Source organism: Schistosoma mansoni, chromosome 2, assembly GCF_000237925.1.
Source record: "Schistosoma mansoni strain Puerto Rico chromosome 2, complete genome".
Classification (NCBI taxonomy): Eukaryota; Metazoa; Platyhelminthes; class Trematoda; order Strigeidida; family Schistosomatidae; genus Schistosoma; species Schistosoma mansoni.
Genome location: NC_031496.1, coordinates 14,433,798 through 14,493,047, shown reverse-complemented (window position 1 = coordinate 14,493,047; position 59,250 = coordinate 14,433,798). Strand labels below are relative to the sequence as shown.

The following is a 59,250-nucleotide window of genomic DNA, read 5'->3' as shown; positions in this document are numbered from 1 at the left end:
CCTTTCTGGTAAATAATTTTCAAACCCATCTTTGTCATCTAGTCAAAACTAAGAATTCGGTTATTTAACAACGCGTTGTTCCTGTATGTTTGAACCAGAGAGAAAAACTCATTGTAACAAGAGTTTGCTTGGTTGGACTATTCAACTTGCATCTCTATATATGGCTCCAAATTAAACCATTTTTCAAGGAAGATAAACTGACTAATATGTTCTCTACGTAATTAGTACTAAACACTTGATATATGACAAATCGTATTCAAAAATGTTTAAATACTACAAAATATCTATGATCAGTAAGAGTGTATACAACTAGTTGTATCATGTATCAAGTGTATAAACAATGATTATCAGTGAAAGAATAGTAACGACGTCACTTTCTGTTAAGAAGTTGCATGTAAAGGAATAGGAACAATATATAAAACAACCCATCAAGGGATACTTTACTCAAAATTTGTGTTACATTCTATTTATAATATAATTCTAACAAATGTTTTTGTTTTACATATTAGTGGATTCAGAAAGTATAAACTGGCCATTTGAAATTAATGATCAGTAAAATTTTCCATAACAGATTTCACATGATAGAAAACTTCAAAGTATTTTATCTTTTAAAGAAAAATATTTAACCCAATCTTTTTAAGTCACTGTACGCATATCGGTTGTCTGGAAAAAGGATGTCACACTAAATGATCTCTCATTACCTTTTGAGAAAATACCCCATGGTTCAACTGATATTAGTATCTCACAAAACAAAAATCTCTGTTCTACAAAGACTTTAAATTTATAATGGGACTTGTTACAAAGATGATATCAAACATACTATCCAAACACTGAATGAAAGGCCACATAAGGTTACACTTGAATAAAATATACTCCGAAACTTGCGGTCAGACAAACTCTATTACAGGTATTTCATGTAACAGGCACTTTTTGCATTTAACTTACATATTCGCAGCTGAAACTGGGCTTAAAACACTAGAATGTGGGTTTTCACACATTTGAACGAAGTTAATGTATGACACAGTTACGATGTTATACAAAGAAGCGATTTAGTTTTAAGGTCTAAAACTACATATTTTGTAGAGAGACACCAGATTCCATCAAGAAATAGACTTGTGTATCCTCAGGAGTTAGAGATCTGATGGTATCTTTATAGTGCGCCATTATAAATATCTTGTTGATTTGTATACCATATGTGAAGTCTGGCATTTTTGCATTCATACATCATGATAACTGACTTTAGGTTCTGTCCTGCTATCGAACTTAGAAGTGATATATGATTCGAGATGTTATACAATACTTACAGTTGAGCACATAATATAGCTTGTTCACCGGCTGATCATCAACTTTTCGTTTCTGAAAAGCATCAAGTCTTTAAATAAATTGTAATAAGCTGAAGAATGTACTAAAACGAATATTAAACAAAATCAATATGAGCTATTGTAGACGGTCCATCCAGGAATCATAAAACTGTCTTCACGCTATGTGCCAACAATTGATGTCTGTGAACAGTGTTTTTGTGCCAGTATCCCACATTTGTTCGTATAAACGGTCTCAGAATAGAATTTAATCGAGCATGATATGGGAGGATTATGCATGATAACTTTCAAGGGGTTTCGAAGACGAAATTTTCAAAATTCATCTCATGTGCTCCGAAAAGGACCTTAATTCTGAAAACTTAAGAAATGTTGCTAACTATATGTCATAAAAAATAAATTCAAAAAGGAATTGAGAGTTATCAATAAATATAAAAAAATCACAGAAATGGAACACTAAACTCCGACGTCTTCAACTCATCCTTTTTCAAAATAAAACACATACTGACCAAAAAAATTTTTTAACGCTACAAGTGTCCAATGAGTTTAAAACCGGTATGGAAAATGATAGAATTACTACAACGCATAAATATTATGCCCTATACATTTATCATAACCAGTGGAGTGAATGACAAATTTTCAAAATGGAAACTGATACAAAACTGCGTTTTTTACATTTAAGTTATTACTACATAGAATTATGAGTTTACAACTTCAAACAATTACTTTAATGACTTGTGAGAACGAAAACCAATTGCACTTTTTAACCAACGAAATTTGAATATTACTTTCAGTACAATGAATATTAGTTTGGTAAAACAAGTATCAGTGAACAATGAGTCCTTAGATTTTCTCACGCGACATACAATAAATTAAAGAGTTGTATGAGATTCCGTCATCGCACTACTTTCATTGAAAGGAGTCTATTCAAACGTGAGGATTTTTCAGCTTTTCATTTTTGATTACTAGTTATTTGGATTAGTCAATAAGGGAGTTACAAAGACACAAAAAGCCAACGAAATAAAGGTTTCAAGTCCAAAAAATGTCAAACAAGACAATTTTTGAGTAAGGACAGACTAGTTACCTGAAGAAGAAGTAAAAAATTGGAAACAATAATCCCAAACCGAAGCATTTGTAGCGGTAAATAAATCCCCAAAATCAATAGCTCTGTAAGTCTTCGTCATTGGATACTGACCACACTAGTTTTAATGGCTCACTTAGCTGAAGGTGCTCGGTCATGCATCCGCATCAAATCACGAGTTGGAACGGCGTTCTCGACGTCTCCTACGATCACTAGCCGGCTTGGATCAGTCACTCTTCGATATATTGATAATCTATTTGTCTTCCAATCTCATCGCTTCTGGCTTTTGATTTCTGTGGGTGGGTGCGATTCAATTATAGGTGTTACTGGCAAAATGTTGCCAAACTACAATATTTGTGGTATCCTCATTGTTGAGCCCGACGTGATCTGGTACACCAACCTATAAATTGTGACTCTGTTCCTTTTTGGAACTTCACGAATCATCGCTTTATGTCAGCTTGTATGTATGGTGACATATTTTTTCGAGTTTTTAGTTATATATCTTTTCTCCATTCATTATCATACTCGATTTTTCACTATGAAGGAACAAACACCCAAAGTATTTCAGTTAAAGACTATGTCCCCACCTTCGTTTCAACTAATGCCGTTCTGGCCAGACAATATCGAAACCTGGTTCTGCTATGCAAAGGCCAATTTCTATGAGCACGGAATGAATGATCCACGCGCACAATTCCTAGCGGTTGTAAAGATACTACCGCGTGAATTCAACAGGTACGTCAAACCTAGTATGATTAGTAGTGATGTTTCGTAACCTTACGAAACCTTAAAACGGTCGATTCTGAAACGCGACGATCTGACCAATAGACAAGGGTTAGACCAACTCCTTACTAATGTCAACCTGCGACATGGTTTTGAGACAGACATGTTGCCAAAGATGGGAGAGGTCATCGCGCAAAGAACTTTCGATGGTGGCCTATTAAGACAATATTTTTCATACAAACATCCTCAATAGGTGCAAGCAGTACTTGTCTCGTTTCAAAACAACGCCGTAGACGAGCTGGTTGCCTCTGCTGACCGCATCCTTGAAATCATGAAGTCCTCTAATGCCGAGGTCTTTTCAGTCAAAGAAAAGCCTCAAGAGGAACAGTGGTCTGACTATCCTAAACTTGGAACCAGAGTGAACCGCTCCTTTAACAGACACAATTGTACTTGTGTGAAAACATAAAAAAGGAGTAGAGTAGAAGGCCGAAAAAACAACGCCATTGTACTTTTCAATCCCATACAGTCTGTTATTTATGCCGAATCGGTCATTTTTGATGAATTTTTGTAACCCGCCCAGCGTTTAATGATAGACGTAAATGAATTCAGTGTCGCTTCAATGACCCTGTGTGTGAAACTAACGGTCTTAAAATATACTGAGGACGAAGTTGGTGTGATGTGTTACACTTATTAAAATACCTTAAGTTTAATATGCAGTTCTCCATATGGGGCTCCAACAACGAGTTATAACGACACTGACAGGAATAACCATTGCTCGACTACCACCAGTATTTAGTACGACATCAAACCGGTTCAAATTACAACATGCCTGGTAGAATAAACTTTAATCTTTGTCTGCACAATCGATTAAGCACCTAGAAGTGGTTTGTTAGGTAGTTCGTTTTGCTGTTGTTGCTTTCAAATACCAGTAGCGTTACTAGATTTTGTCAACTCGATAGGTTGAATGAAGTAGCCATTAAAGGGAGTCGATTCGATAACGAGTCATTATTCGCTGGTGAACATTTTTAGGGTGAGTTTAGATATAGGTATATTTAGAAACGTACATGTGTACGTAATAATATTATGTATAACTTCGGATTCGGAGCAAATGTAAAAACCTGAAATACTGTGAATTTCAATAGCTCAGTTCAAGACAATGATTTTACGATTCGCCTCAGTTCTGTGGCACCGAATGACGATAACGAACACTAACTTGTATACCATAACCTAGATAAAGTGTACACAAGTAATGACAATGTGGTACTAGCAAGGATAAATATGAGCATAAAAATGAACACGATATACACTGATAGTGCTTTCTTCATCAGAAACGGTAGCAAAAGGTGATGATACCTTGTACAACCAACTGTTAGACACGAAAAGTATTCTAATGACCCAGGAACAATGTTCTGTCTGAAAGTATTTTGGCTATTCGGATAGCCTTAAAAGTTGGAAATCAAACCGTAAGATAATCACTATACTCGAAGTGTAAAACCATTTGACTACGTCACTTTTTAATACAAAAATTGTTCACAGCAAATAGGAAACTTCTCATTCCTTCAGGAATAAGTACAATTAGCTAAATCAAACAGGAGTAACCCCGAGTAGTCACAAAAAATGGCCGCCGACAAAATACGTGTAGAATAAATGTAAAAGAGTTATCAAAAACCCAGGTGATGTCAAGAAGTTGGTCACTATTGAGAATTTTTTGAAAGTATAATATAATAATTTCAGACAAACCAGAGGATGACAATAATGAATATGCATGTAGACATCATTAGAGGTGAAGAAGGAAAAATGAAATAATAAAAACGTACATGAAGGGATCTTACATCTTCACAAAAAAATACCACGCAGTGAAAGAGAGACGTTTCAAAATACGATGTGATTATGAAGAATTACTCAAAAGATATACAATCAAAAGACTGATAAAATAAAATCAAGTGTCGTTGACTTTGAATGGAAGCCTCTAAAGTTAATTAGTAAATATATATATATGCAATTTCGCATGTCACCAGTCTACCTACAAAAACAAAGCCATTCAGATTATATAGACGGACGATGCTGTAAAGAGATGTGTAGTATGTGGTGAGATACTATAATGATTAGAAGTATTAAAATTATTGTACTAATTAGGAGTTCCCGAAATCGTGAAATTTACAGAAAGTAGAACTAGATGAACACCAATGAACTTATTTGTTTGGAATTGGTAATATGTGGATTGTCAAGTAAAAAAGGACCATTAGTTCATACTGTGGTGGTCGATATTCGATATTATTCCTAAACTTCATATATTAGTCGTCCTGTTAACCGTTACTCGATAATATCCTAACGGTCTATAAATCAAAAGGCGAAGACGAAGAGTTATCCAAATTTACAGGCACGTTAAGCAAGCATGAAAGAGTAGTGCCGTTACTGATTTTGGGGATTTGTTTACTACTAGAACAGATACAGTTGCGGACCGACTTGGACACAGTTGCATAGAAAAGTTGGCCCTCATATATAAGTACCTGGAAAAGTATTGCAGTACATGCTGATGGCAATTTTTAGCATTTCAGCGGCTCAGAGGAATTTTTGTATTCCAGACTCTCATCTCCAGGACAGAAGCGTAGTAGCATGTATAATCCATTTCTCAATATATTTGCATATGTGTCCAGAATGAGCTTGACTGAGCTAGTTTGAAGAGAAAACAACAAATCCAGCATTCGAACCGACAGACTGGACAAAAACAGGTTTGAAATTTCATTCAAACACTGCTAAATGTGATCGCTGAAATATCCTAGTCCCACTCAATTACTAATTCTTTTTGATTACCTCCTCATCCTAACACATACAGTACTGTCAATCTCTACACAAACCGCTACATATTATATACTGTTACCAGAGATATTGAAACAATCTCTCTATATCAATACGAAAGTAGTTTGAATTCGAGTGATTTCTATCGATAATTGTTTTCACTATCTGTACAATTGAGAGTTGAAATTAGCCGTAGAAGGTCGGGCTGTTTAGCAGCGCATGCTTAGAAAGTCAGAAGCAGGATGAACACTGGGGTTGACACTACTAAGCCAACAACGTTTAGTGCAGTTTTTAAGCATATTTCACCACCAACCGCTGTAGATAATTGCCTTTATTGCCACCTGACTCATCCTAAACTGAAAAACCTTGTCATTACTCGTGGTGGATTCATTGAAATATATAATGTTAAATCTAGGTAAGTTTAATGGCTTCTCGTATTATTTTGCAAGTGCTTCTGGAGAAACACGATTTAATTGGGTGTATGGAACATCTGTATACGAAAATATCGCTGACATTGTCACTGTACGCTTCACAGGTGATCTTTTAGATTCACTTCTTCTGAGTTTTCCGGAAGCTAAGGTAAAATTCTATTATTCTTTTTTCTTTAACTCCCAGGTTGCTGTAATGAATTTCAATCCTGTCACATTTGAACTGAGGACCTTATCTCTTCACAACTATGAATTTGAAAACCTTAAGGTTAGATTGTTGTTATTCGATATAATTGCTAACGCGCATTCTGTGTGTCTTTTGAATATTTTACATCACTCTGTAATGCTTCTTCGGCTAATTTCGCAACCGGACTTTAAAAGTTAACCCAGCTGGGTACCCAGTAAAAGTCAACTCACTACCAAATCAGCTGTAAAAAAGTCTTTGATTAAATAAATGTCGATGCTTGTAACAGAGTAACGCCGAAAGATTTGTTCCTTTCATGATACATATACTCATGATAAGACTACACAGTATTTGTAGGTTTCCAACATAGTTTGTTATTAGATATCTTACTCCTAAGTTTGATTTGAAATAAAATAGTTTGTCGTTGTTGTAATCCTACATTGGCCATCTCACCACACAGAGTAATGAGCGTTTACCCATTAAGGAAAATTAAGAGAAGTTTCTTTACACTAATCATGTGGCATATAATACACTTTTACTCCTACATGTAATTTAGTTTGCTTTACTATCACATATTTAACTATCGAATTGCCATATTTCCTTATGCTGTGTATTTTGCATGTCTGTACTCGCACAGAGACCTCTGTGGCAGTTCTGTTTACAAATACACACCAAACTGAACCTCACTACTTGTATTATAGTGGGTTTGACCGGAACTGTGCTGATTGATGCAAGGCTATGAAATTGTCAGCACATCAAATCTATTCAGTAGACTTATTTTTATTTATGTGAACACAAGTATTGGTACAAGGGGGCACCAAATACATATGCGCTACACAAGTAACTTGATTTGTGCTGCTCAGGCGCCCTGACCGAAGCAGAAGGTTTTCTTAGGGGGCCACACCCGGAGCCTTCAACCTAAAGGTCTGATCCACAAGGCAGTGGAGCATCGTGAGGAGATGCAGTCCCATGGTAGCCAGTGACCAACGATTGTTCCATACGCCATTTGTTTCCTCAGGATCCTGGAGTCCATATACACCATTGGTTTGGAATCAGGGTTTTCCGACTCCTCTAGGTGGAAAGCAGTGAGTAAGACTCCCCTGTCAGAGGCTGTATACGCGTGGCCATGTGAGAGCATTTCTAGAGGGAGAGCTGACTCTTCACATCCTCAGTCGTACGAGGGCATTTGGGGGCAAATTAAGTATTGGCCCCAAGTCAAGCCTTCGTATTTTAATACTAATATCCTTGCGGTTTCTTTCGTCTCAAGTATGTCATCCGAACACAAAGCCTGTGCGGATTTTAATACTTACAAGATTCCAGATTGAGAAAATATTTGTATGCCTGTAAATTTTCAGCCAAATATTCACAAATCTGTCTTATCTTATGCATTTTGAAAGGGACATTTTCTTCATATCATCCCGTCCATGTGGGAGTAGTAAATATATCTTAATTCGATCTATCCTCAAAAACTAATTGTCGTTTGACCAGAACCACTTTCCCTTGTCTGTATTCTTTATAAGTAGTGAGATCCAAACTAGTAACTCATTGTTTCAGTCCAACTTAACTCTTAAACATTCTTTTGCTCTTTTTTTATTTTCGTGTTTTATCAGTTTATGTTTCTATTCTTACGTAATGTTGCTCACCCTTGCCTCGACTTTGCTGTCAACAATATTATTCCGTTGTTTTTGGCTTTAGATTTGCAATACACACGGATTCTGGTTAGTAATTTATTGTATTTTCGTGGCATTGTAAGTGCGTTTATTTTTATGGACAATTCTAGTCGTTTATTTGACGAGACAATATCCCTTTAGTCGACTTCAATTTTTCATTGAAACTTCGCTTTCGTATCTCCCACATTCTCACCTTCATACGACTTCCATTGGTATCTAGGTTTTGTTTATATGGTCCTAAATTAGTCTTCATTTTTTCTCACAGTCAGGTCGAATGAACTTTACAAAGCTTCCTATTCTAAGGCTGGATCCCCATCAACGTTGCGCCGTTATGCTGGTATACGACCGTCATCTCGCTGTTTTACCTTTCCGACGTACAGAAGTTTTAGTTTCCGCAGAGACTGATCCAAAACATATTAGTGTCAGAAACTCGCTTTTGTGGCAGCAAAGAGCGACAGCACCATTATTAGCCACGTTTACGACGTGTCTAAGCACGTCAACTGGAGAAAAGATTAACAATGTCCTTGACATGCAATTTCTTTACGGATTTTATGAACCAACATTGTTGGTGCTATATGAACCCATTGGTACATGGGCAGGGTATGTTACTGATTTTGAAAATTACTTTCACCCAGACGCGTTTCAGCTCGAAGAGACACATGCTGCATTGTGGCACTATCTTTCAACCTTCAAAAGCGGACTAATCCAGTCATATGGTTTCAAGAATCTCTACCATTTGACTGTCGTTCAGTCATTTCTGTTCCTCAACCGATAGGTAAGAAATTTTGTTCATACTTGTAGCACTGTCAAGCTTTACTTTGCTGTAAAGTTAAATTATCATACTGAGCTTACAGAAGAACCATTTGACGATTTTTCTCATTGGTGTCATTTCTACAGTTACACTACCGTATACTCGATTCACGAGTCAGTCATGTAAAACGTAGGACCAGGCACATATATACATCGATCCAAGTTGCCGTACCTCAGCATAACAAGACGAACGCCAAATTCATAGAAGCACTTACTTCAGTGGCAGTAATATATAACAGAAAGACTGCATATAAGGATATGATACAGGGAGGAAGAATCATAAAGTCAGAGAAATATGGGAAATCAGTTAATGAAGCCGTAAATCTTCATCGGTTAAGATAACTGAGACATGTATTATATATGTCCGACTGCTCTGTACTTCGATGACCAATGCTGACCAGGGTACAAGCTAGTTGAGAGGAAACTAAAGGCTGTCAAACCAGGATGTGACATTAATCCATATACTTATAGACTGTTGGTCTAAACTGTTTTGATATATGTAGACTACTACACTGGGATCTAGACGATAAACACAGTCAATGGTTAGAGCCGATAGGCGACATGACTAAAAATCATTCACGATGACAAGAATGTAATCACTCCGTATATTCCTCTAAGTCTTGAACTTCAATATTATTTGGTACTGTTTACTACAATTCAAACTTTATTCTTCAGTACTCAGTTTTAGTATCGTTTACACACTAGTATTTCAACTCTTTGACCATTCGTTTTATTAGTATAATCTTACCAGTATATCAACTTGGTTCGACGTACATTCCTGCTATCTATAACTGACTGACTGGATATAAATCCCAGTAATTGGTTCACTTGAAAAAACTTTTCATGATAATGAATAAAGCAATTTATTGAACGAAAGTTGAGGAGAAGATCAAATTTCAAGCTTTTGGGAAATTCACTTGATGAACTTATTATCTTTTAGAAGTTTTATGTTAGTATGTAAAGCATTTGGTCCATTCAACTATCGAAACCTTTTTGACTTGACGTGGTATTTAGTGTAACTAATGGTAATGTTTAGATTGTACTGTTGTTTATGTGACTTGATGTGGTATGTTTTTGACTTAATCATCGTTCATATTATGTATGATGCATTAACTGAAATCGTTTTTTGTTCTTTTTGAGGTGGGGTCGTGGTTATGGCTGCAAATTCCATTCTGTATTTGAAACAGACGCTCCCATCATGTGGTCTCCCACTAAATTGCTATGCACAAATATCGACCAATTTTCCTATGCGTAAGTCTTTCATCCCTCTGTTACCACATTGGTACTAAATGGCTACTATCACATATTAAAAGTGTAAATTGTTGTTGGCAGTATCTGCTTCATATCTTATGTGCATATTATAAGTATTATTTAACGTCAACTATCACTCGAGTTTGATGATTCAGCTCAACGAATAAACATGAATTGTTATTACTCAAACAAAAGTGAACCTATTGTTGAAATGTAAAAAAGGTTCAGATACAAAAAGGGCATCGGCAGGTTACATTTTGAATGGTATAAAACCGCTCATTGTTTTGTTCAAATTAAACATACCACTCAATAAGCTCTCCATCGATCAACTTTTAGCTAAACCTTGTAGTTTGATGCCTAGAAATGATATTTAATATGTTCATTGGTTATTGATCCCCTATGTATGAATTTACATTTCAACAACTTTAGAAAAGCTTTGAAGCAGTACCGTAATTTATTCACTGATATACACTTGAAATTCTTCAGTCAAAAATACTGTAATTAGATTGTTTTTAAAACCGTCTACATGTGCATTTTCTGTTGTGGCTACAATTAGGATTTTTTTAAAATTGTATTTTTGGTATTTTTACTTATCTTGGAAGTCCCATCAGTATCGATGGTGTGGTGTCTGACGAAATCTCGGCATGGATTCAAAAGGCTCGATTGGCTTTTACCAAACTGTTTACTTGTGACGTAGACAAGATATACATCCTCTAACCAAGGGACGAGTTTACTGCTCAGCAGTTCGCTCCGTCCTACTTTTTGGATGGGAAACATGGACATTAAGAATAGGGGATATTTGTAAGTTACTGGTATCCGAACTCAGGTGTCTACAAAACATTGCTCATGCCTTTCGGGACCACGGCATAAGCTTTGCCTAAGTTAGGAATAGAGCACTAGGTAAAGATGGGAAACCAACTGATAAGGTAGTAAATCTTCATCAATTGAGGTGGTCAGAACATATATTACGTATGTTCAACCACCGCCTACCTCGAAGTGCAATGTTTTCTGGTATATTAGTGAGCTGAAAGAAAGAAGTGGCCAAACCAAAACATGGCATCAGTTCATGAAGTCACTGACAATTGAACTTAACCACGTTGGTAGGTATAGACTACCTGGTTGGTATCCAAGTGATTATCGTGACCAGCGGTTAAAGACTTTGAATGAAATGGCTCAAGGTGCATCTGTTCTTTCTCTTCCCCTAAATTCTGAGATTCTAAATTTCTCATACCCTTTTTTGTTTTTACTTTACTAATTTATATTTTTTCAAATCGTATCTTCGATGCATTATCTTTTCTATTACCACTGATAGTGTTATTACGCCTACTACTCTGGGGTCTGGCCTGACAATTTCATCTCTCCGTTCTAATGTAGTATGGCAACTTGAACCGATGTACATAGGTACCAGGTTCTACGTCGTGACTAACTGATGTTTTAAAAGTGACCGATTCTCATTTCACTACTCCGTTAGAGTAGTTTTTCAATTATTTAATGTTGAGGTTTGATAATGCATCTTCAAATTATCTCTTCATAATTTAGAAATCTCACTAAAAAGACCTACGTAATAGAATAGTACTCACTCATTACGTGGTTTGGAAGTTCTGGGTCCTCAATATACACTGCTTGACGGTGTCAAACAGAAAAACCAGTCTACTATAGCTCCCGTACTTTCAATGGTTCTGCAACTAATATTACTCCATATCAAAAAACGTTTTTTACGTTTGGGTAATGGTATTGTATAATCTTGTTATACTTTTCATACTTTATAACTTCCTATTTCATTTTTAAATTTGTAGGTCAAGACGTGCCATCTTGTGGTCCGTTAAGCATTGACGGTTGTCGTGTAGTTACTTTAAATGAAACACAGTTTTTGATCGGTACGCGATCTGGGAATCTCTATTTGCTCTCACTCTGGCTTGAACAAGCCACTCAGACTGTGACCAGTTTGTTATTTCATAAAGTTGGTCACGCAGTACCTCCTCATTGTGTAAGTGCTGTGTTCATTCCCAATCTCTAAACTTAGAGAAAATACTAGCATGCTTTTATAAGTTGACTAGTAATAGTCTCTAATTTCAGCAATCTTTCAGTTAAGTAAATTCTATATTAATTGTCTAATGTGAATAAAGAGTATGTCATGAAGTATAAGGCGTCATTCTAACAATTAATACTCCATATATTCAAAACCCATTTTTCTAATTCTTCAGATGGTTCTACTAGAATCGAAATATCTATTCATTGGTTCACGTTTTTGTGACTCTGTCTTAATGAAAATCGATTATTCTTTATTGTGTGTTGATGCAAATGGAAAAGAAGTGGATCACCAGCTGTTAAATCAATCCAGTGGTACTAATAATACGTTGAAGGATTCAGAACTCGTAGATGGAAAAAGTATTGTTGAAGACGATTCCGATGAGGTTAGTTTCTTTATTGACAGCTAAAATATTCCAGTCCCTTACGTCTCAGTATTATTCACTAAGTAATTGAATCGTATAATAGCCAATCTAAGAAACTGTTAAATTCGTATGGTTTTTGGCCGACAGCCGAAATTTTGGTCCCTTTACATTTTAGTAGACTTCCTGTCTTATTCATACCAAGTTCTAACCTGAAGATTTAACCAATCCAAGTTGTGACGGTTGAAATGATAGTTGCTTGTGTTATAATTGTTTTGCTAATAAACAACCCAGCTACTCCTATTGCTTAGTATTCTTATACGATGACACTCGACAAGACCCCGAAATCAGAACACGTTGAACAGGAACGAAATTGTATTCAAAATAACAAGGGTAGGTGAACAGCAATCAATGATTAGAAAAACGTTCATATACTTATAGTATATGCATAAGGAACTCCTAGATGTTTCTCCAATTATTTGCCAAAGCTGATTGGTTTAGAATTAGCCAATCAGCGTGCGCCATCACGATCATGCACATAACATGCCTTAATCCGGTTTATTTCCCGCTAACAGCTTGAGATTTCATCAAGTCAATAAACGTAGTTGAAATCAATCATTTAATGTGTCAACATACACGGTCACACAATGATGGATCAGAATAACATTTCTAACTCTGTGGAAAACAACAGGTTATAAAGTTTGCCCTTAAAATTTACGTATTCACCTTATCATTTAATAATCTGTTGTGGTCGAAAAGATATTTTAAAAAACACAAACTTTACGGAGCAACCTCAAACAGCCTGTTCTAAGGCCCTGTAGTTTACACCATTCACATTCCTTCCATACTTTTAAAGGAATCTATTTTATCAGATTGTCTAAAGATAATCATTCTCATGTAAACCTCCGACAGTGCAGTGATTCCTCTTAATTACTAATCACCTTTCTATTTGTTTACTAATATCAGTACATGTTTTAACCCTGGCGGATGTAATACATAGATTAGTTTCACCTTGATCTAGGCTTAAGCATATCTTGGGCCAAAATGAATTCTCGACATATAATTTTTTATTTCGCTTACTTTAGAGTTTCAATATCTAACGAAAATATGCTTTCCACGGCAAATCAGCCACTTCTGGAGTAGCTCAATGTTATCCTCTTTGTAGGTAGCATTACCAAGTTTTGATTTTATAATTTTGAATAAATTGAGCATTGGGTAGATTGTTATAAATAAATTAATATATTTGTTATATCCCAATGAGTAGAAAAATTAGATTTCCTGATACAAATTACAAATATATTAATTTAGTTATCCTCTTTGTCTGTGACACTGGATGATGTATATTTGAATCTGATATGGACTATTAGTTCACTGTAGATTGTAGATATAACTTGCCTCAAAACAGCAGTCTAGCAAAAAACGCAGATCTAAGCGTCTTTGTTGATTACTTTCAATCACCTAACATAAAAATCAGATATTAGTTTATAAGTTCATTTAATAGTAGCGAAATTATTTTCTGTTGATCATAAAGTCTATAATAATCATAAAAGTATATCCTATTAATTATTATACATTTGATTATGTGTGTTTTTTTCATGTGACATTGCTGTTTTAATTTCATTGTTTTGTTCTTTATCTCGTTTAGATTCCTAATAAATGTCCTCGTATAGAAGAAGGGGAAAATGACAAGACGATATCAAAGTCGCTATCACAAAGTACGAAAAGGAATACACTAGATGAAAATGATATCATATCAGATAATCATTATAAATTTGATGAAGTTGATGTTGAACTCTATGGTGAAAGTATTCTTAGTCCACCTTCGATTTATCGAGAAATTGTTAATTATAGTTTCAAAGTAAGTTGTTTTCTCACACCTTTTTCCATTTCAAGTAGACTATAAAGTTTTATTCTATAGAGCTCCTGCCTATCCAGATGGATTAGTGTAATTCAGGGAAGCCTGAGATTTTCAGATTAAATGCTTTTCGTTTATAGTCCTAATGGAGTCTTATAGGTGTAATTTACTGTCCATCTTAAGTAATGCTCATTTTGACATAGTTATTGCCTAGTTTCACATTCTCTGAATAAATTATTTTTAAAAGTTCTACGATTGGCCATGTTTTAGAACTCCATTCACTGTAAACTTAACGCAAGTGTGTACATAAAAATCCTATGAAGTCACTATTTTTTATTTGTTTACGACACAAAATCTTTGTGTAGTGAAAACACCGGATGATTTACATAAGTACTTTTTATGTTTTGCATATATTCAACATTCTGTTCAATTCTTTCTAGGTAGTAGACCGATTGATCAACTTGGGACCAATGGGACAACTAACGTCTGGTGAAGTTCCATGTTTAGCTCCTGGTAATACCGATCCTACAGATGAGGCTCTTACTTATGCACAAACTGAAATGCACCATGTTGAGTTAATGGCATGTATACCACGTTCATTTAATGTACCAACTGAGAAGAATCCGGTTTCTGGTGGAGGTGTAGCACTTTTGCATACAAGTGTAAGACCAAGAGGTTTAACTGCTTTTGAATTGCCTGAATATATGAGTTTATGGTCCCTTTATGGTCCACCTATAATTACTCCTGTTCAAAGCATTCCTTCCTCTCCTGTTAGTAAACCTTCGATTGGAACAAACAGTAGTCCAACCACAGCTCCAAACGGAAAACTGGAAATTCCGGAAATTCATTCAGAAGAAGAAAAGATAGATGAGAATTTAGTAGAAAAACCAACAGAACTCAACGAAGACACTGAGAAAACCATAGGTGTCTCTGAATCTAGTAAGTTTTGTAACCTTTATTCATAATGTAATTCATAACTTCCTTCTGTCAAATTTAGCTAATAAGAGATCTTGTACACTGGTTAGCCAGTATACGTGTTCGTTATTTTTTATTTTTTTATTTAAACACATATATATTGGTACAAAAGGGCACCAGATACATATGCGCCACACAAAATAATGAAAGTAGGAAGAGAAGGGATGAAAAGATAAGGCGGACTGAAATGTACAACCAGAAGACACTTTCAGTTAAGAAAGTTAAAACCACTCTTTATGTAGAAAGTAAAAGAAGGTTGCAGCAGGATTGCCACTGGCTTCTATTCTGAGCCATATCCAATAACGTCTCTAGCCACTGTGTTGCACCATCTCTCGGACCCCAGCCAGGGAGTCGTGAAGGACCAACAGAAGCTAGCCCTTTGCAGCTCTCTTTCATGCCACGACACCATGTCATACACTGACCTCCTCTCCGCTTTTTCCAACCAGTCCCAGAGTCGGCAAATAATGCACGGCGTGGAAGTCTCTGGGACGACATTCGTAAAACATGTCCAAGCCACCGAAGTCGGTGTTTCAAGATGGTGACACCAATTGAATTATCGTCTCGGCGCCCGAACACACGATGCCGAACCTCTGCATTACTAACATGGTGTTGCCACTGAATGTCAGCAATCCTTCGGAGACAACGATGATCGAACACAGAGAGACGTCTAACATCCTCAACTAGGAGAGGCCAGGTTTCACAAGCATAGAGCAAAACTGCTCTCACCGACGCGTTGTAGATCCGACCTTTTACAGCCAGACTAACATCACGAAGGCGCCAAAGATGGCCCAGATTGGCATAAGCCGCTCTGGCTTTCCTTATACGTGCATCAATCTCATCACTCACGCCACCACCAGCACTTATGTAGCTACCTAGATACACGAACTTCTCAACTACTTCAATCTGCTCACCATCCAGGGTGAGTACAGGATGAGAATCCTGCCAGTCTTGTAGGAGTACTTTGCACTTGGAGGGTGCAAAGCACATGCCGTACCTGCGGACACTGATTGCCAACTGATTAAGTGCAGATTGCATGCCTTGGGCATGATCGCACAGTAAGACAATATCATCCGCATACTCGAGGTCGAGAAGTCGTTCTCCAGGCAACATATCCACACCGCCATTACTTACATCCATCAGAGCTGTTTCCAGGATGTCATCGATGGCAAAGTTGAAGAGGAATTGTGAGATCGGGAAACCCTGCCTAACCCCACTGCTCGAATGGAACAAGGGAGAAAGGTGGTTGTATGCCCTCACTCTGCCTGAGGTGTTCGTATACAGGGCCTTTAAGATGTTAATGAACTTCTCAGGCACACCCTTCTTCAATAGACAATCCCAGAGAACAGTCCTGTCCAACGAATCGAAGGCAGCCCTGATATCAAGAAACACTACGATTGTTGGCCTGCGATAAGTATGACGGTGTTCTAACATTTGGCGGAGGGTGAAGATGTGATCAATGCATCCTCGACCAGAACGAAAACCAGCCTGCTCCTCGCGAGTCAATCGTTCTCGGGTTTTAAACAACCTACGAAGAATGATAGAAGCCAATAGTTTGGACGCAATCGGAAGTAGACTTATCCTCCGATAGTTATTACAGGAACAACGTGAACCCTTTTTAAAGATAGGGACGACTATTGACTCATTCCATGATGTTGGAACACTTTCTTCCTCCCAAACCTTTGCAAACAACGCAGTCAGTTCCTTAGCCAGAAAGTCACCATCATCTTTAAAAAGAGCCGGAGGTAAGTCATCTGGGCCTGGTGATTTGTAGCGCTTCAAGAGTTGGAGTTCCTTGCAGACTTCCGCCTCGTTTGGTGGATCAGTCGTCACCGGCCATGGGGGGCAGGACAAACTGGTTGATGTTGCCGGAGCAGCAGGCCAGTTGAACTGCCCTTCGAAAAATTCCGCCCATCGTCCAAGACGTCGAGAGATGTTAGTGATTGGCATCCCGTCATCCTCGTAGATTGTTTCACTCACACCAGACTTCTTGCTGCCAGTGGCTCGGATGAGTTGGAAGAGCTTCCGGCAGTTACCAGATGCAGCTTCTGCTTCCATCTCATTAGCACGCTCCGACCACCAGGCTTCTCGGTCCTTACGCAAGCTTTGCCCGATTTCATTACGTAACAGCCTTCGTTTGTGGTCAAACTCACGGTCACCAAGAGTAGACCGACGGGCTTCCATCAGTTGTAAGGAGCCAGAAGAAACCCAGTGCTTGTAAGCGGGACGTTTCGCGAAGCCGCAAGCGGCTTTACTCGCCATTTTCATGGCGTCGTGAAGATGCAACCAATGCTCATCTATACTTTTCGGTGGGATGGTAGCTAGCCTAGAGGCTAACTCCGCTCGATACTTACTTGCAACAGATGTTGCAGCCAGTTTACTAACATCGATCCGTTGGTGGTGGTCAATCCTTCGGCCACTGAAAAGTAAGGTGAGATTGGCGCAGACCAGGGCATGATCAGACTCCAGATAAGTACTCCAAAAGGAGCGGCAGTCTTGTACACAACCACGCCAGCGGTAGCTGATCGCGATGTGATCAACCTGAGTCCAGGCTTGAGATGCTGAGGGAGGACGCCAGGTGGCACACCGGCGATGACTGTGCCGGAAGTTAGTGCTAGCCAGAAACAGGTTGTGGTCTGTGCACAGTTGCAGCAAACGGTCCCCGTTATCTGTCCTGCGACCAACAAGTCCCCATCGGCCACCTAAACGACTCTCTTCTGTGCCTAGACGCCCGACCTGAGCATTCAAGTCTCCGGCTAGTACTGCAATATCTGTCGAACGCGCTTTCTGGAGAAGAACTGTTAACTGGTGGTAAAACTCATCCTTGATTGCATCCGGGCTGCAATCTGTCGGGGCATAGGCGGAGATGACGAAAAGACACCGTTTCTCACGCCGGTTTCTTCTCACTTTGATGGAACTTTCTAATCTAACAGCACATAACCGACTGTTAATGGGGATCCAATCGATTAGTGCTGCCTCAGCCCTAGCGCTTAGTGCAACACCAACGCCTGCAAGACCAGACGAAGATGCCACAGAAACCCCGGATAAGCGCACGTGAAACAAGCTTTTCGAAGCGACAGATGGAGAACGAATTTGTAGTACTTCACTAGAGTCTTGAATACGGGTCTCGGATAGACAGCAAACATCAACATTAAGACTTTCTAAAGACATAGCCAGCCCCATCTGTTGTCTGATCTGCATTAGTGTGCGAACGTTGAAGGAAGCCAGCTTGAACGGCGTACGTGGTTTCAGAAAGACTGCTTCAGTATTCATAATCGGTGGAAGCATTCACTTTCAACCCGACAGTGACTGGAGATCGTTTAGATAGGACAGAGTTTCCACCATGGGCGAGCTGCTGCATAAGTTGGAAAGGAAGGATACACAATTTGAGAATAAAGGGAGTGAAAAAGCGACGTAGTAAATAATAATAATAATAATAGTGTAAATTGTCTTGCTTCTAGTGTGAGCGAGAATAGTATCGTCAATAGAATTCATCATTTCATTTATTTGTGTGTGGGCTGTGATACTGCCCGGGTGCCCAAACCGAAGCAGGTGGTTTTCTTAGGGGGCCATACCCCGATCCTTTGACCTAAAGGTCTGATCCACAAGGCAGTGGAGCATCGTGAGGAGATGCAGTCCCATGGTAGCCGTTGACCAGCAGAAGGTTCATTCGCCATTCGTTCCATCAGGATACTGGAGCCCATGTGCACCATTGGTTTGGAATCAGGGTTTTCCAACTCCCCTAGGTGGACCCTCCGTGTCCACCAACCCGGTTAAAGCGCCGGACATTCGTTAAGGAATATGTTCATTTTTTCCCCAGATAAACTGTTATTCCGTTGTCAATGTGAATCGATATTCGCAATGGATTATTGTTATAACTCAAATGTTTCTGGTAAGAATTCAAATCTCCCTACATTAAAAGTACCTGGGTTATTCAAAAATCATACGTTATGATTGGTTACATTGTAAGCAGTAAATGATACTCTCATAACTAAGAAGAATACGAATTTACTGCAAACGATGGTAGAAATTTCCTATCGTTAGGATTCAGTTGACCGACATTAAATGAAATGCTCATTTCTTGAGCTCATACCGTTGTATGGAGACATAAGAAAATGTTAGAATGTACTTGATAAATTCGCATCTGTGACTTTATCGAGACTTTTGGTAGGTGTTTCTTAAAGAAAACTAGTATAGTGAGAGACACTCTTCTCGTTTTCTAAGGGGAGAGTTAAATAATATCACCTGCTTACTTCATGGAGTTCCGTTTTTAATTGTATAATCCTAAAACGTGTGGACACATTCTTAAGCTTAAAATCAAATATTCTCAAAATGATTGCTTTTGGTTAAGCTCTGCATTTTCTCCTCCCTATGTAATTAAGACGATTTGGGTTTTCTTTTAGGTTCTGTCAAAGAGAAACAATTTCTCAAATTGTGAGAAGAGGGAAAAGGTCACTTGTTCTCACCTTACTAGTGTCGTGGATGATACTGGCAGGGTTGTTTGTAAGTAGTATATAGCGGGACGCAGCGTCGGAGTTACAACAATTGTCAGACGGAGTGAAGTGTTTCTTTATACTAAAAGTATGGTGTTGGCAGATTACACCAAAAGTGCAGATGGATGATTAAAGGCTATGTATATGTATTATATAAATACTTGGTAACTTCTCACAACATATATATATCTTCCTCCTGCCTCTTGCCTTCTTACACTAGGACCACTAAAGTTCATCATGCTTTATCAATAGCTCACTTCTTATCATAGAGATAGTTCATCATATAGGTCTTCTATTCTGTTTAACATTGTTTTATTGAATCGCTCTTCTCTTGTTCCAGTTACAGATAATGATGCTGACAAAGAAACTTCTAAGGATAATGAACCAGTTGTAAATATATCTGATGAAAATGAAAAAGCAGTCGTAAATGAAGACAACTTTGATGCAGAATCGGAATTATCTAGTGATCTAACACATAGTTATCTTTTATTGACCAGAGAAGATTCTACAATGGTATGGTTCGTTTTGTAACGTCTAGACTACTAATTTTTTTTTATTTCTAACCAATATTTACCAGTCTGGTAATTGAGGTAAATAATATAGTGTAGCGTTTAGCTGTATTTACCACTAAATGATTTCGAGTAGCCATCAGAAATTCACATCACTAATTATCTCTGCCCTTGTCCATGTTACCACCTTCTCAAAGACCCAGTACTAAGTAATATCTCTTTTTCAATAAAACTATATAATATAGCTCGCCTAACAGTCTTAATTTATATCCCACATTTCTGAGTTTTATGTGCATCTACTGGGTATAATTTTTCATTTGTGTTCCATCATTGTACCTATTTTGTGATTATTATTAACACTAAATTTTCATGTAAAAGTTAATATTAAAAAGAGGAGATATTGAACTTTTCAACAAGTTCCAAACAATTATTTATTAGAAGTTAATACTCATTAAAAAGCTGGTAAAAATAATAATCTATTCTTAAAAACCCGATATCATCCTACTCGTAGTGGATGCACAGTTTAGGCGACAATACATTGAAAGACTTTGATACTATAAAGAAATCATACTATAAACAAAATCATATAGCTGTCGAAGTTTAACACCAATTACTGGTAGCTATACTACCATTTAACCTACGTTACTAATGTATTTAACGTCGGCGTTTGAAAAGTTTTATGAAACGTTTATGTACTAAGACACGTTAAATATATATGGACATACAGAATAATTCACTTAGTGTTTAAAGCGTTCAGGGTTCAACCAGTAGGTCACTGGTTCAAACTCGCCTCCACTTACTTTCGTTTGGGCGGTCAGGTAGTATCATTAGCTCACATAAATAAATTGCATGGATCAAAGTTGAGTGCCATAAACTTGTACTGGGCTTATGAACTACGCTAAATGGGATAACTCGAGACAATGCACATTTGTTCCAGGTACGGGTTGTTTTAGTTTACTAACCTACGGAATAAATTGTCTGACGAATTCACATTATTTGAGCTATTGTTTATTATGTTGAGCTACGGCGGCCTGTTTGAACATCTGGGCTACCTGTTTCTGCGATCTAGATATTTCAACAATTTATCTAATTTTGTTTGTTTTAATACATCGTTATGGCTATTAATCGCATAACCCATTCAGGTACGTTTCTGAAAGGTGTACAAATTTTCGTTGTACAAGTTACAATGGCCCAATTAGAGATATCGTGGTTGCTGACAGTATGCAGCGGAAAGAATGTCCACTATCTTGATTTCCATTGACTGGACTGCTAACTTCTAACTGGCTATCACTCAATACTTGTCGTCGGGATCGATCAAGAATTAAGAAACAAAAACTTTTTGAAATACATTGCGCCGAGAATTCTATATTGTACCAAAAATATAATATTGAATAAAACTAATGATAATAATTATTATTATTATTGTTATTCATGTAGACTAAAAATTACAATTATCCATCTTTTTTAACGACTAAGTAAAAGTCTAGTCCAATCGAATTGCGAAAAATATACAATCGAATATTAAACCTTTTTCTAAATTCTTAATCACTATATTTCGGTGAATCTAAAATTCAGAATATGACAAATTGTACACAAAAATTTACTAAGATTACCATAAATCAAAGAAAACTGACGGTACACTAGGGACTCTTATATCATTTTATATTTATAATGTTCAAGTGAAGATAGTCACTTTTTTATGGATATTTTTCCTTTTTTTATTACAGTAAAATTCGTAATTCATCAGTGACATGGTTTCACTGTCGATAATAATACAACTTGTATAAAAAAATAAGCTGAGCTGTATCATACGTTGACTGCAGTTCAATTTATTAATTATTTTAATGTTGTCTAATCATACAATATAACTCGTCCCTTTGTGTTCAGTCTCTGTAAGGTGCAGCTTGACTTTCCGTCAATGCGATTTATCAGATTAGTTTAAAGCAATTACTCAAATATTATATAGTTGAAATCATGAGTCAATTGAAGCTAGACCACCATGGAAAACCTGGAAGCACTGGACAGCCGTAATATTCAAAAGAATTAACTAATTTACAATTAATATCACCTACACAACTCTTTTGAATAGATATCTACTAACATAAAGTGAATAGTTATACTTAATTCTACCAAACTGTTTAATGAATAGCAGTAATTTGTTATTTTGTGTATACTTTTATAATTTAAAGATTCTTGAAGTGAGTCATGAAATAGTGGAGCTTGAAGTAAGTGGATTCAATACTACAGAAATGACTGTGGGTGCATTCAATTTGGGTTTTGAGTATATTCAACAAGTTAGATGGGAAACAAATAAAAACAATAATAATTCTGATAATATACCAGATCAATTGACTACTATTGCAACCACTAAATTAACCGAACAAAATGAAATAAAATCTCCTAAAGAATATGTTGTGGGAGTTGATTATCCCTACATATTACAGGTTAGTCAGATTCTCAAATATTTATCATTATGTCCAATGTATACAAAAAAAGCACTCCAATCAATATTTTACTTTTTTTTCGGATAAGCTATTTTATAGAGGGGAAAAAGCTGGATTTGTAATGGCCAATCTGTTCACTAACTGTAGATACCTGTTCACTTCAATGTATTCTGATATTTATTACTTAATCGGTTCATTGATATTACGTTACTTCATTGTTGTATGAAATTTTCTTTCTAAACACTTATCTTTGTCTTATTTTGTTCATGCTTATAGGTTTCACCTACATCTTTGCGTTTACTTGATGGCCCAAGACTTATAGAGTATGTTCAAGTGACATTAGAATGGCGTATACATTTAGCTAGTTGTGCTGATCCTTATATTTTATTATGTACTGAAGATGATGAATTATTCTTAGTACGGTTAAAAAGTCAAGATGACATTAATAGATTTAGTCCAATAAAAAAGTCAAATAATAAAATTATTACATCTACATTAATCGATGAAAATGGTGATCAACCTGCAAAATCAATATCTACAACTCACTTAGAAGTGATCAGACCGAAAGTTAAACAGGTAATAAAAAATAATGGTTCCCTGTTTTATTTCTCTGGTATATTTTTTGTCAAATTATAGTTTTTCATAAGAGTTATTATTCAATTTTGGCCTGAGGTTGATTCCTTCAAGGATTCGAAACTTTGATCATTGAATCATATAACTAATTTCCAGTCGACTGGAATATCAATATCCCACAAAATTTTATTTGTTTGTAATGCTTTCTAAATATTCTCGCAAATAACTTGGGGTTTGCTCTCATTTATTGTTATTTAACCAGTTCTTAAAGTATAAAACGTAGGAGAATATTTGCTGTTAGTTTTGGGATTTCACTTCAAAGTTTATTGTTTACCTTCAAACGAATGGAACCTTCTAAAAGATGCCAGGATGAAGATGTAATTATTACTAAGTCACATAAATAATATATCAGACTGAAAGTCATTGTAATAAATGGTAGTTTGGGAAAGCTTAAGTTTGTTGCGTTCTATTAACTGTATCCTTTCACTAGGATCATAGACACCATCATAATCCGGAATTTCCCCAAATAAAAGTAAGCTTCTTAGAAGCATCCCATAACTACTCAATTGATCCGTTCTAATAACTTTGTTTGTCCTAAAAAATCTTATTATCTTCATGTGTATTTATACTCACTAATTTTTTTGTTAGATCGGTCTCTAATCATGGGGTTTTTTGACCTTTACCTCATTTTGATTGAATATATGTTGCTACCTCTGTTGGTTGCAAACTAATTTGTGTGCCAGATTTTTAAAAATTCTCCAACACTTCGAATTTTCTTGACCCAGAATTTTCAGTTTCCCAAACAGATTAATGGTGGTCTACATGCGTTTATGTAAGTAACCAAATGTCATATTGTTTAACTCCTAATCTGTCTTCATAGATCTCTAGATTAACGGAGGTAGTCTATCTTGTTCATTGCCGTTCTTCTCTCATTTGATGCAATTTGTCTTTTGAGTTACGTTAATTTTTTCCTTTCACCATTTATTATTTTAATGTGTGCAGGCTATATAATGGAATAATAATGCTGTTTTGTGACTAGCATCAATTCCAGAAAATTTCCACATTTCTCGTATCGAATTTTTGAAGATAAATGATTGAGTTGACAGTCATCTTTAAATGAAGTTGTAATTTAGTTAGTATAGTCATTCAATAAATTATAAATGCATTTCATTTTCTTATATTTAGGTATCTGCACCACTCTGTTTCAGTTTATATCATGATCATTCTGGACGTTTAACTCGATGGCTTTGGGCTTGTAAAGACTTACCAGCTGACAGTTCATTTTTCAACCTACACACAACTGCTTCTCTGGATCACTTAGTTTCTTGTCCAGGAACTACATCTTGGCCGGAACCTGGATCAACTACTCCAGCTGCGGATACCATAGCACCATTCGCCTCACCAACAGAGTAAGTATTGGCATTTGATTTCTTATAATTAAGATTATTCGATTCAATTCAAATTGTACGTAATATATCCTTGTAACATTCTTTTTTCATATGTTCAGAAAATCTGCACCGTTGATCAGTGCATCAGAAGAAGAAAGTATTTTACTTTATGGTGAACCAATTGAAATTTGTAAAAGAGAAGGTTCTGTAGCGCTTGGTAATAGTACATTACAACTACCTAAATTTTCTCTGTCTACGACATCTTATTCATCTTTAAACAATAGTTTGACTGAAACTAATCTGTAAGTTAACTCTTTCCATGATTTGAATTTATTTACATCAATCACTCAACTTTCAATCACTAGATAGTTGGTTCGAATCCCAGCACATATTTCGGTGTTGGTAACCGAGTAGTATTGATAGCACTCACAAAAAATATATGACTGGATTCTGAGTTTTTATTATGTAATACACATAAACACTAATTCATCTAAACACAAAAATAAATATGAACTACACAATTACGGAACTGAGGTGATGAGGAAATTGAGAAAACAAGTGTAGCGTTATTAAAATAAACAAATAAATAGTGAACAAGAGTAGTAGGTAATAGAAACAGTCCCTAAATGTGAACCCGCTATCTCTACAAACTGGCCCTGAAACCATGTTCATCAAACATAACTGTATCATTTGTGTACCCAATTTCAATGAGTTTGCAGACAAGGGATTGATTGACGTTGTCAGTTCTGGTGATCTTTCGTCGTAAGCTTAGGTTCAACTGAGGGAATTTGACTTAACAGTCCACAGCAGGCTTCTTTAGATTTTAGTGGCCCGTGTTCTGACTCCATATAATAGAATAATCTTGATGTTAATGAAATATGTATCCTATTTACTCCTACCAATCTGGTTAATAACAAAGTAAATATGAGAAATTGAATGCGAAAGTATTTGTGGAACATATATTTCGGACATTCGTTAATGCAGACCAATGATAAGATGGGAAGGGAAATGCACTCCAACTGAAGTTGCAGAAATGGCCAACTCGTTTTGATAAAGTGTGACTCACTATTTATAGTCTTAAAAATCAGCCAGACATAATGAATAAAGTGATGAACACACATACACTTGTATAAAAATGGTCAAGGTTATAAGCGAATAAATGTTTGAGAGAAACACCTTACTGCCACTACAACCCAGCACAGTTAGTAATATGACTTCAACCTCCATATTTTCTTTGCCTAGCCGGTACACGCTTCATTAATACACATTGTCACGACCCATCAATTGATAAAGTCGAATGGAAACTTCAAGTCAAATAGTAACGATAAACTTGGTTTTCGGTAAAAAAATGTCTATGTTTCCTTATTAAATGAAAGCCAGTGATTACATTCAGTCTTACATTCATATGTTCTTTTGTTGTTAGTACGATTTCATCGAACAAGTGTTTAAAATAGTATTTGTTACGCATATATTGTATTATCGTTTCATAAATAAAAAACTTTCTTCCTCTTCTCACCGATGAATTTTTTCATTGTTAAAATAAGTTTATATTTTATCTTTTCTCCTAGTATGGATGATTTAGCAGAAGAGAAACTATCGAAGTATTTCGCATTTATTGTATTCACCAATGGTGTTCTCGAAGTAAGTAATTGTTGCTTTTATAACATTAATGAAGTCGACAATACTATACATGGCTGAATCTCTTCTGTATTCCTACCTTGGTACATTGTGTTTGCTCAGGTATTCAATGAAGAAATTGTTCTCCGAACTTTTTTGCTCCGTGTATAATCCTGTAATACTCATATACAACTGTTATAAAATTATTATTGTTATTATTATTATTATTATTATTATTATCTATTTAAACACATAAATATTGGTACAAGGAAGCACCAGATAAATATGCGCCCCACAAATCTCATTTGGTTTGTGTGAGGGCTGTGATACTGCCCAGGTGCCCAGACTGAAGCAGGTGGTTTTCTTAGGGGACCACACACCGATCCTTTGACCTAAAGGTCTGATCCACAAGGCAGTGGAGCATCGTGAGGAGATGCAGTCCCATGATAGCCGGTGACCAACGATTGATTCATACGCCATTTGTTCCCTCAGGATCCTGGAGCCCATGTGCACCATTGGTTTGGAATCAGGGTTTTCCAACTCCCCTAGGTGGACTCGCAGTGTCCACCAACCCAGTTAGAGCGCCGGACATTCGCTTTTCGTCCTCTCAATTTCGTAAACAATAGTAATGCCACGAGAAGGCAGTGAGTAGGACTTCCCTGTCAGAGGCTATATACGCGTGACCATATGAGAGCATTTTGAGAGGGAGAGCGTACTCCCCCCATTCTTGGCCGTACCAGGGCATTTTGGGGCTCCTTTCTACTAATGATATAATCATCATACATGTTGCGCAAGATAGGCATCACCCGGGCTCAGTAGATGGCTCGTTTGGTTTTTGAAGTGAAAGATACTGGGTTAAAGTTTTAGTGTAACTGTTAACTCTGGGATCTAGATGCATCCGGCTAAAAAGTCCCGTATAAGACGAAACTCTCACCTTAGGTTTCAGTGCTAACCGCAGACCATCTATTATGCAAAAAATCTTTCTAAACATTTTTTTCTTGTTAACTTAGTCTAGTACCAGCAGCGGCTTTATTATTAGAATTTTCTGTTTTAAGCCGTTTTTATTTACTTTGTTGCGAACAGCTGACTAGTATCACTAGTTCTTGCATAAAATGCGCGACTCACGGCCATTTACACAAAACTATACTTAATGAGTTATTTTTCTAAAAAAAAATCATTGCAATTCTTTATTCGTTTCAGTGAGACGACTGAGAAACTTCACTTACTGATCATTAATAAATTGATCGACATTTGAGCATCATTACCAAATGTATTCTATTAAAATTAGTGACATGACTAAAAAGATGTAATTGGTATAAAATTCTCCAAAGTTATATTCTGTTTTAATTGGTTGAAATTTGCTTTGAACATCGTGTTAACGCACGTCTACATATTCCTTTTTTTGCAGATTTACAGTCTACCCGATTTTACTTTACTCTATGAAGTCCATCATTTCACAGATCTTCCACAGATGTTGATAGACCATCGAGGTGTAAGTAGTGAACAACTTCATAAACAATATACAAACTCACAAAAGTAATTTTTCCTTTGAATAATTAATAATATTTGTTTTCTATCGTTATATGATGATTTAAAACTGATCGACATGTAGTTATTCTATGTTGTGTGAATAAATTGTTATTTTTTGACTGATCGATTATTGTGTTAAACCTGTTTTGCAAAGTTCCCACGGTTAGTTTATTGTATTATTAAAACTGTTTGTATTGTACACAAGGCAAAGGCTTACAACATTCTTGAAGCGTCAGTCGTATTAAGCTTCCACCTAGTCAATAATTTACGCTTCCACTATAAAGTTAATTTTATTCTTAAGTCATTGATTACTTTATTACGTTCACTACATGCATGTAGACATTTTGGAGATTGGTAAATAATGGAAGACTCTAATGGTACATTACATTTTAGTTAAACGAAATTCTCATCCATTTTGATCCCAAACCTTAGTAGTTCATAATCGGAGAAAGTTTGCAAAATTTATGATACATTCATGGTATATTCCGACTTAGTATAAATGTGGGCTTGAAATTATAAGTTATAGAAAAAAAATAGACTTTTAATGTAGCCAAATATTGACATCAATATAAACATCATCCTGATTCAGTTGCGAATGCTATCATTTGTTATCAGTACGTACTAAACAGTTTCTCCCTTTAATTTAACGTTTTCAGTTAGATTCCAGCATTAGTTCTATCTTTTACGAAGAATGACCTCCGGTATATAATAAAATGGGGATGGAAAGTGTGACATGTAATTCAGATTAATATTCTGCATCAATTAAGTGTTAATTACGTCCAGTAAATATGTATTTTCCATGTGGTATTATTAACTAATCATCAAGTGTGTGTACAAGTTTATATATATACGAGTGTACCTATTTTTGGTCAACATGACGTATTTTCGATTGTCATTAGAATCTGCTGCACCTGTTTCCGCGTTCATATTTCACGTCGTAAAATTGCAGTAGTTTTCCGGTTTCAAGTGTTAGCAGTAGAATCGCGGTTGAAACAGTATACTTATCAAAATTGTATATTTCATACATAAATTATTTAGTTAAACTTATCTGGGACATATTTTTTAAAAAATTAATATAACGTTTTAATTATCTATTCATGTACAATAATAGCGTAGTGTAACATTATAATGTATATTAGATGTATAAACGTTTATATTTCGCAAAATGTCTTGCTCTAACAAACAAACCATTCTTTCTCTGAATGATAATTTTTATTTATTATCACTTTTTCAGTGTATCATATACGGAAGACGATAGTATACCACCGCCGATTTTGGAAATTCTTGTCTATCCTATCGGAATCGATAAAGATCGCCCAGTGTTAATGGTAGGCTGTTTTTCTTATTTATCATTGCTACTTTTATACGTGAAATATAGTACTCAGTAAGGAATGGGGAAATTACTAATACAACATGCGTCTTCATCAAGATTATATTTTGTCTAGCTTTTCTGAGGTTCAGCCCCCGTCCAACATACCATCAAATTTCTGTTATCAGTGATTGAGAGTAAAACCCCTTTACAAATTAGACTTGGAGTTTAGTTAGACTTCACGAATCTGGAAAACATAAAAAACTATAATAAGCAAATCCCCCATACTCACTGGACTCACGAGTTATATTTAAATGTAATAAAAACAATTGTCAACAATTAAATTTTCCTAATTTATGCCAACCCGCAACTCCAAATATGATATTGTAACTACATTACAGTTCAAAATTTTATAATCACCTGTTTTCGCTTTTATTTGTTCCGGCTATGTACGTATTTAGTTTATTTGACTATACTACTTATTATTAGAAAGTAAGCTCTCACAAAATTGTCATTTACAAGCGTCGAATACCTGACAACATAAAAAATCTTATTTCTAAATAAGAAACGTTTGTAACATATGTGTAATAATGCATTGAGTAGTTAAATCGTTGTTATATGAGTTGTAGCTACGTTGTAGCTGACTGACTGACAGTGTATCTTATCACTAGTAAATTTATGATAATTTCTTGTTAACTTATATATTGGTGATAGTTTTCACCTACTGAACTTGTTCTTTATATAATCGATTAATTTGGCCTAAGTATCTGAATTAGTGGTTACATACGAACCAATGTTATTATTATTATTATTATCTATTTAAACACATAAATATTGGTACAAGGATGCACCAGATAAATATGCGCCTCACAAATCTCATTTGGTTTGTGTGAGGGCTGTGATACTGCCCAGGTGCCCAGACTGAAGCAGGTGGTTTTCTTAGGGGGCCACACTCGGAGCTTTTGACCTAAAATTCTGATCCACAAGGCAGTGGAGCATCGTGAGGAGATGCAGTCCCATGATAGCCGGTGACCAACGATTGATTCATACGCCATTTGTTCCCTCAGGATCCTGGAGCCCATGTGCACCATTGGTTTGGAATCAGGGTTTTCCAACTCCCCTAGGTGGACTCGCAGTGTTCACCAACCCAGTTAGAGCGCCGGACATTCGCTTTTCGTCCTCTCAATTTCGTAAACAATAGTAATGCCACGAGAAGGCAGTGAGTAGGACTTCCCTGTCAGAGGCTATATACGCGTGACCATATGAGAGCATTTTGAGAGGGAGAGCGTACTCTCCCCATTCTCGGCCGTATCAGGGCATTCGGGGGGCCAATGTAATAATCCCCATAATTAATTTATTACCTCTGTTTAAGTTTGCCTTTAGGAACGTCACTAACTAAATTTTGTATCACCAAGCTATGAAATACACATATTGTCTAAGAACTATAAGTACTACCTAGTTGGGAAAACTGGAATTCTGTCGAGTGTCTCCTAGATCAGTGGTTTTTTTCATAATTCAGAAATCCTTACATTTCACGTTAGTTATATATCTATAGTTTTTTTAACATGTTGTTACATGAATTCCATAATATATAACATTTTTAATTCAAAATTTCTACTAACACTGTTGTATTTTTCTGAATGTAGAGGCTTCAAATATTGTCCATACAACCATATTGTTTTATGACTTTAAATCTAATATATCGAATAGTATATATAAACTTCACACTGTCAATGAATATCACGTATAGTCATACTGAAGAACTTAAAACCCATTGAATAATACACTGAAGCATATGGTTGTTGTCATTTTTATCACTTATAAATGTTATACAGTCTACTAAAAATAAATAGTCTTGTGAGTATTACATTATGTATCATTGCTAAGGATAAAATTCAAACTTGTTGGTAGGTTTATATTCACTTGGTGTTGTATACTTATATCTTCCCATTGTTATTTAGGACTGCAATTGATCAGTCTCTTGTTGGCATGTATGCATCCTGTGTAGACTGCCTCGACATCGCCTGAAGTCACAAGCTTTATAAGCAAAGATGGATAGTGGCTAGCATTGAAATCCAGGACGCGCATTTTGTCTTATTTGAGACTCGTCATCTGAATGTACCTGCCAACAAGAGACTGATCAATCTCAGTCCTAAATAACAATGGGAAGATACAAGTATACAACACCAAGTGAATATAACCACCCCATTGCACAAGCAAGTGGCTATCAGGACTCAGTAGCAGAGTGGATAACGCGATGGCGTTTGAAGCTAAAGGTACTGGGTTTGAGTCCCAGAGTGAACATCAACTGACGAGACCCAAATAGGACGAAACGCACGTCCTGGATTCCACTGCTAGTCATTATCCATCTTTGCTTATAATTGTTTGTAGGTTGTTTAACTCAGTATGTTAATGATTCCGAACCTTTTTCTCATTTAACAAGGTATTGTTGGGGCTCACACATAACAGGTGCAGGGTTTAATAATATATTTTTTTGCCATATCCCAACGTGTAGAAATTTGTATTCCTGTCGTTTACGTAACTTAATTTAGGTTACTTCTTTCGTGTAAATAAATAAGTAACCGAAATAAAATTGATACAAGTTTAAACCGTGCAAAAGAAACAAACCGGAATATTTTCAATACAATCAAAATCAAAATAAGTCTGAGCATGTCTCTGTCATGTTCTTTCGGTTTTTTTGTTTACGTACTCTGAAGAAATGACTTACACTAAGTCACTAAACGTTAAAAATACAATTTCTATTCATCGGGATATTGCAAAGTTATGTTTCTTATTAACTCTCTACTCGATGCTCAATTTATTTGAAACTATTCAGATATAAAGTATCGTTCATTGAACATGTCTAAGCCTGCTTAATATAAGTTGTATTCTTTTATGATTGAGATGTTAAATGACTGTTATTGGTAATTTTATTTTGTATATTGCTCGACGAAAAATAAACACTTGAATAAAATGTAGTCATACACAAAACAGCATAAATTTGCATTCAATTTCAATAATACCTACCAATTTCTCGCTGGTCGAAAAACTTAACAAATATATTGTCTTTTTTTTAACTATTGCATTGTAACGTTTTGTTTTCTACAAAAATCGAATACTTTGTCTTGTTGTCAAAGGTTCAATTGTGGGTTTCTGACATGAAAATAAGTTAACAAAATACATATAAACACAATGGAGAATTACAATTTATTATTATAGTTCTTTTATTCAAAAAGACCTTACATTTTACTACAAATTATTTGTAACCATAACATTTAGTTAGCCACTTTTACTAATGAAATTGTAATGAACTTGAGTCGATCCGTTATGTGAAATCACACCCTTCAAAAATCTCCTCTATCCCCCACATTTAAAAAAACTCATCATAAGCTCACTAGTGACTAACTTCCTGAGAAAATCTCCATAGTGCTAGTGAAAATCTATGACCATTGGTGTTCAATCACATCTAGTGCCACAAAATACCAACATTGAATGATGGTTGCGCAGCAAAATGGACTGAAGTTCTAAATTCAAACCACTGGACATCAACTTTCCGATCAAGAAAGTTTGTCCTGATGCTTGAAGGTCCTGAATTCAATGCCTGGGGAACTCATAAATGCATACTAGCGAGGAGATCTATACTGGACTGATAAGGTCGTTTATTAGCTCGTGCTTCTCAAAGGTGTCTAACTAAATTTGGTACGTTATATTGAACCACAACATAAAGTAACTAAAGATGTACTTCGGAAAATATTGCATGAAAGAATGTGGTATGGGTGTAAATTATCTACGGTTATCAGTCGCGATTAACTTTGATCTGTAAAATCGCAGATTTCTAACCAGTGATTCTTATCACGTCCAGGATAATATCCAGCAAATCTGTACTACCATAGAGATATATTGTGTATATTCTAAGTATAAGAATAAAAACCTTGTTTTTCCTAGATGAAGTTAAGTTAACTACTTGTATACTGGCTTTTCTTCATGGAAGATATCGTAATCATAGATATTTATCATAAAGTATATCAAGAAAGTGTTTACCTTTGTTGTTTTATCAAGGTTCGAACTAGTCAAGAAATAGCATTTTTTGAAGCATTATGCCCTTCACCGGATGAATCGTATCCTCTTATTTCTGGAACATTTTATGAAGGAAGATTACGATGGAGACGTTTACCTTTACCTTGTCCACTTGTTGCACCACGTCGTGTCCGAACTGATCCGAAAATTATGGATGTTCAGGTATATATCCCATTTTTTGCTCCGTACTATGAGAATAGGATTGATGTAGAGGGGGTCAAGAAACGGATGTTTTCAGTCAGTTACACATTGTCCAGGCTAAATGATTTGTTCCCCTTAAATTAAGTATGTCCCAAAAATGCCCAAAGTATTTATATAAGCTTCATCATTACACTATACAATTCAGAGAATGCAATAACAACAGAATGATTTTCTTTAGAACTAAATGCTTAGATAGAAATGGCACCAAAATAGCTAAATGAGCTTGTAAGTCACTGTATGTGTTCAGTAGACCACGTAATGTATGTCCTTAGCCTATTCAACACAATTTATTGACTAGTTAGTACAGTAATAAAAACAAATGAGTCGTCTTAAAATTAGTCAATGTAACTAGAGTGGTTTTTGTCACCTTTGTGTTGAAGTCATGCATTAATAAAAGTTGGAGAAAAATTAGCTGAATACATGATTTTATTAAACAATCTGCGCATACAGTTTATGAGAATCTTTCAACAAATCTGCTAGTTCGCTTAATTAATTTGCTTTTCCTGTCGTTCCTTTGAGTATCTTAATCACAAATTGAAAACAATTAAATTATGAAGTTCTCGAGTTATTTTTCACCTCTGATTAAAAATAACATAACCGCAGTAATATATGCCAGACACGTTTAGCAAACTTAAACCATGCTAGTAAATGTGTTGTTGGCCTCGGTTAATTAATTATTTTATTTTCACAGTCCACATTATTAACCAGAACACATATGCTGAGAAGTTTTGAGAATATTGGAGACCATCGTGGTGTATTTGTGTGCGGGGGAAATCCTATTTGGTTATTTGCTACAGATTCAGGACAACTTCGTGTATTTCCACATTCAATCGATGGAATAATGGGTAGTTTCGCACCATTGAATGCAAAAATTTGTCATTCAGGATTTGTCTATTTCACATTCTCTGTAAGTTAGTTTCTACGATTGTTACTTAATGTATATTGACCTTGTTTTTTTTCCACTAAGATTAAAGACTGACTAAAAATAGAATGAAATATTTTTGTCCGATGGTAAATTGACCCATCAAATAAAGTGAACACAACGGCTATTTTATTAATAGTCATTTCTAAAGTAGGGAAATTTAAAACGATGTTTTTCAAAAGTAGCATAGGACGTCATCAGTAATTTGTCTCCAAGAAATATGAGAAATATGAGCCTTGTGACTTCCGAAGAATCTCGGTTTTCACCATGAGGCGTCATAATTCCTTTGAATGAAGATCCTTGAAATCCTAGGGTGAAATTTAGATAGTTTAAATTGTTCATTGTGGTTAGTGTATTTTTAGCAAGGTTGTTTTCTACAGGACTGGGTTACTGACCCCATACCAGACCCTCCTCCTTTACCCGGTCTCGGAACCGTTAGTAACCCTAGAAAAGCTACAGGCAGAGTTTCATATTATATAGATATATACATTCACACTTAAATATGCTTATCTGAAAAATATCAATATAAATTGATCAATTCCCATTTGTTCGTACTTTCTTCTCTTTGTCCATAGCTTCATTTTAATACACTTATAACTGTCGTTCTAATCTATTGTTTATGGATGAAATTTTTGTCCATATAGACATTTCTCCTTTTTCAACGCTAGTTTCTATCAATATCTGTTAAATTCTAATTCTAATGAGTAGGATGGATGTAGATTTAGCAGTTATGTTCAGATAAAAAGATTAGAAGTTCGAATGTAATTTTTACTTTATCACTATTGCAGACTGTAGATTACAATGTAAATGAAATAGATAGTCTAGCTCAGTATCGTGGATTGATTAAGGTTAGACATAAACACCGTTGGATGCTGGCTCGCTGATCTGGACTCCTTGGTTGGGGTCCTAAAGATAGTACAACACAGTGGCTTGAGACATTATCAGACATGGCTCAGAATAGAAGCCAGTGGCGATCCTACTATAATTTTCTTTTACTTTATCAAAGTGAAAATAATTTCTTTAACTGGGAAAATTCTTTCTGGTTGTATTTCACCTAACTAAACTGCCTCTCTCATTATTATTATTATTATTATTATTATTATTACTATTATTGTTATTCCACTCACACACTAATTTCTGCTCATTGTTGCTCTTCTTTTATTATACTCACCCTCTATTCTTTACCTCTTCATAACCTCATTATTATTGTGTGGCACATATATTTGGTGACCCCTTGAACCAATGCTTATGCGTCCAAACAAAAATGTGAATAAATAAATAGGAAAGTGGTCTAGAAGTTAGGCATTCTCATGCGAAAACGAAAGTCTTGGGTTCGATTCCCGGTTACGGGGTCGTGTATGTGCACTGCTGAGGAATCCCATACTAAGACGGAATGGCCGTTCAGCGCATCCAGGTTTTCCCCGGGGGTTTAACTAAGATCGGCTCATGACTTCAATGAAATTCAACAATATTCACAACCCCATACTGAAAATTTGCACGGTACTAAATTATAAAAGGTGTTCCCGTATTATCTTCAAGTGTATTGCTTTCCAAATATTCTACTAATTATGAAAATTGCTTGGTCTACATACAAATGTCAATGAAGATTTGAAACAATAACGAAGTTCTAAAAAGCATAATGAGTCATCCCTAAGCTTACCACTGTAATAACTAACAAATTCGTCAATGTGAACTGGTCAAGACATGATAATAGTGTATTTTCATACGTTCTTCTTGTGAATATAAGTTTATTGTATATTTTTATTAACTGGATGTTACCCTTAATATGTTGGTTGCCAAATGACAAGGTACTGTTAATCAATGTCTTTTACCATAAGATTTAAAATGACTATTGAAACTAAAGTGACTCCCATTAAGACGTCATGCTGCATTGTTTCTCTAGAATCAATAATAAGTACCTCTTTAAGATCCCAACTGGGTATGTTTTCTATCGAATTATCTTAGACTGGGAAAACAGTTGTATTGAACTTCCTGATTTGTAAAACTTTGACTCATCGACGACAACGCTAGCCTTTCAAACATTTAGTCATTGACTTAAATCCTGTTTTATGTACTAGGGTTTGTATAACCAAGCACAATACTATGAACAGAAACTGTCACACTCAGTCGATATGATTCTTTGTCCTGATACACGAACTTACATATGTAGATTTCTAGGATGAGACGTATGCTTCAGTAGATATCGTAATGATTGAAGTTTATGTCAGAAAAAAACTATCTTTAAGTTTTATTTTAAATATATACATTTTCTATCTCCAAATCATGTCATTTACTTTGTGTTTTTCATGCATATATCTATTCAATTATAGAATGAGATGCGTCTAGCTACCCTCCCTCCAGGTTATTCATTTAATGAACATTTAGGAATAAAATGGATTACTCTTGATCCAGTGCCTTACTATGTACAATACCACGTAGAAAGTAAAGTGAGTACAATACATACCATTATCATCTTCATTTAATTTTTTATTCATTCAAAAAACTAAATCTCATTAGCATAGTGTTTGTTTACTTCACATGATTATTTGTGTATATTGGTAACATAAACCGTTTGTTTGTATCTTTTTTTTTCTCTTTCTCTAGTCCAATTACCATTGACTGACTATTTCTAATTCATTTAATTATTCATGTAATCAAAAAAGTAGTTCTCGGTTTTTTGTATTAGACTTACATATAATGAACCACTTTTCAACATTGCAACGCTTAAGGTGGTTATTCACTGACAAGATATTGGATTATTAACTTTAAAAGTGATCCACTTTAAGACCTACTTTATTGTGTGAGTTTTAATGATACTACTAGTGTCGTATCCGCGTCGCTTATTCTTATGCTTGAAAGAACGAAGAACCTTTGTAATTCTCACGACATGAAACTAATTGGAAAAAAAGAGATACATATGCAATAAATGTATTTACCCTGAAATCATAACATTAACAGAAATTTCACGGTACGGCTAGTAACTTACAAAGTTTGAAAGGAGCTTGTTGGTTTTGTGTTGTGGTTGATATTCTGACAAAAGATGCTTATACAAAGCTAATAAATGTAATATAAGCGATTCGGTCACATAGACGAGTTTTTTTGGAGTTATAGTACTTCATTTTCCTGTATAAACAGATCCAAATCAATCCCACATAAGAACGTTCATACCACTTTTGAAGTTTCGAGTGTTCATCTGTCTGAAAAAAATAAATATGGTGAGATCTTGATATATAGCATATCTGTCAAACTTCAGATTGAAACTGGGTCAGATATTACTCTGATTCATCGTAATGCTTGGCGTACACTTGGGTCCCCACCCATCTCTAGAGCCCGAAATGCATCCGGCGATCTGATAAAACTGGTCGGTGAAATTGAACGTGATGTCTTGTCCAAGTCTAAAAGTTTTCGAGGTAAATGTTACCTCACAAATCGTCATGATTTAGATTTGCTGGGAATCGATCATATAGAGCATCTATCATTATAGGATATACCACCAGTTCTCCTTTGTTTTCAGATTTCACTCTCGGCTCAGACATCCACTCATACAACAATAAAATATCTTACCAATCATCTTATGTCGAAATATAGTTCAGTATTCAGTGAAACCCTGGGATGTTGTACGGTGCAGAAAGCAGTTTTATGTCGAACATTCAACGTGTTTCAAACCGGAACGTCCAGTTCCATATCCCTCTCTACCTGTGGTGGGTAAGGGGTTGAACAGATTGGAGGAACTGAGTGTCCTTAAACCTGTGAAGTATTCACCCTAGTCAGCTCCAGTAGCCATTGTTTAAAAGACCTATTGATCCTTACGTTTGTGTGCTGATTTCTCGACATGTTTGAACAATGCATTGGAAGATCATTCATATCCACTTCCTGTACCAGAAGATATCCTCACAAAAGCTTAATGGTGGGAAGCATTTTGCGAAAATGGACTTAGCAGACTCATCCCTTCAAGTTGAAATGGATGAGTCTTCGAAATATTTCTTAACCATCAGCACTCAGTACCAGCGATTGTCCTTCAGTGTGAAGACGGCTCCAACGATATTCCAACAAATTATAGATATTGTGACATGTGAAATACTAGCAGTTTCTGCCTAATTGGATGACATCATTGTTACTGGAGCTGCTCAAGAAGTACTGTTCTGTAGACTTGATGGAGTCCCGTCGAAATTTAAACAATGTCTTTCAATCACATGAAGATATGTGCAATTTCTTTATACAAACTATCAATTTTCTAGGGTTCGTGATCGACAAAGACGGTGCTAGGGCCGATCCTGATAATATCAATGCGATTAGACAAATTCCAGTAGCACGAAGTGTTGCCAAGTTATGATCAGTTTCTGCAGCACTTTTGATACCTGCTGAGCTAGCCCTTGTTGGATGGCGCGAAATGGCGACGGTCGAAGGAATCCCAACGATCGTTTGACAGAGTAAAAGAAATATTGTCAACTGGTTTACTTTTAGTCCACTATAACCCTAAATTAAAAATTGTAGTAACGACGGACGCGTCAAATTATGGCATGAGGATGATTTTTTGACATGTGTTTCCCGATGGTACATAGAAGACCATTTGTCATGCTTCACTAAGTCCAATCGAACGTACTTATAGTCAAACTGAGAAGAAAGGACTTGCTCTAATTTTCGCAGTCAAGAAGTTCCACAAAATGCCGCTTGTAGCGATTTTCGAATCGAAAAAAGGAATCCAAGTTTGCACAACAAACCGCCTGCAAAGATTGGCAGTGACTGTACTAGGTTATAGTTTTCATATCATGTATAAATCTACAAACTCTTTTGGTCATGTGAATGCCCTTTCCAGATTGATTAGTAGTCAGAAGCTGGAAAATGAGAACACAGTAGTCGCTACTGATTCGATAAAAAAAAGACGTTTTCAATACTTTCAAAAGTGCTGTTCACGCCGTTAATTTAACATCAAGAAAAGTTGCAGAGTCCAGCAAAAATTATCCAATAATTTACAAACTAATACACTACCTCCGTTGTGGCTGGCCCACACATCTTCAGTCAGAAGACTTAAAACTATTCCACAAAAAAAGAGACTCCCTATCAATCGTTGATAACTGCGTCCTGTTTGTTGATCGTGTTGTCATTCCTAAACATCTTCCTCAATTGGTCCTGAAGCATATACATTCATTCCATCTCCGCCGCCAATTGTTGTTTCCTTATCTCTTATTCTTATACCTAAAGGAATGATAAACCACTGCGATTCCCATGATTTGAAGTAACCGCACCCAGACTTGTACAAGTTAGGATTTATTAAACCCATTACATGACAACTTCAGTTGAAAATACACTCATTATGTATTGATCGAACACTCATTTTGATTATTAATTAGAATACAATCACATACATAAAAAGTACACAGAGTTATAACAAAATCACATGCTGCATGTCATACTGTGCATAGTTCCTGTTAATTTAATACAAGAATATCATGTCTTAAAATGACATCACATTCAAATAATTCAGTGTTAAACCGAACAAAATATCACACTAGAAAACAAAAACAAATTCCACTCTGAATAATCTTCATATAGAATAAGAAATGGAAGTAATGTTGGACAAGAATCACAATGTATTAAAAATGTGATTTCACATTCTCATCCGCTTATTTCAACTAGACTGCCTAAATCTCGGTAATTAGGATGATGCTTGAACGTAATAGTTGGTTGAAAGCCAAATTCTTTAACTACAAACTACTTGTTTACATTCTCAGTGACATTATGAGGCCGTTCGAATCGAAGTTGGTAAATTGAATTTCGGAATTTCTACCTAGTGGTTTAAAGTGATAGGTGGTATGATTGTTACGAAGTTTATCATCTTAATTATTCCTGTTGTATATCTATCTTCTTTATTCCTGTTTTTCCTAATCTTCGGTTGTGTACCACCAATAACACGTTGAAGTATTATGGTTACTGCTACTGTCAACGTATTTTGACCAAGTCAGCATTTTTTTTAGTCCTCTTTGTATTAGATGATATAACACAATAGTGCTTTATTTTTTTTGCAAAGAAGTGTAGATTTCAGATAGAGGATGATAACTTTTAAGTCCATAGTACGTTATCGTCTTAATCCATCTTCCAATTTTGAATTTCTGTAACCATTTCCTGGACGCCTATATTCAAGCAGGTGATTGGTCTAAATAGTCACTTTTAGTCGTTGACTTGATTGTTTTATCTGTTAAATAATCTACTAAGGTTAGGAATTTTTCGCTTATATAAAAATACACTTCCTAACTCATGACAAAAACTACAGATTTCATAAAAATAGCAATGAACTTCATCCACTCTTAGTAACGAGTCAGCATTCATGTAGAGGTTTTTGTTTATGTTTTATATTAGTATGTTTATCAATACCAGTTGTTTTCATCTGTATCGCCCACTGTCACACTAATTCTATATCCTTCTCAAACCTGTTCCGTCATTTGTACAAATAATGCAATACATTTTCATAATTTAGTTTTTTTTAGTTAATCAGTTATATTAACCATACAAAGTGTACTTATATGGTTTTATAAAACGTTCCCAACCTATTATGAACCTAAGTACTGGAAAATACAACCATAAGCATTATAGTAATCGGTATTATTTTCGTCCTTGTCTACCTTATTTTTAAATCCATAAATCGAATAAAGTAGTCTCACAGCCGTAAAACTGATCAAAAATGTGGATGGAAGTAAATGGCAGCTAATCAGATGGAGATATATTTTAAATATTATTTTAATTCTCGTCTCACAAGCCAGCGACTATCTGGGCTCAATAGCCTTATAAATAACTCATTGACCATTTAAAGTAAAATTTACTAGGTTTGAGTCCTGTCTAAGCATCAACGCTGGGATACAGGTACATCTAGCCAAACAGGACGAAACATGCGTTCTCAATTCCACAGCTAGCCACTATCTAACTCTCCTGGTACGACCGAGAGTGGGGAGAGTCCACTCTCCCTCTCGAAATGCTCTCACATGGCCAGCGAATATATAGCCTCTGCCAGGGAAGTCCTACTCACTGCCTTCTCGTGGCATTACTATTGTTTACGAAATTGAGAGGACGAAAAGCGAATGTCCGGCGCTCTAACCGGGTTGGTGGATGTGGAGGATCCACCTAGGGGAGTTGGAAAACCCTCATTCCGAACTAATAGTGCACATGGGCTCCAGGATCCTGAGGAAACAAATGGCGTATGAATCAGTCGTTGGTCACCGGCTATCATGGGACTGCATCTCCTCACGATGCTCCACTGCCTTGTGGATCAGACCTTTAGGTCAAAGGATCGGTGTGTGGTCCCCTAAGAAAACCACCTGCTTCAGTTTGGGCATCTGGGCAGTATCACAGCCCTCACACAAACCAAATGAGATTTGTGAGGCGCATATGTATCTGGTGCTTCCTTGTACCAATATGTGATCAAAAAAATAAATAAATAAGATTGTACATGTGTCTGAAAGGAACTAATCAATTCCTGTCCTTAGTAACAATGAAATGATGCAAACACAAATTATCTCCCAATATCTATGAGTTATATATATATATATATATATATATATATACTACAAGGGAATTGATTTCAATGCTGCATATTCTAGTCTGAGGATTGTATAATGTATATAATAAATAAGTTTAAGATTTTTCAAGTTTAGTGTAAACTATCATTATAGTTGAATGCATACAATAATTGTCGAATAAATGGTCTCATTTGTGACAATATTATTTTATTTCAAATTTTAATCAATTGTTTACTTAAGATAATCATAATACTTCTTGTATACATAATACTCATAGTTTCATATTACCGTAAATGCGTAATAGTGAAGTGAAACCTATATTTTAGTGATTTGAATTGTGTGTTCATTTTTTGTAATTAAAATTTATCAGGCACAATAACACAGTCAACTTGATTCATTGAGTGTAATTAAAACTTATCGAATATAGAACTTTTAAAAAAATACAATTACTGTGACGAATGTGTATTACCTGAGTTGTATATGTTCAAAACCCAACTCCAGTTGTTTGTTTTTAGGCAACCGGGTAATATCACTTATTCACAAATGGTGTAGCTCAAGGTTATGGTAATGAGATTGGCTTTGTTTTAGTCTTTCAGCGAACATATCGTCATATCTTACAATTTAAGTGTACTATTGAAATTTTATCTGAAATTTATATATATCCCAATACAAAGTACGTAGCTCATGCCAGAATAACATTGATTTTCTATATACATTTGTTTATATCTTAGACATATGCTGTTGTCGGTATTCATTCAGAACCGTGTAAATCTGTATTTCGATTAAATGCTGAAGGTAATAAAGAAGAAGATGTTTTAGTTCGTCCTAAAACATGTGTTCTACCAACATTAGACTATTACTCTTTACAAATGTATGCACCAAATTTAAACGCTAATCATCGTAATAAGCAACCCCCATGGCTATTGATTCCTAATACGCTGTAAGTTAACAGTTTTAGTATTATTATTCATTAAGAATTTTCTTTAGTTTTACTAACTGGTTCTATTTATAAAAAAGAATAATGAATTCCAGACTAAGATTTGGTTTACATCATATTTTACAGTTTAATTATCATTTCAACTCCTTCTTGCTTTTCATACTATTCATTTCTTGTCATAATAATATGTATATTTGTGACAAGTCATTCTGTACGAAGTAAACTTGGTTAACTGATGTTAGTGCTTGTTGATTTTTCTCAGAATTTTGTGTAAGGAAACCCCTACTTCTAAAGTTATTAACGTTGAATTCTATAGGTATGTTATTGTTATCTAGTAATTCTTTTGATCTGTATATTTTCCCATTTGTATAATTCGCTTCAATACTAATAATATCTTTACACAGTTCTCATATTCATTAACACATAATCTACATTTCTAAATTCAAATCTGAACTGTATTATTGTAGCAATTAAGCAATCCTTCGAATAAACAATAATGTATTAAACACCCAAATAAAAAATAAAGAAGTTTGCATTTGGAATCAACAGTATAAGATTTTATTGTAGAACAATGGGAAATCGAAACAAATAGTAATGACATACTTAAGGTGTACAACAGTTGAAATAGTTATTCACCACAATTATTTTCACTTTTTCCTCAAAATAATTCTCACCTTATCCTTTAAAAAAAGTCGAATATCCAGTATAGCCTTTACATCCTTAATATTTTTTAGGATTTACGCTTTAGAGTTTTATACGATTTAATTAACTTACCAAAAGTACTCATTTATAATGTTATCATTCGATTTCAACTACTCTGTATTATTATTTACTCCAACTATTTTTAGCATTGAATTTGAACCGTGGGAAGTTGTCACATGTTTGATTACAGCACAATTAGCATCTGAAGAGACGTTTCATGGTACAAAAGATTATTTGGCTTTAGGTGCAAATTTAACATATGGTGAAGAAATACCTGTCCGTGGTCGAATTCTGATTTTAGACGTCATTGATGTTGTACCAGAACCTGGTCAACCACTTACACGACATAAATTGAAAATTATACATGATGGTGAGCAAAAGGGTCCAGTGACAGCTTTAACTAGCTGTCAAGGTCATTTAATCAGTGCAATTGGACAAAAGGTAATTGTGAAAATGTTATTGTAATCAGTAATCAATCTGTTGCTTCTTATACTGATCACTCTTCAAAGTAATTCTTATGATTAAGAGTAATGGAGATCAAATGTTTCGTGAAATTTTTGCATCTGTTTTTCTGATCTCGTTATAATTTATCTATATAATTGTTAATCTCTTTAATATCAATTTTGTTGATAAATGTTTCCGGTTTTCTCCAATAACACAACCTATATTTAATTATTTTCGAATAAATCATGAAGATTTTACTATAACTAGTTCTAGATGACTTGTTTATCCTACAATTGTTCCATTTTTCTGTTATTTGAGTCATGCCACTTGTGATTAATATTGTATCCTGCACTCTTCAAAGAAACCCTTTTTGATCCCTAACCAAATAGATAACCTTCATATACTATTTTAGCAATTGATTAGTGACCCCTTTCTAGTTTCTTCTAACAGTAGCCTATGCCAGTTGATAAATAAGATCTCTGATTAATAAAACACTTTTCAATGAATCCTGAGTTAATAATAAAGCTTTTAACTTTATTGGATATTCGTTCAACCAGTACAATTCTCAAGTCACATTTTAGCTAAAAATACAAGTGACCACGGTCAAGTAAAGTGATCCAATATAATTCACTCCTGTTAAAATACGTGACAACAAAATACAAGAGTTAAATAACAATAATAGGATCACAACTGTATTAAGTAGTCTCAGATATTCTCGATTGTTTCTTTTATTCACTCAAATACACTTAAATGACAATTGAATACCACTGCTCATAATCGTTATTTTCTTTGTGTCAGAACTTGTCTATGGAGTATGCCATATGATTAAAAGTGGTAGTTTGAGGTTCTTTACACTAATCAATCCAGAAACTTTAATTAATTAAACAGTATATTCCTGTAGAAAGATGTCACATGATGATGTTTAGGACTATTAAATAAATTTATTTACAGATTACTCCTTGTGTTCTAAGTTTTTTTTATTTGTAAAACAAATCACATCTGAGCTACGTTCTTTCACCTTGAAATTTGAATCTTATAAATATTTGTTTCAATTTTCAATTAAATTTGGTGTTTACATTTGACATACGCTTTCGTTGCACACACAAACTTGTATCTAGCTATCTTGTTACATATATTTTTTTATCAGTGAATTGATTTTATTAATAGCATCAATCTTCTTATAAGATACTACTCTGAATTCAGCCGACTAAATACATTTGACACTATCAGTAAACATGTATCTTTCATAATGATGTCATTGACATGAGTAAGTAATAAGCAACTGAGTATTCGAATAATGTTGCTCGTTTCCTTGGAACTCATTTAGAAATCTGTATACGTGTATTCAAGTTAGCTAATATGTTTAATAAATCGTTATTATTGGTCTGTCGACGTCGATAACCTTCCTTACGCCTGCCATCCCTCGTGGAGGAGCACAGACCGCCCACCAGGATTCCCCAACCAATTCTGTCCTAGACTCTCCTTTCCAGGCACTATTTATTCTTTTGATGTCTGCCTCACATTCCCGATGTTGTTTTTTGACCCTCCTCTGTTTCTTCACATTTCAGTATTCCAGGTTGGCGCTTGCCTAGTGATGCAGTCTGATGATTTCCGCAATCTATGTCCTTTCCACCTTCAGAGTCCTTTCCTAATTTCCTCTTCAACTGAAAGCTGGCTTGTACTCTGACATAGCAGGTTGTTGCTGATGGTATCCGACCAACGGATATTGAGTATCTTGTGTAGACTATGTTTGTAAATACTTGTACTTTTGATGATGGTTGTAGTAGTTCTCTAAGTACAATAGAACCGTAAAATACAACTGTCTTCACGTTCATATTACGAATTCTAACTTCGATATTGGCTGACAGTTGTTTTAAGTTCCATATGTTCTTCAACTGTAGGAATGCCTCCATTTCTTTGTTAATCTGTGTCTCCACATTTACACCAGAGACTCCTTGTTTATCAATGATACTGTCCGGGTACATAAAAGTTCCCGCCTCTTCCAGATCTTCACCATCAAATGTGATTTGGTATTGTATTTTTTTAATCAATCTCTCAGATCGCATCTAGTTGACAATTGAAAAGTTTATCATTCATTTTCTCAGGTCACTAAGTAGTTGCACGAATTACAATTAATTAATCACTTTCCAATATTAGTAGATTAATTTATTCTAATCAACTCCTTATCCTATCGTTGAAGTGGTCTATTATATATTAAAGATTAGGTATATACTCAAACAATTATCTGTATTCTGTTACACAACTATGAAGTACAGGATAGTTAGTGTCTAATATAAGTCAATGAATGAACTATGTCCAGGTTCGATGTCAGACTCAATTTATAAAGTGTTGTTCATTTAATGTATGTATTAAGTTTTATCGACTAGTCTAATTGAAGTGTATATATTACTCTCTCAATACTCCTTTCTAGTTAAGGTAAAATCAAGATACATTTTGGTAACCCAAATTATTGTATGTTTATTTGACTCATTGTTTCCTCAAATATATACTCATCAACTCTCCGATGTCAAATCAATAACTCTATTCCTGTAGATTTCTCGACCCTATGTTATTTTGCTTTTGCTCATAATAAAACAAAACTTTCTTTTTACTTTACCAGTTCGAAATTTCTGTCATAGTTGTACATACCACGCATCGTCTACCTTCTCCTAATGAATGTATGATTATTTCTTTCTATATTTGAACATAATAACTGATGTTAATATTTCATATATGTAGTGAACTTATTATATTAAGATAACACTATTCAATAGGACAACGCAACATATCTATTTTATTATATTAAATATAATATTACTATTCTGAACTTGTGCTGTACATAATTCATTTTGTTCTTTTCTCTCTTAGATCTATATTTGGACATTGAAAAATACTGATCTTGTGGGTGTAGCATTTGTTGACTCCGAACTATACATCCATAATTTATTATGTGTAAAAAATTTAGTTTTAGCAGCTGATGTATTAAAATCTGTTCAGTTGTTAAGATTTCAATCAGATCTACGTGTTCTTTCTGTTGTCAGTCGAGATAATATCTCTAGAGAAGTGTATACATCCAACTTCTTTGTAGATGGTCGACGTTTAGGATTTATGGGTTAGTAATTGTTGTTTTGGTTTTACTGTTTTGTTTTTGGTAACCTTAAGAATGTGATTGTGCAACAGTTGTGGTATATTTATGTGAGACTTCTCATTTAAACTCATACAAATAGGGATTCGTATCAGATGAACCAGTTTACTATTAATATAAGTTTTGAGCAATAGAATATTTGAGTTAAAATTGATTTTCCTGGCAACCTATTACGTAAACGATCACATTGCACCAGATATGCGAGTAAGTTAGAAGAAAGTGAGAAGTGGTCAAACTAAGTTGTGCCATCAGTCCGGTTGATGTGAACTAATTTTTGTAGTTGCAGACTATCTAGTAGTCGATCGCTTCATAACCTTTATCAGTGGCTGAAAACTTTGGATGAATGGCTCAAAATCGTTCACAATTGCGTAGATACCGTTCACTTTTTGTCTTCATCTAGATTTCAAGTTCCAGTGTTCCTTCATTCATATATTTCCTTTCTCTCTTCTCGGACTATATTCTCAGTGTTTATTCCTTCTTATTATGATGGTTGTTGCAATTATTTTGACCCTTTTGCTACTCATATATTTTTTTAATCTCGTTGTGCCAATGTAGCATAACAAGTTGGATCAACTTATATTTTTGCCAGGCTCTACGTTAGTTGTGACTGACTGATTAACTCATCAAAACTTGTTTGCAGTCTTTATGATAACAAAAAGAATAAAGACTGGCTCCATGAGGTATTTCCTGGAGTTCTAGTGAGAAGCAGTAACCAGTGGAGTTCAACCAGGTCTGTTGGGAGATATCAACTCACTGAAGACATTGGTGAATGGTTGCTCAACTTCGTGGATTAGTTGAAGTTAGACATGAACACCGTTGGGTGCCTGCTCAGTGGTCTATTGGTTAAGTGCTCTGGTGCGAGACTGGTAGGTCCTGAGTTCGAATCTCGCGAGTGCGGGATCGTGGATGCGCACTGCTGAGGAGTCCCACAATAGGACAAAACGGCCGTCCAGTGCTTCCAGGTTTTCCATGGTGGTCCAGCTTCAATTGACTCGTGATTTCAACGATATGTAAAAAAAAACTAATGTGATTGTTAAATATTCGTTGTCCCAATTATATGACAAATGTCTTCTAAAACAAAAACTATCCCTATGTTGTTTGTCTATTGTATAACTTCGTAGTGAAACACAAGCCATAATTTAGTTTAAATGCCACTTAATTTGAAGCATATATATATTCCAATGACTAAGAGAGACCTTGAATGACATGGCTCAAAATCGTTTGCAATGGCGAAAGTGCATCCACTCTTTGTGTTCTACCAAATTCTAATCTTCTGAATTCTTCATGTCCCTATCCTTTTTCTCTTTTCGAATTTACTTCACTGTTTTATACTCCTTGAATAACATCTTCAAACCCTAATCTTTCACATAATGCTTATACTCTTACTGCTTCTACCACTATGAGATTTGAATCGACAACTTCATCTCTGTGTTAATGTGGTATGGCAACTTGAACTGATGTACGTACGTACGTACGTACGAAGTTCTACGTTGTGACTGACTGATGATTAAGAAAAACTATAGGATATCCAACATATTGCATGGTCTCATATAATTGATAAACTTTTATAAGCTAACATAAATTTAATTATCACTATAGGGTTATGGAGATTGTTGAGTATAAATTGAAATTAGTAAAAAACCAAATGATATTAATATAATTTGTGAATATATTAATGAGCAAGTTTAAACATATTGTTCACTGTCATTTCTATGACAGATTACTGTATATATGATGTGCGTATATATTGCTCTGTGTATCATTTTGTATGTATGTATGGTCGTAGATGAATACGAAATTTACAATATGACAAAATGGTTCAATATATACATATAAATGTATCTCTGTAATATACTTTTACTATTTAACTTTACATTCGCTTATTTTAGATCTTCATACATATTTATTAGCTAATAATTTTTAATATCGCTTAAATGAGTTTACTTTCACATATGTAACTACTAACTTCCTTTATTCTTAACCAGTTTATTTTTTAATGTATAGTTTATCAAATTAATTGAATAAGTGCTCGTAATTTTGCTGTTTTGCATTACATTCAATCTATAATCATTCCATTTCTTTAAATAGTAACACTACTATTTTCGCTTTCATGAAAATGATCCTTTTAATCAGCTTTTGAGAAACCCTTAATTTCTTTTGAATCTTCTCACTATTTTCGAGCTATTTTTGTCAAGGTAGTAAACTATTAATAGTCTAAATTTTAGAAAATGTGCCAAGGTTTCATATAATAATATATTTCATGTAAATATGTATTGTTTTTTTCTCCTATCACAAATTGATCTCAGTGTCTGATGAATTGGGCAATGTTACCATCTACAGTTATGATCCATTAGATCCTTCAAGTCGTTCTGGAAGACGGCTTGTTCGTTGTGCAGATATGCGTTTACCATCTCGTGCAACATGTTCACTTCGTGTGGCCAATCGACTTAGACATGCTTTACTCTCAGTTAAACCTTCGTCAACAACTACAGCGTCAGCCATGACAGCAGGAACTTCAGCGACTATCCAGGATTCTACTAATACTGTTTTAGATAATTTAAGTCGTGTTGATTCTGTTAATCAAATGAATAACTTGAGACAATCACAACAACAGTCTACGGCTGCACAACAAGGGACTACCAACCCTAACTCTGGTGTTGATCCAGAGAAATTTAGACAGTCTATATATTTTGGTTAGTTTAATGCGTTTTTAGTATGTTTATTTAGGTTATCTTTATTTTATTTATGTTATAAACTGTCTATGATTATTAGTATTATTGTTATTCACTTTGGCGATATTTCTCTATTATACATATTATCTTATCCAAGAGTATTAACACATAATTTCAGAACATTCCTTAGTAAACCGATTACTTATTGAACGGGCAAAGAAATAAGATCGGTTACGTCCATATAATTTTCAGATGGTGGAGAATATTCATAGCTTAAGATAAAGAAAAAAGTAAACACAGCTACGATGTCAACAATGGCCACACACTAATGGACAACAAATCAACGAAACTCAAGGTCAACAGAACAACCAGTTAGTTAACGGTGAATAAATTTTAACAACCCATTTCTCATTAAGATGTGTGCTGATAGTATCGTCGAGAAAAACATTGTGAAAACTGCACGTTTAATCCATGCGACAAAGTGAACAAAACCCTGAGATTTGTAAAATATCCAATACACAGGAATAAAATTGTGTTCAGCATTCAAAAAGAAAGATACATGATGGTTTGTCATATTAATGTTTAGAGGAGTTCGTATCTTACCAATATTATTATTTTATGCATGTAGTGATTATTCTGAATTATCTGTGTTATATATTTAAGAAATAACGGTAGTTTATGTGTCAAACGAAAGATAACAGTTAGGAAAATATAAGGGTACATTGATCGATATGTCATATAATTACACCATAAGAATATAGACAATAATTCTTCATTAAATAATTCCAAAAGTTTACAGTCCTCTTGATATTCCCCGTTTTTTATAGAAACCCAGAGTATAGACTGTTTGTTCTTATGTGTTTGTAGTTGCATTCTTTGATGTTAAAAGCTTGGGTTTGCATTTTGTTTTAAATACAATATTTCAGGCAGTCAGAATGGTTCCATTTACCGAATCGGTCCTATACGTGATAAAATGTATAGCCGCCTACGTATAACTGAGAAAAATTTAATTCATCATCTTGGTCCTATATGTGGTATGCCGCCTAAATCATGTTGGTGAGTTTTTTTTTATAATTCATTATTTATCGGTTTTTATTCTATATATTTATTTAATCACATATATATTGGTACAAAGGGCACCGGATACATATGCGCCACACAAAATAATGAGAATGGGAGAAGGAAGAAGATGCGTATATATAAAAGAAGGAAAAAAAAAGAAGAGAAGAGTAGTGATGGGGGGAACTGAATGTACAACCAGAAGAGCTCTCTCAGTTAGGATAGTTATAGCCACTCTTTATGAAGAAAGTAGAAGAAGGTTACAGCAGGACCGCCATTGGCTTCTATTCTGAGCCATATCCAATAACGTCTCTAGCCACTGTGTTGCACCATCTCTCGGACCCCAGCCAGAGAGTCGTGAAGGACCAACAGAAGCTAGCCCTTTGCAGCTCTCTTTCATGCCACGACACCATGTCATACACTGACCTCCTCTCCGCTTTTTCCAACCAGTCCCAGAGTCGGCAAATAATGCACGGCGTGGAAGTCTCTGGGACGACATTCGTAAAACATGTCCAAGCCACCGAAGTCGGTGTTTCAAGATGGTGACACCAATTGAATTATCGTCTCGGCGCCCGAACACACGATGCCGAACCTCTGCATTACTAACATGGTGTTGCCACTGAATGTCAGCAATCCTTCGGAGACAACGATGATCGAACACAGAGAGACGTCTAACATCCTCAACTAGGAGAGGCCAGGTTTCACAAGCATAGAGCAAAACTGCTCTCACCGACGCGTTGTAGATCCGACCTTTTACAACCAGACTAACATCACGAAGGCGCCAAAGATGGCCCAGATTGGCATAAGCCGCTCTGGCTTTCATTATACGTGCATCAATCTCATCACTCACGCCACCACCAGCACTTATGTAGCTACCTAGATACACGAACTTCTCAACTACTTCAATCTGCTCACCATCCAGGGTGAGTACAGGATGAGAATCCTGCCAGTCTTGTAGGAGTACTTTGCACTTGGAGGGTGCAAAGCACATGCCGTACCTGCGGACACTGATTGCCAACTGATTAAGTGCGGATTGCATGCCTTGGGCATTATCGCACAGTAAGACAATATCATCCGCATACTCGAGGTCGAGAAGTCGTTCTCCAGGCAACATATCCACACCGCCATTACTTACATCCACCAGAGCTGTTTCCAGGATGTCATCGATGGCAAAGTTGAAGAGGAGTGGTGAGATCGGGCAACCCTGCCTAACCCCACTGCTCGAATGGAACAGGGGAGAAAGGTGGTTGTATGCCCTCACTCTGCCTGAGGTGTTCGTATACAGGGCCTTTAAGATGTTAATGAACTTCTCAGGCACACCCTTCTTCAATAGACAATCCCAGAGAACAGTCCTGTCCAACGAATCGAAGGCAGCCCTGATATCAAGAAACACTACGATTGTTGGCCTGCGATAAGTATGACGGTGTTCTAACATTTGGCGGAGGGTGAAGATGTGATCAATGCATCCTCGACCAGAACGAAAACCAGCCTGCTCCTCGCGAGTCAATCGTTCTCGGGTTTTAAACAACCTACGAAGAATGATAGAAGCCAATAGTTTGGACGCAATCGGAAGTAGACTTATCCTCCGATAGTTATTACAGGAACAACGTGAACCCTTTTTAAAGATAGGGACGACTATTGACTCATTCCATGATGTTGGAACACTTTCTAGCTCCCAAACCTTTGCAAACAACGCAGTCAGTTCCTTAGCCAGAAAGTCACCATCATCTTTAAAAAGAGCCGGAGGTAAGTCATCTGGGCCCGGTGATTTGTAACGTTTCAAGAGTTGGAGTTCCTTGCGGACTTCCGCCTCGTTTGGTGGATCAGTCGTCACCGGCCATGGGGAGCAGGACAAACTGGTTGATGTTGCCGGAGCAGCAGGCCAGTTGAACTGCCCTTCGAAAAATTCCGCCCATCGTCCAAGACGTCGAGAGATGTTAGTGATTGGCATCCCGTCATCCTCGTAGATTGTTTCACTCACACCAGACTTCTTGCTGCCAGTGGCTCGGATGAGTTGGAAGAGCTTCCGGCAGTTACCAGATGCAGCTTCTGCTTCCATCTCATTAGCACGCTCCGACCACCAGGCTTCTCGGTCCTTACGCAAGCTTTGCCCGATTTCATTACGTAACAGCCTTCGTTTGTGGTCAAACTCACGGTCACCCGGAGTAGACCGACGGGCTTCCATCAGTTGTAAGGAGCCAGAAGAAACCCAGTGCTTGTAAGCGGGACGTTTCGCGAAGCCGCAAGCGGCTTTACTCGCCATTTTCATGGCGTCGTGAAGATGCAACCAATGCTCATCTATACTTTTCGGTGGGATGGTAGCTAGCCTAGAGGCTAACTCCGCTCGATACTTACTTGCAACAGATGTTGCAGCCAGTTTACTAACATCGATCCGTTGGTGGTGGTCAATCCTTCGGCCACTGAAAAGTAAGGTGAGATTGGCGCAGACCAGGGCATGATCAGACTCCAGATAAGTACTCCAAAAGGAGCGGCAGTCTTGTACACAACCACGCCAGCGGTAGCTGATCGCGATGTGATCAACCTGAGTCCAGGCTTGAGATGCTGAGGGAGGACGCCAGGTGGCACACCGGCGATGACTGTGCCGGAAGTTAGTGCTAGCCAGAAACAGGTTGTGGTCTGTGCACAGTTGCAGCAAACGGTCCCCGTTATCTGTCCTGCGACCAACAAGTCCCCATCGGCCACCTAAACGACTCTCTTCTGTGCCTAGACGCCCGACCTGAGCATTCAAGTCTCCGGCTAGTACTACAATATCTGTCGAACGCGCTTTCTGGAGAAGAACTGTTAACTGGTGGTAAAACTCATCCTTGATTGCATCCGGGCTGCAATCTGTCGGGGCATAGGCGGAGATGACGAAAAGACACCGTTTCTCACGCCGGTTTCTTCTCACTTTGATGGAACTTTCTAATCTAACAGCACATAACCGACTGTTAATGGGGATCCAATCGATTAGTGCTGCCTCAGCCCTAGCGCTTAGTGCAACACCAACGCCTGCAAGACCAGACGAAGATGCCACAGAGTCCCCGGATAAGCGCACGTGAAACAAGCTTTTCGAAGCGACAGATGGAGAACGAATTTGTAGTACTTCACTAGAGTCTTGAATACGGGTCTCGGATAGACAGCAAACATCAACATTAAGACTTTCTAAAGACATAGCCAGCCCCATCTGTTGTCTGATCTGCATTAGTGTGCGAACGTTGAAGGAAGCCAGCTTGAACGGCGTACGTGGTTTCAGAAAGACTGCTTCAGTATTCATAATCGGTGGAAGCATTCACTTTCAACCCGACAGTGACTGGAGATCGTTTAGATAGGACAGAGTTTCCACCATGGGCGAGCTACTGCATAAGTTGGAAAGGAAGGATACACAATTCGGGAATAAAGGGAGTGAAAAAGCGACGTAGTAAATAATAGTAATAATAATGATAATAATAATAATAATAGTGTAAATTGTCTTGCTTCTAGTATGAGCGAGAATAGTATCGTCAATAGAATTCATCATTTCATTTATTTGTGTGTGGGCTGTGATACTGCCCGGGTGCCCAAACTGAAGCAGGTGGTTTTCTTAGGGGACCACACACCGATCCTTTGACCTAAAGGTCTGATCCACAAGGCAGTGGAGCATCGTGAGGAGATGCAGTCCCATGATAGCCGGTGACCAACGACTGATTCATACGCCATTTGTTTCCTCAGGATCCTGGAGCCCATGTGCACTATTGGTTCGGAATGAGGGTTTTCCAACTCCCCTAGGTGGATCCTCCACACCCACCAACCCGGTTAGAGCGCCGGACATTCGCTTTTCGTCCTCTCAATTTCGTAAACAATAGTAATGCCACGAGAAGGCAGTGAGTAGGACTTCCCTGGCAGAGGCTATATATTCGCTGGCCATGTGAGAGCATTTCGAGAGGGAGAGTGGACTCTCCCCACTCTCGGCCGTACCAGGGCATTTGGGGGCTATACAAGTAGAACTTGTAAAACAGTTGAGTAATTTTCTCAAAATATCATTTCAGGTATATATTACCAGATGTGTAATATTAGTCTGAAAAATTAATGTCTCCTACTTTTCTAGTTATGTTGTCACATTATTGTCGAAATTCTGTGCTTATCACTAACTAACCCTTCGATTGCAGCAAAAAACAAAGAAAGATTATCCTCATGAAAGGGTTACAATGATAGAGACTTATTGCCGTAAGAGACTAGCTTCTTCATTACATGGCCGCTAAGTTGGCTCTTTCTTTAAACTATTAGTTTCATTGGTGGTATATTGATGTACTGATGCGTAGCATTGGCTTGGTAGCAAAATCACTTGGGTTTCAGTCATTGAGTCCCAGATTTGAACCTCATCTCATCTATTTTGAACCGATCATCCGCATAGTACCTTCAGACCTCACATCAAAGATTGTGGTTCAAAAATAAACAATCGAGTTATATTTGTGATTTCTTAGTTCTTTAATAATGATTCCAAACAAATATACAAGCTATTTGCGAGACTCACATGAACGCTTAATCTCTGGATCACTGAGCTGGCATTCAACAATGATGTCTAACTTCAGTCAATTCATGATATCACACAACCCTCATCCATTACCTTCACTGAATAACTGTGTCGCACTTTATATGCTTGAACTCCACTAACAACAGATTCTCACCATGTCGGGTATAAAGAGGATACCTACCGAAGACAATGGAAAATATTAGCTCAATATCGTGGATTTGTTGAAGTTGAATTTGTATACCCTTGGATCCTGATTCAGTGGTCAAGACGAAACAGCTGTTCAGTGCTTCCAACTTTTCGATGGTTATCTTAGATAAATGAAGTTCAACAATCCCTACAACTCCACACTGATAAATTTAAGTCTGTTCATTTTCTTCCCTTATCGTCATGTAGTAGCATATGCACATGTGAGAATTTCGGATAATAAATGGCATTATGTCTATTTTTAGATAAGTAATCTAATATCCTCTTTTTAATTCTTCAATAAGTAATATCTCATAGTTTAAAATATAAATTCGAATTTATTAAACCATTTCATAGCTATCATGTTACTATATTTTAAACGTGATCGTATGATAAAAATGATTTGTACTTTAATGTGTCTTTTCTAGGTCATATAATCGTCCTCAACCAGAATTAGCTAATCCATGCGGTAAAGTTGCAGATGGCGATTTAATCTGGCGTTATCTAACTTTACCACATTGTCAACGTTTAGAAATAGCTAAGAAATCCGGTCAAAGTTTAGAAAGTGTATGTTTATTATCTAATTTATTATGTTTCCTTTTTTAAATTACCGGATATTCACAGTATTATATACTGAATGAAACAAATTTTATTGACTTCGTTTTAGTTCCTATTTGTCCAAATAATATAAGCTAATATTCGAGTGCTATCTTTACATACTAGAATAAAAACACTTTCATGCTCCCCTTTCGATCAATATGTAGTACTGAGTGAAAAGAAAGTTTCATAACTACCATTCCATATCTTTCCGTAGAGTAATCGATCAACCCAACGAATGTATGAATTACGGTTGAATTCGCTTTTCCATATCCCCCTCCCACTCAATAAGGATTCCTCACCACCACGAGTAACAAATACGTCCAATTTACAACCATAAAATAATTTGAAAATAGTCCGTCATCGAGACTTTTTGTGATCCCTTCTCAATGTGTAACTTGACTAGTTTTAAAGCTTACTTATTCAGTCAATAATCCCAAAGTTCTATATAATATTTTTATGTCCATCATTATTTACGTTCATGATAATGATCTGTAGCATAAGTTATCATATAACTCCATGAGTATCCAATATATCCATTTATATGAATTAAATTTTATTCAACTGATTGTTAAGTTTGCGAATATTTTGAAAATGAAACGTTAGCTTACTGTAAAAAATGCCATCATAAGGAATGGATCTCCTTCGATATCCTGGACGAGATTCAAGCAATGAAAAACAAGAAGACATCAATTAACAACATCCGAACAACAACAGAGAAAGTCAAGTCACAAACCCAATACACAGAAGCGAACACACAAGTGAAGAGGAGCATTAGAGCCGACAAGTGGAAATACGTAGAAGACCTTGCAATGACAACGGAAAAGGCCGCAACACATGAAATATGAGACAACTTTTCAATTGGTATGACATCAATCACTGTAAGGATTTCTGTGTCACTATCTCAAAATGGAATAGAATCAACCAGAATTTATTTAAATTTGTTCTAAAACTCTTTTTTTCTCATAGTTACCTCTAATTAGTGGCTTTTTTTCAATTACGGCAATGCAAACCGATACACTGTCGTACTTGAAATAAAGTACCATCTTGTTTCTATCAAACCTTATATTTAAGGAAAATGAACCACCAAGTAATGTTCACACTGTTAACTCATTGTTTTGGTTTTTTTAGATTATGGATGATATTGCAGAATTGATTGCAACTACATTGCATTTCTAATGTTCACCCACGTACTTCATCTAATCAACGGCCGGTTGTATCATCTCAATTGTATTTTACGAATATCTTCTGTTCCCCATATCTTTATCCATGTTTATGGCCCATATCATCAAACGAAAAAGAACATTTTACTTATCACAAGATATTTTTGAACTAAATAAAAGAACTGATCAATAAAAGTAACTTTGTGTACAGTTTTTTTATAGGATGTTGTTGAAATATATATATATATATACTTTTGTTGTGCTAAGCTTCCAAATCTTTTAACTATAAAAAATTCTGAATCTTCATAACCTTCTGAAAGCGAACATTGCGAAGTGACAAAAGTTTTTTCTGGAAACATTCTGTCTACTCAGTTTGATGTAAATATTGTCTTGGGATCCTATAGCATGTTGTAAATGCTTTTGATAACTGACCGTACTTTTCCTCGTGTTTTCTTTATTTTTCAAATACAATTCGTTAGATAATGTTATATTGTTAAATTTGGCAATTTTACAAATCATGAAGACTTTATATGATCGTGCTGCGTGTGAAAAATCAATCAGTTCAGTTGAGTACTCTAGAAGGAATAATAGTAGTCTTGTACAACCATACTGTCGGTAGGTGATCATCACAGAGATTATTTCAGCCCATATTTGGATAGATAAAGGAATCCCCCGGATAATTATTACTGGCTGGATTAAATTGTCGTATGCATAAGACTAGAAGGTAATACATGCAATCTGACTTTCGTATTTGTAAGTCTAGCTATAATATAATCAGGCACTCCTGTTATCGAGTCTGGAATCAACATTCATAATAGTAGACACCGATGTCACAGAGTCGCAGAAAAAATACGCAGTAATAGAATCACAATTTGTACCGTGGATTTATTTGATAATTCGTAAATCAACTGTATACTTTTCCGTTATCTTAATTATGTCCCCCTTATCCAGTGATTATCAGGATGCTACAGTTAAGAATTAAAGTTTGAACGAAACCTATGGTTTTGAAACAAACGAGTTAGATTGAGCGTTGAAGTATAACTTTAATAAAATAACTTCTTACTGTCTAACGGCTACTCCCGATCGCTTGAAACTTCAAATAACGGTGATTCGCAAAGTGAAAAAATGGAAATTATAACCAGTAGTTACAGTTTTCTAAAGTATTAAAGGAAATAAGTATAAAACTAGATAATACACATTGTGAAAATACAAAACCGATTCACTTACAATTGAAATTACTAAGAGAACATTCTCGATTTTCATTTGTTGTGCGAAGGGCAGATGTTGACATGCCCTCAAATCGCAGCACAAAGTCACTTCAAAAGTCCCCTACATTTTTTATTCAAATCCAAAATGCAAGAAAGTGACAACTTATATTCTCATAAAAATCATGCGTTTACATACCAGTCATTCTGTCAGATTGCTGAAGCGTTTACGTACCATTCATTTGAAAATAGAATTCACTACTCTCACTAAAGTTCATTTCAGCTCCTCGCTTTTATACAACAAATCAGAGCAGTGAATAAAACTTCCAAAGTGGGGGTTACACACTGTTTATCCAAGTGACAAGTATAATCTACCATACATTCTGTCATAACACTGCATTTTCGATTTACGCTATGGTGAATAGTTCGAGTATAAATTTGTAAGCTTTTCTCCATTTCTAACTCCGAATGATTCTCGAGAGCCGATTGAAAAGTTATTAAGGCAAAGTACAACTAGTTTTATACCCTATATTAACATTTGAATACAACGCTCAGTAAATTGTAGTGTAATTAATATTCCAAT

At 35.9% G+C, this 59,250-nt stretch overlaps 1 protein-coding gene and 1 non-coding gene across 2 annotated transcripts; both read left to right on the top strand.

The window, feature by feature from the left end:
- Window positions 1–6,158: 6,158 nt before the first annotated feature.
- Smp_148480 (putative cleavage and polyadenylation specificity factor cpsf) lies at window positions 6,159–57,478 on the top strand (the record flags this gene model as incomplete). Its single annotated transcript, XM_018795789.1, has 28 exons — window positions 6,159–6,331; window positions 6,366–6,495; window positions 6,532–6,612; window positions 8,464–8,798; window positions 8,834–8,973; window positions 10,149–10,259; window positions 12,056–12,246; window positions 12,464–12,673; window positions 14,295–14,507; window positions 14,945–15,443; window positions 20,310–20,482; window positions 22,668–22,922; window positions 23,199–23,498; window positions 24,681–24,904; window positions 25,003–25,185; window positions 26,452–26,524; window positions 27,909–28,036; window positions 29,265–29,358; window positions 33,399–33,578; window positions 34,309–34,524; window positions 36,870–36,986; window positions 42,782–42,990; window positions 43,836–44,130; window positions 47,002–47,245; window positions 49,585–49,971; window positions 50,877–51,006; window positions 56,131–56,269; window positions 57,431–57,478. The coding sequence occupies 28 exons, from the start codon at window positions 6,159–6,161 to the stop codon at window positions 57,476–57,478; spliced, it is 5,478 nt and encodes a 1,825-aa protein (XP_018650066.1).
- On the top strand, window positions 31,574–31,640 carry Smp_tRNA_02397_Gln_TTG.1.1. The gene has a single exon. It is a non-coding gene (tRNA).
- Window positions 57,479–59,250: the final 1,772 nt, after the last annotated feature.